This window comes from Salvia miltiorrhiza, chromosome 5 (assembly GCF_028751815.1).
Source record: "Salvia miltiorrhiza cultivar Shanhuang (shh) chromosome 5, IMPLAD_Smil_shh, whole genome shotgun sequence".
Taxonomy (NCBI): Eukaryota; Viridiplantae; Streptophyta; class Magnoliopsida; order Lamiales; family Lamiaceae; genus Salvia; species Salvia miltiorrhiza.
Window position 1 is genome coordinate 51,946,906 of NC_080391.1, and position 72,089 is coordinate 52,018,994.

Sequence of the window (72,089 nt, forward strand, 5' to 3'; positions counted from 1 at the left end):
TTTCAGCTTCTTGTTCCCTAAAATCATCTGTAGACTCATCAAAGATCACATGAGGTGTTTCTTCAACACAAAGAGTTTGAGAATTAAACACTCGATAGGCTTTGCTTGAACGTTCTGTTCGAGAGTATACAAGGAAGACTCCTGGATCAGCCTTGCTATCGAAAGTGTTTAACCTCTTCTTTTCATTGTTGTGGATGAAACACTTAGAACCGAAAGCATGAAAGTAGGCAATCGAAGGCTTTCTGTTCTTCCATAGCTCGTATGGAGTTTTTCCATATCTCTGAGTGAGGAAGGAGCGATTTTGCGTGTAGCATGCGTTGTTGACTGCTTCGGCCCAAAACTTCTAGTGGAGTTTTGATTTAGCTAGCATCGTCCTTGCTGCTTCCTTCAAAGACCGGTTTCTTCTTTCTGCAACTCCGTTCTACTGTGGAGTTCTTGCTGCAGAAGTTTGATGACTGATTCCTTGTTCATCACAATACTCACGAATGACAGTATTGAGGAACTCAGTCCCACGATCTGATCTGATGCTGATGATGTTGACTTCCTTTTCAACGCTCAGTCTTCTCAGCAGCTTTGGCAGTTCCCCCAGTGTCTCTTTCTTCTTGAAGAGAAAGATAACCCAAGTATATCGTGAATAATCATCCACAACTACTAAGGTGTACTTCCTACCGTTGTAGCTTCTTGGAGTGATCGGGCCAAACAGATCCATGTGAAGTAGATGCAGAATTCTTTCAGAGGAGTGTCCTGATTTTGACTTGAATGACATCCGCGTCTGCTTTCATCTTTGGCATGCTTCACATTCTTGCTTCTTCTGGAACACAATAGAAGGAAGACCTTCTACCAGTTGATGTTTAGCAAGTTTGTTGATCGTCTTGAAGTTGAGATGGTTGAGTCTCTTGTGCCACAACCAGTTGAGCTCCGAGCTGCTCTTGCTGATGAGGCATGTTTCTGGAGGGCTGTCTTCCCAAGAAACGACGTAGAGACTCCATTGTCTGAATCCTTTCAGAACCACCTTCTTTTGATTGTTTCTAACAGTGAATTCATCTTTCTTGATTTTCACTGTGAAACCGCTGTCACAAAATTGACTCACAGACAACAAATTATGTTTAAGACCAGAAACAAAGCTAACATTACTGATACTGGCGTTACCCATGTTGAGCACACAGTAGCCTTTTGTTTCTCCGATTGAGTTGTCTCCGAATGCAACTTTGGATCCAGCTTTCTCAACAAACTGAGACAGATATTCTTTGTAGCCCGTCATGTGCTTCGAGCAGCCACTATCCAGATACCATGTTCTGATTGAAGCTTTGACCTCTTCCTTTTTTTTGTGTTTCCTGACATTGACCTCTGAGCCATTCATTCCATTGTCGTAGCTGTTGTCAGCCACGCTTTCTGATTCATTGGCCATCAGGGCTCGACTCTCATCGTCTGAGCTGGAACTGTCGAAGTCGGATGATTCTGATGTGTCTTTGGAAGAATCAGCATCGTCAGCAACTATCGCTTTCTTCTTCGAAAAGCTGCAATCTTTCTTAGCTTTTAGTTCTCTGCGCTCAGCTTGAGTCAGATCAGGGCATTCATTTCGAAAGTGCCCTTTCTTTCTACATCCAAAGCATTCCATGTCTTTGATGTCGTAAGCGGCTGACTTCCTTTCTCCGCTTCGATCTGTGGAATGTCTGGAGTTGCTTTCTCTTTCCTTTCCTTTGTAGTGCTGCTTGTGGAACCTTCTGTACTTCCGGAACTTGGACTCCATCTTGTTGAATCTTTCAGTCAACAAAGCATATTGACTGAAGAAGTCCTCTGGGTTGAGTTTCGTTGGTTCCTTGATCTGCTTCTTGCCTTCTCTTGTTGAGGCCTTCAGTGCAACTCCTCTTAAGGTTGAAGGACCATCTTCGTCTGATCCTCCAGCCTTCTTGTTTCCAAGATTTCTCAGAAGGTCGAACTCATTTTCCATGAGATCGGAGAAAAGCTTGTTTGTCGGGAGCTGACTGAATCCTGGCTTATGCTGATGAGCGACTGAGTAGATCTGCCATTCTCCACGTGGCAGTGCTCACAGAATCTTCAGGTTGATTTCTCGTTGAGTGTATTTGTCTTTGGAAATGGATTGAACTTCATTCAAAATTTGGTTGAATCTAAGTTCCATTTCCTCGACAGATTCATTCTTGAGCATGAGGAAGGAGTCGAACTTCTGGCAAGCTATGGATAGCTTATTCTCCTTGATTTCCTCGGAACCTACGCACATTCTTTCCAGAATGTCCCACATCTCCTTTGCAGTTCCGCACTTGATGATCTTCATGACATGCTTGTCGGGAACGGTGCCGGAGATGATGCTTTTGGCGAGGTTGTCAAGCTCATCTTACTTCCTTTCTTCTGTGGTGAAGTCTGCTTTTTGCTTGGGTTGGACCTCATCGTAAGGATCTTGTTGTGGATTAACAGGAATCCTTTTGACTGTTTCGGTGATGGTGATTGGTCCGCTGGTGATGACTTCCCACATTCAGCAATGTTGGGCGGTGAGGAAGCTTTCAAGCCGAAACTTCCATATGTCGTATTTTTCAATATTAAACATAGGTAGAGAAGATAATCTGTTGTGGTTAGTCTCCATCAAAAAAGAGAGAACAGATAACAGCAGATAGAACAGATAGCAAGCACTAAAAGAAAGAGAGAACTTTTTCGAGACCTTTGAGAAAAATGATCTAGTTCAATTAGAACCTAGTCAGATACAGGTAGTTCTTGCGAACAACCTGCTCTGATACCAATTGTTAGGTCCTGAGGGTCTCGAATAGGTGTATGGGGGGGAATACACCTATGGGCTATTTTTCAACAATCCTCAATCAGAGGGATCTCAATCAGAGATCAAAACAAAACTTTGCATGCAAACAAAGACGCCTGTTTTACTGAAATCAGTTTTGACCAAACAGGGTTGACGACTGATACTGAAAGCTCTTCAGTAAAGAGTTATCAGTTAAGTTGCTGGAACTTAACTGATGCAAGTAAGGGCTTCAGTCGAGTTTGCTAAAACAGAGATGATAACACTCTTCCTGACTATCAGAAGATAGATCAGTCAGACTGATATCATACGCAGCGGAAATTAAACTTAGTTTCGTAATAGCCTCGGTGGAGCAAGTTGTTGGTTATGGTTTCCCTTTGCAGTTAGTCAGTGTTCAGTTTTATCAAATGAAATAACACAAGTAAGAATGTAAAACTGAAAGCTGTAAACAACACAGAGACTTTTACGTGGTTCGGAAAAACCCTTTCCTACATCCACGGTTGGTTGATCAGACCAACAATCCACTCCGCAAGTGCTTAATAGGTGCACTGCAAACCAAACCGTGTGCTTGTCGGGTGCACACAACCGTACACTGAAGAAAACCCTTCTTCAGTACCCACGCTTCACTCGCGTCGGATTTCTCTTGCTTAACACAACCCGTGCTAAGACTCTCAGAGACAGAAAACCCTTCTGACATTCGAATCACTCAAAACACTCTTATGGGGTGGAGGTTTGAACGAGTGCCAACTATACTTACAAAGAACAAGTTCTTTGAAGCAAGTTTGACCTTTGGCTTCTGGGTGAACAGAGTTTTGCCTAAGGTCTAAGAGAATGTATGTAATCAGCAGTGACTGACTTTGGCTTTGGAATTCTCTTCTTCGATTCAAGCTTTGGGGAGTTTAAGCTTAAGGCTGAGTAGCAATTTCGGCAGAGCTTCAGCTTATGTCGTTGAATCGGTGAAGGTTGAAGTGATCCTCGAGCGCTATTTGTAGGAGAACTCTTGAATAGATCCGTTGGCGTAAATCGTCCTCAAGATTTCTTCCGTTGGAGAGCAATTCGAATTTGGGCTGAGGCTTCAATCTTCGAGGTTCCTTGTCTGGGTGGAAACGGCTCTCTTTGATGGACAGGAGATGTGACGTCTCTGAAAAGTAACCACCAGATAGGAATGACCTCTGCAGAGATAAGATCTTGAGATCTCTGCATTTAATGCGGCTGTACTTTGTGAGTACGTGGCTTCCTCTGAACGTTGGAAGATCAGTCCGAGGTGGAATATTCAACTGATACTTGACTTTAGTATCAGTCCATTGCGCGCATTAAGTAATCAGTCTTCAACTGATACTTCAGTTGGTATTTGCAGTCTTCAGTCTTCAGTCCTTCGTTCTTCAGTCTTAAGTCTTCGACACCGCAAGCTAAACTAGAAACGAACTCTAACACTTGAGTTCAAAACAATTCTAGTCTATTACAGTTAAGTCCTATGAATTTAGGTATCATCAAAACAAGGGTTAGGATATTCCACAAGGTTCCCAACAAGAATCCCAAAGCCAAAAATCAGTCACTGCTGATTACATATATTCTCTTAAGGCAAACCTCTGTTTACCTAGAGCCTAGGTCAAAACTAACTCCAAAGAACTTGTTCTTTGAAGTTTAGTTGGCAAGATTTCAAACCTTCCTTCGACCGATAGAATCGAGTGTTTGAGTTGCAAAGGAGTTCAGGAAGGTACTCTGTCTCCGTGAGATCCTAGTGCCAGTTTGTGCTAGGAGTGAGAAATCCAACAAGGTGTGTTGGTACTGAAGATTGGATCTTCAGTTGATTCGGTTGTGTGCACCCGGCAAGCACACGGATTCGGTTTGTTGTGCACCCATAAGCACAATCATCGGTTTGCAGTGCACCCGTAAGCACTTGCAGAGTGAAGTTGCTGGTTTGATCAACCGACCGTGGATGTAGGAAGTGTTTTCCGAACCACGTAAAAATCTCTGCGTTATTTACAGCTTTCAGTTTTACTTTCCTACTTGTGTTCTTACTTTGATAAACTGAATACTGATTAATTGCAAAGAGAAACTTAAGACTAACAACGTGCTCAACAAAGGCTATTGCGAAACAAAAGTATTTCCGCTGTGTATGTTATCAGTCTGACTGATCTATCCTCTGATAGTCAGGAAGATTTATAACATCTCTGTTTTCATCAAACTCGACTGAAGCCTTTACGTGCATCAGTTAAGTTCTTGTGACTTAACTGATAACTCCTTACTGAAGAGTCTTTCAGTATCAGTCGTCAACCCTGTTTTGGTCAAAACTCTTTTCAATAAACAGTTGACAGAGTTTGTGTAAAGTTTCGCCTTGATCTCTATCTTGAGATCCATCTGATTTTAAAAATAGCCTATAGGTGTATTCCCCCCCATACGCCTATTCGAGACCCTCCGGACCTAACAACAACAGTCCTTATGCAAAGGTTTACCGAATGACTGTTGATCATATTTCACGTGATAGCTCAGTCGATGTGAAACTACGACTCATATGAAAGAGATCAAATGATGGTAGGGCATATAACATGCCGACTGCACCAGAGGTAGTTGCTCTTATTGTTAGAGATTTTGAGTCAATGCCTGACAAGAGAGATATAATTGTTCAGAAATGTTGTGGAAAACTTAAACACTTCTCAAAATTTCATCATTCTTACCTTCCAATGCAATATCCACTTATATTTATTTATAGAGAAGATGGATATTATGTAGATATTCCACATGCTGAATCTGACACCAGCAATAAAAACAAGCTCACGCTAAGAGAGTTCTTAGCATTCATGATGCAAGACAAATAAAATGAAGGACAACAACTTATTCTTGCAAGGATGTTACTTCAACAATTTATTGTTGATGGTTATATAATGATGGAAATGCAGATGCTACAGTGGTTTTGTTACAATCAGCCACCCCTTAGGTGTGAAAAATATAGTAACCTAAGAGATTTCAAAACCAAAGGGAATGACGCCAGTTCATCTCAGAATTATCAGGATGCCATGGCTATTTGTGGGTGGACTGGATATTTGTCGTTGTTCATTACTTTTACTTGCAACCCGAAATGGCCAGAAATTTGTTAGTGAAGGGGACTACGACTAGAAGATAGACAAGACATATCCGTTGAAGTATTTAAGTTGAAACTTGAAGAACTTCTAATTGATTTGAAGCAGGGAAAAGTATTTGACGAACACACTGCATGTAAGCTCCTCTTATTAGTTAATTTATTAATATTTTTAAATAATTGATTATGTCACTTACTTATATAATTATGTTATTTATACTTTTGTACAGTTGTTTCAGAAATAGAATTTGAAAAGCGAGGTCTCCCTCATATCCACATACTCCCTCGTCCCAGGCCAATAGACTCGTTTTCCTTTTTGGGACGGCCCAGTCCAATAGGCCCAGTCTTTATTTGGAAATAATTAGGGCTATAAATTAAATTGTTAAGTTTGATTAAATGGGATATACACCCCTAATTAAAACCCTAAAAAAACTTATTCTCCCCACTTTCCTTCCGCCTCTTCCCCACTCTTTCCCTCGGCCTCTTCCCTTCCGCCTCTTCTCCCCTCAACCGTAACCCACCTCTGTGACAACCACCAAACCCTAGCCACCGTGATGTATACTCGAAGGTCCCTTCTGATTTGTGCGAAATCCGAACCATTGTTGGTTGATTCGGATGAAATCGGGCCTCTGAGTGGCAGATATGCGTCGGACTCTCAAGTACCCGATAGATCTGAGTTCTCTGAGCATCTCGATGGCTATATTCCATATCTTGTGGCTTGGCATTATCTTGTTGAATAAAAATCAACTTTGATGCAAATTCTGGCCATTTAGTCATAATAGCTAGTATAAGCTAAAATTAAAACAAGCTTGCATAGTTACAATGTGCATAGCAGCTCTACATACTAAAGTACACCTTTACATTGATTGCATAACTCACTTCCTTTCCATACTTGGTTAATAAAACAGTCTTTCATCACCAATCTTGTTATGGACTGCACTGGTTTTGTCTCTAGAGTCCCTGCACTTTTGTTCTTGATCATTCTTTTAGATGGAACTTTTTCTATGAATGGGAAAATGCCTATTTTCCCATCAAAGGCCACATTACCATTCTCATCAAAGATGGGCCTGCAAACCGCTCACGCAAACATCACCTTTTTTATAAAAGTTTTACTTTTACAGCTCCTGTACAGTTCAAGCTCGTCTTGTGTGAGATAAAATTGATGATTTGCCTTTGTCATGTAGAACTATTTCTCATCCACGTGCACTACATTATGCATTGTCTTAAATTTCAGAATATTAGAAATCCTATCATACTCTAAGGCTTTAAGAGAGAACCTTAACCTGATAAGCTTATTAGGTGATGTCAGATTTGGCTTTATTGCGCTCGTATGCGCTCTGATTAGACCTAAATGAACCCATCTACCCACTGTGCTCTTGCTAATGTTTATTCCACATGCTAACTTTCTAACTGTGCCTCTTCTACAAAGTTCCAATGACTGTATTTGTGCTAGATCAATCTGGACTCTCTTCGTGATATGTGGTGTGAATCTCCTCTTTGTGTTTAAGTTGATAATCTGACCTTGTAGCTTTTGTTTTTTGGCTTCAGCCCACAAATGAGTGACTGTGCGCCACCCAAGGCTGAATTTGGTGCCAGCTTCCTTCATCTTGCCATATGCCGGTTTGCCATCCTTCGAGTTTTGAAGAAGAAACTACACCACCGCCATTTTTTCCTCATCTTGAAGATCTTTCAAATGCATTCTGCCACTACTATTCAGCCTTGAAGAATTTCTAGTATAGGTTGTGTTTTTTGTAAGAAGATTTTCTAGTTTAAGTTGTGTAATTTGTAGTGTTAGTTTGATGGATATATATAGAGGTAACTTTGAATGATGAAAGCCTTAAAATTTCAGGCGCTAGAAATTTTAAGGATGAATTATGTGAACTGGCGCCAGTTTTTCAACTCCAAATGTGAACAAAATTATTGGGTGTATAATTTCAAGTGCCGCCAGTTTTTCACTTTACATTATCTTTTATTTGTTTGATTTAATACAGCCACTTAATTTGACTCAATGTAAATTTTAAATATTGAGCCAATTTAAATTTAATAATGCAGCCACTTAATTTGATTTAATTTAACCCAATGTAAATCAGCCGCATATTTAATGCCTTTGATTTTAATTATTGAATGTTAAAGTGAGGTAAGTGATCAAATATGATTAAGGAAAATAAGGGAACACTTAAAACATTAATTGGTGGTGGACCACACCATTTACCTACCAAAAGGTGACTTTCTTAATCTCCATGCCGAAAAGAACTCGGCCTATTGGCCTGGGACGGAGGGAGTAATTCTTTTTATAAGACGAGAGACGCAACAACACTTGATCGATAACATAGACGATTTCATAAGTGCAGAACTACCACATAAGGAGGAGAACCCAAAATTATATGAGGTCGTCTCAGAATGCATGATCCATGGTTCTTGTGGAACAGATCATTTAAATTTAACTTGCATGGTGAATTCAAGATTTTCGAAGGGTTTCCCAAAGAATTATATTGATCGTACAAAAGTTAATGATAATGGATATTTAGTCTACATGAGGAGAGACACATGCATCACGGTAGAAAAAAATGGAGTATTATTTGATAATAGATTTGTGGTGCCATATAACTCATTTCTCATTATGAAATATCGGGCGCACATCAATGTTGAGTATTGCAATCAGGGTTAGTCTGTGAAATATCTCTTCAAGTACATCACTAAAGCCAGTGATAGGATGAATGCCAAAATAACTAACACAAATAATGATGAAATCTCCGAGTATATTAATTTTAGATACATTTCTACATGTGAGGCTATGTGGAGAATATTTGAATTTTCAATTCACTATCGAACTCCATGTGTTGAGTGTTTGTATTTTCATTTGGAATGAGAGCAAAGTAGTGTGTTTAGGGAAGAATACGATCGTTGAAACACAATTTCTCAAGTGGATAGAAATGAATAAGAATGATGCAGAAGCTCAGCAATGGTTATGCAATGAGTTTCCCCAACATTATGTTTGGGATCAAGAGAAAATAAAATGGAAGAAAAGAGATAGAGGGTTCGCCATAGGACGCATAATCCATGTTCGACCATCTGTCAGGGACATGTACCATTCTAGAATGCTATTAAATCACGTTAGGGGTGCGGCGTGTCACGGAGATTTTCGTATGGTGAATGGTGAGTTGAAAGAGACTTACAAAAAAGCGTGTTATGCAATGAGATTGTTAGACGATGATAAGGAGTACATAAAGGAATTATAGAGGCGAGTTCTTGGGGATCATGAGATTATTTGAGACGCCACTTCACAACTTCACAATAATTGACGAAAATTTTATGTATTTTGGAACTGCAAAAAGTAAAATAAAAACTATAATTACAATATTTCAAAAATTATGTGAAATTGATCATTACAATATTGCAAAAATTAATTATGCAAAAAATAGAATAAAAATACTTTATTTGTTTATTTTTCATTTAGATATTGTTTTATTTATTTTTATTTTCTTTTGTTTTTCGATTTTATCTTCTTCTTTTTTGTGCATAACATGTTTTAAGCATGATTTCATAGATATAACCGTAACTTTTTTGCTACAATTTCATAGAACTTAAAATTAATTAGTTATGGTAATTTTTAAATTTCAAAACATTTTTTTTATCTTTCCTCTATAATCTCTTTAATGTTATATATATAGGGAGAGGTTCAAATAAGAACCACTAATAAAATAAGAACGGAGAACCATTTTAAGCCATTCGATCATCAAGATCTACGGTGGATGCATCATCTTGGTGGATGGATGCAGGTGCTGGGTTCGAATTCTGAAGGGAGCAAAAAAATTATTTTTTTCGGATGCATTAAATTTAATAGCGGATGCATTAATTTGTATAGCAGATGCAGTAATTTTATTGGTTCTTATGTTCTCACGATAATTGTGGTTCTCACTATAACCGCACCCTATATATATATATATATATATATAGATATATATATATATATATATTTATATATAGAGAGAGAGAGAGAGAGAGAATGGATCCACAGAGAATGCATTTATTTTTAAGAATAGAGAATTGATATGATGCGTTAGATTTATCTTTAATGATATGTTTACTTTTTTTCTATTATATTTTTTTTCTATATATGTATTAATTTTATTTTCAAATAAATTTATGTATTTATTTTGATTTTTGTGTGTTTTTGAATGTAATAGTTTAGAATGCAACAAAATTGAAGGAAAACATATTGGCTCATTATATAACTCTTTTTTAAAATATTTTTGTATTAATCTTAATATAATTTGTAGATGGATAATTAGTTATATACTAAAAATATAATTTTAAATATGACTTTTTATTTATGTTTATGTATGAAAAGATTTATTTATTATAACGTGTAATATTCTATAACAATAACAATAATAAGTAATGCTGTTTTTATCAAATAATTTTTAGTTATTTAATAATTACAATTATCATTACACTTTATATAAAGTTGAAAATTTACGTTTTCAAATTTTAGTTTTTATTGAGTAATTGATGTTGATTATTTTATTTTATTTTTAAAATATATTTAGTATTTGTTTATATTTTAATTTTTTTTAATATTTCTATTTATTTAAACATATCTTTTAATTTTGATATGCGTCGTGCATAGCATGGACCAGCGTATTAAGAGCAGCCACAACGGGGACTCAATAGCCGGTGTGAGCCCCCATTTATTGCACCCCTCCCCAATGCCGCACCGGCGGTGCAAAGAGGCGAAGCGCTGGGGCGCTCCGGGTGCAGCCTCAGGCGCGTGTGTCCACCTCCCACTTTTTCGTGTTTTACATAAAAAAATAATATAAAAAAAATTCAAAAATTGAAAAATCTGGCATAGAGAGACGTTGGGTTTTGGCCGTTTTTTTCCCGGCCATTGCCCCCCCCTTTCCGTATTTTGCTTCTATAAATATGTTCATTCCCTACTTCATCTCCTACTACTACTATACTTCATCTTCTATAGTTTATTTTGTAACACCCCGATAACTTAGATTTATTTTATAAGTTTAATTAATGGTATTTTCTTGTATAGCTTATTATTATTATTATTATTATTAGTATTATTTTTGTTTCCTATTAGAACTAGAACTCTTTAGAAACTAGTATAAATATGTGATCTATTTTCAAACCCTAAAAGAGACGGACACACTAATTAATTAGGGTTTTAGAGAGCAGAGAGGGCCAGAAACGTATGGAGTCAGATTTTCGCAGGAAATCAAGTTCTGGCAGTTTCGGGAGAACGGTCATAACTTCTTCCACAGAACTCCGCTTCAAGCGAAACAGGCGGCCACGGAAAGCTCTCTCGAAGACGAAGAAGTTGTATTTCTGGACAAAATACGATTTGAGGACGTTTGAGGCTTCAAACGAAGGCTTGAAGCTGACTGATCTGTTCAGCTGCGATTTTGACGAATTCTTCTGGTGCGGCGCTATTAAGACCTTCATTCCGGATTTGATTTATTTAGCTTCGACTTTAAGGTGAGGGATTATATGCTTGTTGTTATATTCATGTATGTTTGAATGTGCTTTTAGTTCATGTTTGATTATACTTGCTCAGCCATGTAGAAATACATGTTCAGAATATCATGTTCAAGTACATGATCAGAAACGCAGAATATCATGTTCAAGTACATGATCAGAACGCAGAATATCATGTTCAAGTACATGATCAGAAATTCAGAAACACTTAGAATTCAGAATATGTGTATGACAATGTGAATTATTTGCATGTTTATGTGTACGTGAATATTTGCATGGTTTCTCACTGAGTATATTTTCAATATGCTCACCCCCTTGTCTTTTCAGTTTTGCAGTTCTGGAGTCGAGGTGGCCATGGAAGTGGAGAATGACTAGTGATAAGGATTTTACATTGAACATTTTTGTAGAATTTGTTAAGTTTTAGTTTATCGTTTTATTTATTTTTTTAATTTCATGTTACTACTTTAGTTTTGACAAGTTGATTTTAAATTGGTTTAAACTTTTATAATTCAAGAAATTTTATTTTTATATATTAGTTTTCAAAGATTTTATATTGAAAAGTTTATGAAAATTGGGGTGTTATATGTAACACCCCAATTTTCATAAACTTTTCAATCTAAAAACTTTGAAGAACTAATAGTTAAAATAAAATTTCTCGAATTATAAAAGTTTAAACCAATTTAAAATTTACTTGCCAAAACTAAAGTAGTAACATGAAATAAAAAAAAATAAAACGATAAACTAAAACTTAACAAATTCTACTAAAATGTTCAATATAAAATCCTTATCCATAGTCATTCTCGACTTCTATGGTCACCTCGACTCCAGAACTGCAAAACTGAAAAGATAAGGGGTGAGCATATTGAAAATATACTCAGTGAGAAACCATGCAAATATTCACATACGCTTAAACATGCAAATAATTCACATTGTCATACACATATACTTAATTCTGAGTTTCTGATCATGTACTTGAACATGATATTCTGCGTCTCTGATCATGTACTTGAACATGATATTCTGCCTTTCTGATCATGTACTTGAACATGATATTTTGAACATGTATCTAGACATGTATCTGAGCAAGTATAAACAAACATGAACTAAAAGCACATTCAAACATACATGAATATAACAACAAGCATATAATCCCTCACCTTAAAGTCGAAGGCAATTAACTAAAATCCGGAATGAATGTCTTAATAGCGCCGCACCAGAAGAATTCGTCAAAATCGCAGCTGAACAGACCAGTCATCTTCAATCCTTCGTTTGAAGCCTCAAACGTCCTCAAATCTTATTTTGCCCAGAAATATGACTTCTTTGTCTTCGAGAGAGCTTTCCGTGGCCGCCTGTTTCGCTTGAATTGGAGTTCTGTGGAGGAAGTTATGGCCGTTCTCCTGAAACTGCCAGAACTTGATTTCCTGCGAAAATCTGACTCCAGCTCAGATCTTCTGCCTACACGTTTCTGGCCCTCTCTGCTCTCTCTAAAACCCTAATTAATTAGTGTGTCCGTCTCTTTTAGGGTTTGAAAATAGATCCCATATTTATACTAGTTTTTAAAGAGTTCTAGTTCTAATAGGAAACAAAAATAATACTAATAATAATAATAATAATAATAGTCTAGATAAAATTAATGGTGCATATCTATATGTATCATGTAATTATTTAAAAAAAATAAGCTATACAAGAAAATACTATTAATTAAACTTATAAAATAAATCTAAATTATCGGGGTGTTACAACCTACCCCACTTAAAATAATTTCGTCCTCGAAATTCTAGTCACGATTCTTGAGCCATATAATCTAGTTCTATGGTGAGTTAACTTCATCCTTCGCACGTGTTCCACGAACCCGTAGTCGCTACTCCATGTATAGCAGTCGTACACCGATTGCAGCCTCCTAATCCTTTCGTATCTCTCGCATTGTACACGCAAGAATTCACAACGTTCACTTAATCTTTCATATTCTTCGCGCAATTTCTCAATTCGTGCTTGTAGGGTAACTTGAGCTCTAGTGGGAGTTTGACGTGTCCGTGTCATCTAAACTCACTCACAAAACCATGGGAGCAGATTGGAAAAACAAAAATAAAAGTAAATAGAAAATGAAAAGTAAATCTAGTGAGCCAAGAGTGGGCTCTCCCATTGTGGAGAGTGGGTGCAATATGAGTGGAGACCACAATTGTGCACCCACCTTGGCTTACCATTGTGGATGCTCTAATTAATCTTAAAAATGAAATCAAATTATTAAATAGTTTAGATTAATTACTTATATTCACCCAAATAATAATAATAAAGACATAAAATGGAGGGAGTGCATCACATTCTAAGAATTGGCGCGTGAGATTAGTCGTCTTTAAATGTGTAGCATAAAATTAGGTAGTTTCCATAAGGCGTGCATTACGCACACCCTACTTTTTTTCTGGTGTTGATTGAGTTTTGAGCCAACATTTTTATATTCCAATTCTACCCCCACCCCGAATATATATTTTCTTTCTTTATTATTTTATTTTATATATTTTCTTGCCCCAATTTGTTTCTTCAAAGCTCACGAAAACAAACCCTAGACCGTGAAACTGAGGAATAAGAATCTGTTTTTCAGAGAGCATCTGAGATTTGAACCCCTAATTCGGACTGCGGTGATCGTTTATACCTGTCTAATTTCTCGAAAAGGTTAGTGATCTTCTCAGTTTTTGAGGTTTCAGTTCTGCTATTCTCAATCCCTAAATCGATCGAAGTTTAGCTGTTCGATTTAGGGGTTTTGTCGAATTTCTTATTATCTGCAAGTGTTCTTTTTAATTCCATTGTTTATTGGCTGATTCCGTTTTCTATTGCGACGTTTTGTTGCAGATTTACGAGTTTTTTATGGCGTCTCGTAATATTTTTGTCATTGTTAGTGAAATTAGTGTAATAATATGGATTACTTGGAACTTTACCCGTTTTTTGATAATCGAGTGGTAATTCGGTATTTGAAATTTGACATAGTATTTTGTTTGTTTTTAGTACTATTTTCTTTTTTCTTTTTTTAAATAATTCATTTCGGAGATTATTTCAGGAATATGCATGTGGATGAACTGATCCTCAACGATTTACAGCAACTATGAAAAATCTGGGCTTCTTTTATATAGATTTTTTTGGAGTACTTTGAAAAATTTAAAACAGTGAATGAGTTATAGTTTTTCGGGGAGTTTTTAGTGCAATTCTTGTTTATGATCTTTCAGTATTGATATGACTGTAGTATGATCTAGATTTGTCTTATTCTGCGGTTGATGTGACATTTTTCTACTGTGTTTGATTAATCCTCTAACTTGTGTTCCGGTTTCTAAATTGGATATTGTTTATATTTGACAGCCTTTTGATATTTGTTAAAGAAGATAGGCTGCTATGAGATTCAAAACTGGGGACGTGGTTGAGGTGATGAAGAGTAGGGAGGTACCAGTTTCATGGCGTGCTGCTGACATACTATCACGTAGCGGGGATACTTATACCATCCAGTATGTTTGCTATCCTGGTATGGCAAATAAGCGGTTGGTGGAGGTGGTTTCAAGGAAGTTATTGAGACCTTGCCCTTCTTCGCTACAAGGGGCGAAGAGTTTCATAACAGGAGACATTGTTGAGGTCTTCCATCAATTTTCCTGGAAGATTGCTGTGGTCTTGAATGTTCTAGGAGGCAAAAAAGAAAGTAGAAATAATAAGATCCATCACAAGGTTTCGACATGCAAGAATCGATATTTAGTGAGGCTACTTGGGTGCTCAAAGGAATTGGCTATTGATAGAACGAAGATCAGGATGAGACAGACATGGCATGATGGAAAATGGGTTCCATTGACAAAGGTATTTTTGGTTTCTATTTTATGAGACAACTGGAATCTTTTGCACCTTATATATACATGGAGGTTTCAATGATATTCAATTTTTTTGTTTCCAGCTTTTTGTATGCTTTTTTCTTGCCTACTAATGTCCTCATCTGTTATTTATTTGCATGTTCATTGTATCCATTGAAATTTGTGAACAAACTTCTTCACTGAACTTATTTGATAAGTTTTTATTCCATTTTTTTTCTTTCTTTTTTGCTACTGCATTTAAGTTCTTTTAGATCTTAAATTTTTTCAATCTGATCTCCTTATATCTGTTTCCAGATTCCTCAAGTAGGGGATGATGTAATAGTGAGCAAACCATCAAAGTCAAATTGTTGTCCGAAGATGAACTTCCAGGTTCCAGTGTTCGATTCACGAGCTAAATATCAACCTGCAGAAGATTGTGGAAACATCCAAGATGAAGCTGCACTGAGGGAATCTGCTGTGATCTCTTCAAGATCGCTAAAGAGGATGTCCCCCTATATTTCCTCCGTTGTCGAAGCCAATAACGGGCATGTACAGAAATTTAGAGCAGCGGAGAAAGAAGGCCGGAAGCAGCGAGTGGTTGCTGACCGGGTTCTTGAAAAGGTACATGCTGTTGCTTACCCAAAAGAAACTTTGGGTGAAACATACATGCATGCTTCCCATAACATTATATCAAATGGATATGATCAAATGGAGAGGGAAAAACAAAATGACGTTCTTGGCTATTCTGGGTTCAGAGACTCTGAATTAAATAGTTCTGACAGTGATGTTTGTTCTGTTGGTAGTTGTAGTGTTACTAACCAGAGTCGTAAAAACTATTATAATCATTTTATGCCTTTGCATTGCCAAGAGACAGACACCCTTTGTAGTGATGCAGAGTCTTTTTATGGTTCAGGCTCTGAGAGAAAGAGTTCCTCTCTCCCTCCAAAAGAAGAGGTTGAGGTCAGTATACGTAGCTTAGAGTTGCGTGCTTATCGCAGCACTCTGGAAGCTTTGTATGCTTCTGGTCCCTTAAGTTGGGAACAGGAAGCATTGTTGACAAATCTTCGTATTATGCTCCACATTTCAAATGATGAACATTTGAAGGAGCTGAAGCATCTAATTTCCACTAAAACTGCAATTACTGTTAGATGATTGTACAAATTATTCGTATATCATTGCTCTGTTTTATAGCAAAATTGTAGAAGTTGCTCTTTTGTCAACATTGTAAGAAGAAACATGAATGCAATAAGTTGTATCTTCTATCTCTTTCTTTGCAGACAGATTGGCGTTTTGTAACTAAGAGATACATGTCAATTCTTAATTGATCATCAAATGTAGTGTATTTTCCCAAGGCTTTTACTGTATCCATTTTTGATGATGACCTGTTCTGTCTTGTATTGCTTCTAGTTCTTTCTAAAACTCAAGTGCTCATGCCTAAAATTGTGTACACCAGTAAATTATTTTATATATGATGGTTAAGAGATGCTATTATTGTTGTGTTCGATCATGTAATAGACCTTTCTATTTGCATTCTTTTGTTTCAGATGTCCTTAACTTTGGATATTGTGCCCTACATAACATCATTACGGATTTCTACTATTCAACTACTTAGCTTTTGATGATCTGTACATGAGGAACTGAATCTGGAAGGTTACAGTTGACTTTGGCCTGCAATGTTATTGCTAGCCAAAGCTGCATTTCTGGCTCTACTTTTACCTACAGAGTAACTAATTTGATCACTGTTGACCCTTATAGTGCTTCAGTGCTGCTTTTTAGTGAAATTCTGTGTGCAATGCATTAATAATTTACTTCTGTAAGTATGATTTCTTCCATTTGACTTTGGCTGCTCTTGGACTCTGCACATGGATTTTCTGAGGATGTATTGATCATGCTTGAATCCTGTACTTATTTTCCAGGGCTACAGTTTGAGGCATGCATCATTTGCTTCCAATGGTCCAAAGCTGATGCCAGGTTTACAGCCTTTCTCTTGGCATTGAACTTTGGACGATTCAGTCGTCTACTTTCAGAGCTATGCTACAGTTATGACCGTTCTCTGGTATCACACAGTTTATGCTACTTCAGTTTTTTTCTTTTTCTTCCAGCCTTAACTCCATATTTTAGGATTTGTTTACCAGAGAATAGTAAATGTTAAAAGTGCTGTTTAACCAAAGTTCCATTTTCTGTTAGGAGTGCACTAACCATATTGAAAATTTAAGTGACTTAGTTTATACTTTTGCCATGGATATATAAATCATGTCAACAAAAAAAATTATCTATGCGCGAATCAAAGTCAGTTCTTGTCATCGATTTTCACCATACTTGTGCGAGCATCTATAATTGTTAGTTTGAACTGTACGGTGTAACGTGAGTTTGTCGTCTGAAGCAAAAATTACCGCTTTTTAATCTGATGGGGTCTCATTTTGAATCTCCAGTTCTATTCAATATACATCATCATAAACTACTTCAAAATAGTGAAAAACTGGTGGCTGTGTTTTCTAGGCATATTGCTTCAACTCATACTTTATTTGATTAACAGCTCTGTTGTGTGAACACTGATTAAATGAATGAGAATGAGCCTTGAAAACATTCTTGAGAAGATGAAAAGAGTTGGAGAGATTCAGCTGAGAAAAGAGCTTCATACAAGTCTGTCTTTCTGGTAAATTTGTGTTAGTTTTTGGGTTTGTAATATCTGTCTGTCTCCTCTACAAATTAAAAATGCATGAATGTAACTACAAATTTCACTTCTTCGATTTGTGTGCTCGCAGGGAGCAGTTTCAGCTGGCAACAATCAGCTAAGGAAAGAGTTTAGAGAAATCAATCATATATCCAATATTTTGTTTACATCTAAAAAGTTGTTATGTGAATAAATTTGGTTATGTTGATCATCTTGTCTCTCGATTTTCTACTTTCTGAAATATATTAAACTACAAACTCAAAAAAAACAAATTTCAATTATTTAATTTATTATGCACCATTTAATTTTCAAAGAAAATTTCAATTACTCATCTTGTCCACCCCACGTCATTTATTATGTTGAAATTGTAGACCTTAGACAATACATCTAGCTGCCCATTAACATGGCAATGGAAACTTGGATCATGTTACCCATTTATAAACGTGGTAAAAGTAGAGCAAGAAAAATAGGCAAGAAAAATAAGATAAATATATATAAACGTGGCAATGGAAACTTGGATCGATCAACCAACCTGTTTGTTCCACGAAAACCACGGCAAATATTTATATCAATTGTTCATATAAAAGACTAGCTGATACAAATAATACCACCTCACATATTCAGAAGATTAAAAAGCATCTTCCCACAACCATATGAAATCAACAATCCACCAGCAGTTCAAGAGAAACTACATCTACAGTAAGAACCCTCAAACTCAGATAACAATATCCTCAAAAACCCCAACAAGCACGCATGCATAATTGGGTCGCGCAATCTTTTTAGTCGAATGCCTCATCATCATCATCAGGAAGGGGCTGGCTGGCCGCCTGTAAGAGCTCAGCTTCATGCCTACACAACAAGAGTTGGAAATTACAAAACTAGGAGTTTAAAGCATAGACAAGAATCTGAGGGATTGAAGGACTTACTGTTGCTGTGCAGCCAAATCAATTTGAACTTCAGGTGGAGCAAGGGCCGGGGACTCGACAAAGTGCAATGAAGGATCACTGTCAACCAGAAAAAGGAGTTCAAAACACGACGTCAATTTGCAATACAATATTACAACTTTGACAAAACTATTACTCTTTTTCTCATACGTACCCGGCAAGCTTCCTGGCAAGGTACAAGAAAGGCTTCTCAAAGTTGTAATTACTCTTTGCTGAGATTTCATAGTACTGCAAATTCTTCTTCCTGTGGAATGTAACTTGTTTTGCTTTCACCTGCCTGTTCTTCACATCAACTTTGTTGCCACATAGCACAATTGGGATATTTTCACAGACCCTGAAATTGGAAAGAAGAAGCAAATCGATGTTATTACATGAATTTCAGCAAGCATGTCAGAACACACTGCAGCACATACCGGCAGAGATCACGGTGCCACGTTGGAACATTCTTGTAAGTCAATCGAGCTGTCACATCAAACATAATGATGGCACATTGTCCATGGATGCTGAAACAATTCGAACAAGTCAAATGTCAGACATGATTGTGCTTGTTAAAGTGTCATCATTCGATAATATAAATACAAAACTGACAGCATTAAGCAATTGCGTACATATCCAACAGTTAATATAACTTAATGCATTTCACTTACTAGTATCCATCCCTAAGCCCACCAAATTTCTCTTGACCAGCAGTGTCCCAGCAATAAAATCGGATTTTCCCGCAGTTAGTGAAGAAATCCAAGGGATGAACCTCCACACCGATAGTTGCTATTGAAAAAGAACAAAATTCATTGTGAATAATATCATGATAACTAGTGAAATGCAAACAGACTTTTTATGCACATGATCATTATAACCAGTAATTTATCTTACGTTCATATTTCTTCTCGAATTCTCCAGTGAGATGCCTCTTCACAAAGGTAGTCTTTCCTGTAATATCATGGAAAAATATCAAATTTAAATACACAGAAAAAAAAAAACAAGCCAGTTATGCAAAATTATATTCTCAGTCCTGAATATGAAATTTGGGTAAAACGTAGCTCAAATCAATACTTGGAACAAATAATAGAACATAATATACAATAAACCCTAAACTCTAAAAATAAAACACATGTTACCTCGATATAGATTCAAATAAAACATACAGCTAGATAAAACCTCGCCAAGCCACCAACACACACCAGACAAATACTACATCCAAAAAGTCATGTTTACATATAATCACTAATTCATCTAAACTCAGATCCGAAAACCGTAATTAACAATCAGACAAGCTGCATTGACCGACAAAAAACACCAAGCTAAACAATAATTTTCCACGAGATCAAACAAATGCGATTCGAGATGCCAGGTGCGAGGAAATCAAATGCAAAAAATTACCAGTGCCACCATCTCCAACAATAACAAGCTTGAAGCTAGGGTAATCCACAGTCTGTTGATTCGGCAACGCCTAAAATTGCAACAGAAACCGTAAAAATCGAACAATTCATACCAAAACAAGCGTAAATCCGATATCAGTAGCGAAAAAAATCCAACACAAACAATACGAAAATTTACCATTCGATCGGCGGCTGATCCTTTTGAGAGAGAGTTAAACAAAGCAAAGGCGGATGGTGCAGCTAGAGAGAGAAGATGGAGATGGATTGGAATTGGTTAGCGCTGCGTTGAGTGTTTGTGTGTGTGAATATATACTGGAGAAGCCCTAATTAAAGAATGCGTAGGTTTTGTGGAAGGGTTTTTGAATTTGTACTAGCTTTGAGCCAACGCGATTATCTGAGCCGTTGGATCAAAAGCCGGTCCTGGATCACGTGCGCCTCACGTGGAAATCGGTTTGAATTTGAAATCTATCATTTATTACCGTTGTTGCTCTAGAACATTGTATTTGTACAGAGGTTTTGGGCTTTGAGCCCATATGATAATGGGCCTTCATTATCATGGGTTTATTATAATTAAAATCAGCATATATCGTCTCAGAGATAGCATGAAAAATTGCACAAATCCACATAATTCTCAGAGATTCGGAGTACATCTCAACATTTTCGAAACTCTAAAAATATAATTTCTCAAATTATCCGACCGAACCTAAACTAGGTTTAACGAAGCAGACAAAATTGTCACTCATTATCACACTCACACATAGTCCCACCAATTGGAGAACTTATACCCGAAAACAAACAATAAAAAGAAAAGAAAAGAAGCATAAATAAATATATAAATTAAACCAAAAAAAGAAAAAGAAACATTTGAGTCCAAAACTACATTCCCCATAATGCAGTCAACACCTCATCACTAACCAATTCGGCTGTTCCATGCACAAAGTCTCACAAATACCTGATAAGAATATGTACTACTTTTTTGTATATACAAAATTTAGTACAGTGTCAAAACAATTGAATTATATTTACCTGTATGCTTCAAGAAACAATGTAAGATCTTTAATAGGGTTTGAAATTATGCCAACAATACTTGTTAGTTCTTAATTTGAGCAATTAAAGTTTAATCTTTCAATAGAGAGAGAAATGATCCACTAACAATGATTAAACATGGTAAAAAATGATAAATGAATCAGGAACATCATATATTTAAATCGTATCGCTGATATTTGTTCAAATTAATTATGTCAAATGAAAATGATGAATAAGCTCAGAATTAGCAGTAATTCAATTAATGTGATGGAATTTTTTACCACTACTAGGGGTGGGAATTTCGGGGTCGGGTAATCGGGTACCCGATACCCGACCCGAAAAAATCGGATATCGGGTACCTTATACTCGAAAAAATCGGGATCGGGGTCGGGGTCGGGTATTTAGGCTGTGAAAAAATCGGGTATCGGGTATACCCGAATTACCCGATTTTTTAATTAATAAATTTTAAACTATTTATTCATCCCATTCTCCTCTCTCTCTCTCAGAACACACCCCATTCTCTACGCCTCCCCTCTCTCTCTCTCAGAACACACCCCATTCTCCTCCTCTCTCCGCCATCTCTCTCTCACCAGCCGCCTCGCCACTTCTCCATCGCCGGCGACGAAAGCTATGTCGCCGTCGCGGCTCCCCCTTCCCCTATCTTGCTTCTCTCTCTGTCAAAAAGGAAATCCCCAAAATCCTAAACCCTTTCCTTCGATTTCAAGGGAGAGGCAGTCGGAGCAGCGCCTTGCCGTCGCGGTACAGCAGCAGCGTCGCTCAGCCACCTTCTCTCCCGTCTCCGTGACGTCGCGACCCTCGCCAATCGCCCCCAGATCTGAGACTTCCGATACCCTCGACCCTCGCCGTTCCGCCGCCCAGCCGTTTCCCAGATCCGAGACCCTTGTATGTATGTAATCGCCGCCCAGCCGTTTCCCAGATCCGATACCCTCGGCGCTGCTGCTTCTTCTTCTGTACATATTTGATTTTGATTCTTGAAAGTTGCTGTACAGATTCTTGATTTTGATTTTGATTCTTGAAAGTTGTTGTACAGATTCTTGATTTTGATTTTGATTCTTGAAAGTTGCTTACAGATCGGGTAATTTAGGGTACCCGAATACCCGACTCGGGTATTAGGGTACCCGATTTCAAATTCGGGGTCGGGGTCGGGTAGTGGGTTTAGGGTATTTTCGGGTTCGGGTACCCGATTTTTTCGGGTAAGGTACCCGAACCCGACCCGATTCCCAGCCCTAACCACTACAGAATTCGAACTTAGATTTAGATGTCTATTCGTGTATTACAAGCAACTTATTCGTAAATTTATATTAATTTATTCATTTTCATTTTTAACTATATTTAACATTTTTACTAAATCATTAATTTGTTTGTAGAACTTAATTTATTATATATATATATATATATATTAAATTAAATGTTATTCGAAATGAAATACTCCTATCATATATGTGGGAATATTTTATGTGGTACACCTTGCCAACATTTATATGGCTTACAAAGAGAATACTTTCCTTCATTAGCAAGCAACTTATAGGTATATATACACCAATATTTTTAATAATTAAGTAAGAGCAAATTCAGTGACAAAATAAATAATTTATATTTTCATGTCTATAAAAGGAAACCACATGGCTTTCTTGGAACCATAAAATCAACGAATTTTATCTCACAAACATTCTCTCATCTATTCAAGAAATAAATATCAGGATACTATAAACATTCTGAGCATGCATGCTTCAAGAAACAATGTAAGTGCTTTAGTTTTTTTTGTTTTGTGTTCAAGATCCAAATTAAGTTCAATGTATATTATTGAATGTTTACAAATGCATTAACTCTTGTGACATGAAAATTATCATTTTTATGGAATACTCGCATATATTAAGTGAGTATTAATATATACTTTATAGTGATTAAGTTGGTTAATTTATTATTAAACTAATTAGCCTACTTCTTAGTTATTAGTTTATGGAGCAACTAAGGATATTTTCCAATAATATAATTGAAAATATATCTTAGTCACAATATCATATCATAATTATAAAGTAAACTCCATGAGTTATTTATATTATATAAAATAGCTCTAATTAATCAATATATCTAGCGTTAAAATGAAGATTAATTAATGTTATAGTTAAATGCTTATCAAATTAATGATCAAGATCTTGACAAAACATTTTCTATCTAATGGTTATTATTATCTACTTAAAATTTCCACCAAAATATCTATATATTTTTTTCTTTCAATTTTTCTACTAGTCTAGAAATACTTTTTTGGAACTTTTAATTGTTTTTTATAGATTCGTATTTCACAACATATTTTTTAAAATTTCGCTATTTATCAAATCCTATATATAAAGTTGTAACGTAAATAAATAAATTTTAGTCCATTCCAAAGTGTATCCTGAATTTCAATTTCAACAAATAACAACAAACGTGGTGAAATTAAAGCTTATATAATATACATATATTATATTAAAATAACTTATACAAAGATTCCACTATAATATACACAGTATATATATATATGTATATATATGTGTGCGTTAATATAATATACCTATTTATAATATCATTATATTTAATGAATATATATACCTTACTTTTAAGATATTATATTTTGATGAAATAATAACAATTACATTATACCGACAATTATTCTAATAAGTGAGCAATTATTATGACATTGAATTAGTTTTTATGAATTAAATGGAGAAAATAATTCGGTCAAATTGGGTCAGCATATAATTAAACTTCCCAACAGATATAATAAATCCTTTTTGCCAAACAAAATGTAGAATTTAGAATTACAATTTATGCTGGAGAGTTTGCCATCAAGTGTGATTTTATTTTGCGATGATTGTAGTTTAAATAGGGTGCGAAAATACAATTGAGAAGTCATCTATTAGATGATGTAATGTAATTTTGACACATTTTGAGAAGTCAAAGGGAAAACATTCTACCGAAGGACGGAGGAGGGTGAGCACATTCAGCTTACTTTCATACATTTTATTATTAATTAATGTAATTACATAGTTTTATCATATTCGATTTAATTTAATGTAAATTAAATTAATGTTTGTTTGGCAGCAAAATAATGTTAATTATTACTGTTATTCCTAGAAAAATGATTATGTAGAAAATGAATAGTAATAGATTAATTTGTTTTCATGTGTTTGGAAATACCAAGAACAATTATTGGGATTCTGAATTTGTATCATTAATTAAATAAATATAATTAATCAATATATAAGAATCAACTAATTACATTTCAACATGCATAAAAATTTTCTCTAATCAAATTATTTTAGTAACAATAATGTACATTATTGAGGTTAATTATATCATTCATAATTCTAAAATTAAATTAATAGATTCTCATATAATAATAATTGATTCATAGCTCTAAACATTAATTAAGATTTGTTTGTAATAGTAGTAGTAGTAGTAGTAATAATAATAATAATAATAATAATAATAATAATAATAATAATAATAATAATAATAATAATAATCTACAACATAAAGTATGATTCATAGTTGTATGAATTAAATTAAGATTTGCTTAAACAAATAAGTTAATAATAATAATAATAATACACAACGAAAAATACTTACTAAATAAAAATTTGAATTTGTATTTTACAGAATAATATTAAATATATATGTAAGTAAGAATTTTGAGAATGAATGAAAAAAAATATCTAAAAACAATTAGGAATAATAATCCTGAAAAGTTGCACTACATCCCTTATTTTTAAGATTCTTATTATTTTTCTTATTTGATTAAAATTTAACCAATACAAAATTTAATATTTTGAAATTAAATTAATTTCCTATAATAGAATATGTGCCAAAGGTTATATCGAGAATGAAATTAGTACCATGTGCCAAGCACATGGTATGTGTCTATATGTCATGTATATCTACTCCTTCCGTCCCACTTCAATAGGCTTATTTCTTTTGGGCACGGAGATTAAGAAAACTTACTTTTTAATAGGAAAGTGGTAGAAAAGTGGTGTGGTCCACACCAATTAAGTACACATTTTTTACTCAAAATGAAAAACGAGCCTATTAGAGTGGGACATTCCAGAAAAGAAAACGAGCCTATTGGAGTGAGACGGAGGGAGTACTATTTATTTACTTACTTGAATAATAACTTGAAGGAGTGCAATAATAAGGCATTTTCTCTACTCTTCAAATGTCTATGGTATGATTCCTTTTCAATGTTATATAAATATACTTCTCTTTCTCAAACCTAACGGTTAATTATCTCTTCTCAAAACCCTTGATAAATACTTCTCTCCTTTTAACTCTCTTCTTTAATATCTATTCTCAATACTTTAGTTCTCTTTGCAATATTGTGGAATTTTTCAAGTTGCTATGAAAAATTAAAGAAAAGAAGAAGGATTGATTTGTTAATAACAATTTCAACAATGAGCACTTGATAAATAAAGTGTACCACACACTAGCCTCTAACTTTTAGTTTTCTACACCGTACATATTTTTTTCTTCAATCTCAATTTTGCATACTTTAATTTAATTTTATGATTATTAACTAGGGTTTAATATATTCAATTAGGAGCGTTTACTTTGGAGGATTAACCTTAATAGATAAAAATAATAAGGCTAATCACTTTGATGGATTGCAACTTTGGAATATTCCAATGCCCTTTATCATTTTTATCATTCAAACTAATTTTGCTAGATTCTTATCCCATGGAAACTGGAAAGGATGAGATTGGATCGAGATATCATCCCTGATAAAAATAGTCAATCATGTATATAATCAATCGTGCAAAGTAAAAATCCGTTTATCATTTAATTTCACTTTTAATTCGTTATTAGGGTTGATAAATTCAAAGATAGGGTATATAATTTTTTTTTTAATTTTTATTTTTATAAATAAAAATAAAGTATAATTCATAATATGATAATAGTGGAATATTGTGTGATACCGAATTTCATTTGATTCGCTAATATCTATATGTTATAAATAATAGGCTAAATTATCTAAAATATAGTATCAAACTATCGATTTTTTTTCAAAACAATTTTTTTATACTATCAATAATACGATCATACTTCCAAATCCTAATCCTAATATAACCTAGCTATGTCTATTTTTCAGTAATTGAAGTTTTAATTTGTACGTCAATAATCGTTGAGGAATCAAAACTCAATAAATAATAGTAAGTGTTTTAGGATTGGAAATAACAAGCTAGGCAAATAAATGTGTAGACTTAAATAAACAAACCCTACATTTGTGTTAAATAAATAAGTCGAACCTGATGAATATGATAATTTTGGGTGCAGGAAGGCGGAGTAGGCGAGACTAGTGAACGCTGCAAAGGAAAAGGAAAACGTTCTATGCAATTAGGAAGGAGGGTGAGTGCTTAATATAAATATATATAAATAATAGTATTTGGATTTATGTGGTCACATGCAAATTAAAAATTAATTAAATATTATATGGAGAATTGTGCATGAGAATGTTCAATGTTGTACACGTTCGGAGCATCTCTAGATACCTCTAGATACTTGTTATGACGACTGCTCGTGCGTCATCTCCTGCGTCGTCAGGTATGTGCACAATAAATAAATTATTCAAAGAAAATGATTTTTTTAAATAAAAAATAATTGTATTAATTCTTCACATTGCAGCTATTTTTTTTAAATGAAAAATTATACTTTCTCCGTCCCCGAAAATTATAGTCTTATTACCATATATATCGTTAATTATGTTCATGAAAATTATAATTTTTTAATTATTTGAAAATGACCCACAAACTTCCTCACTCCATATTTACAAAAATGTGTGAAATTCAACCTCCACTCAAAATACAACTATACATTTTTTGTTAAAATTAGTATTGTTTCTTTTGGACTATTTTTTAGAAATGAAGGAAGTAAAAAAATAGCTACAATATGAATAATATAAAAAAATAATTAAATTTTTCTTCACTTTGGTTTTTTTTTTTTTTTACTATTTTTCTAATTTATAGTTAATCATGATGTGGATGCATAGCATCACTCTTTCTTTTAATCTTCAAGGCCAAGGGGATGTCTTCCTCTTTTGGAGTTTAAAATTTTAACGAAAAGTTTTAAGTATTCAGCGTAAAGATTAAAGAACAATGCCTTTACTTTTTATTTTGACTTTGAATAGGCTTGCCGTCGACGGTTACTGAGGCAAAAAATGAATGAAAAATTCAAGGCCCTCCAGGAATTAGTTCCCGATTGTAGTAAGGTCCGTTAATTAATATATGTCCATTTTCTGAATTTTATTCATTCAATTTAATTTGAAAAAAGTTTACGGTTATAAGTAAGGGATAATTGCGTGAAAATACACAAACTTTGCCAAAAATCTATATTTGACGCGAAGTTAGGATTTTACATTTTAATACACCAACTTTCGTTGTTGTCCAAATTTGACACGACTTAATTCTTAAAAATTCAAAAAACAACCTCTTTTTGTAAATAATTATACAAATACCCACTTATGTTATTATTTGGGACATTTAAACTAAAACAAGATATTTCCTTATGATGTTTTCTTTTAATCTTTGATTCGCGCCTAAAATGGTTTAAAAGAAAACATCATAAGGAAATATCTTGTTTTGGTTTAAATGTCCCAAATTATAACATAAGTGGGTCTTTGTATAATTATTTACAAAAAGGGGTTGTTTTTTGAATTTTTAAGATTTAAGTCGTGTCAAATTTGGGCAACAACAGAAGTTGGTGTATTAAAATGTAAAATCCTAACTTCGCGTCAAATATGAATTTTTGGCAAAGTTTGTGTATTTAGGTGCAATTTGTAATTATCATAACTAATCTCCTGTTTTAAGGGAGGCCAAGCATCAATCCTGGATGATGCGGTCAAGTACATAACGAACCTGCAATTACAACTTCGGATGGTATATTCTACTTCTTTTATTTCATTTTAAAATTATATAAAAAAATGTAAAATATGTTACTCCATTATGTAACAGACTTATTTTGGCACCTATTTTTTTTTTTCTCTCTCTCATAGATGATGGCAATAAGAGCAATATGGTCCACATTCTGGCCTGCAGCAACGATGATACCCCAGGCTGGAATGTGGAACCCTAGTCTTGCACCATTGTTGCAAATAACAGGACGTAGTGATGAAATGAAATATGAGACTGAGACGAAAATCCCAGAGAATTTGGGTTCAACAACTTATTACTCATTTTTGCCACCACGACCAGCTCTTTCTTATCAACAGGTACTTGCCTCTCTTTACTTATTTTTGTTAAAGACATTTACTGTTGAGAATTAGCCTATTAGATAAAAATATTAAGCCCGGTCCCTTGTTTATTTAGATGGATTTAAACTTTGGGACATCCCAAAATCCTTGATTGTTTATATCATTTAAGCTCGTTTTGCTTGATTCATATCCTATTACATCATACTCTTGATGATAAAAATACTCTCAAACATGCAAATTAAACACCCCCTTAGAATTATTAGTTTGTCAATACGTAAATTTTTAGTCAATTCATGAACTGTACATGAACTTTAATGTTGATATAATATATATATATATATATATATATATATATATAAACTTTCGAATTATTATGATTTTACCAAGAAACTAAAATCCCCAAATTTTCTTAAATTTTTTAAAAAGCGGTGCATATATTTTCGTCTTTTGCATCGTTCTAGCTAGTTTGAATATATATGCAGTAATTAAGTTTGTGTTTCTTAGAACTTTTTCAAAGCAATGAATTTTAGTTTAATCTCCACTCGTCGGTGCGAGTGGAGGATCGATCCGGGTCTTGGGGAGGGGGGCTGCACTGGAGACGCGGGCTGATGCGAGGCCGTGTCTTAGCCAAGACACGGGTTGAAGGCGAGAAATGTATGGCGCGTCCTGAGGACGCGCCCAATTAAAAAAAAAATCGAAATTCATTATTTAAAAATTCGAAATTCATTATTTAATTATGTTTTTAATTTTATTTTAATTATTGTAATGTTTAATTTTATTTTTAATGAAATTGAGAATTTAAAAATAAAAGTGTAGAAATATGAATTTTGTGAAAATGAAGATCTAAGACACCCTTTAAGACACAATGCATTGGAGAGGGGTGTGTCTTAGGTGGGGACCACCATCTAACACACCCCCTAAGACACAACCCACTGGAGATGCTCTTAGAGATAGATTTATATTTGTGGATCTGAATTTTGTGGTAAAATCACAATAAGTTGAAAAGGTATATATTATCGTGCCAAAATGATTAAAGTTCATGTGTAATTTATAAACTGGCTAAAGAGTATATATGCGTATTTACATGCCAATATTCTTTATATATATATATATATATAATTATACTAGTATTTGCACCTCATGCAATGCACATGAAATATTTTTATATTTTTATAAAATTGATACCAACTCATTTATTATATTTATAAATAAAAAAAATAATTTTAACTCTATATGATTGAGTTGAATATTGAAATAATAAAAAAATAAAGAAGAATTCACAATAATAAAAATTGATATTATGAAAAGGCAAAAAATCAAGTTAAATTAAAAATAAAAATAAAAAGGATTTGAAAACAAATTTTATTCAAAAAAATGAGAGAGGAGAGAGATTTTTTTTTAAAAAAAAACTTAGTCTTTAAATAAATATAACTTTTACATTTTAAATCAAATATTTACATAAAATACATCAAATCAAAGGTTTTATCATAATCTTTAATTTGATATGCATGTAACATATTTTATAGTTAGTCGAATTTAGTAATTTTAGAAATAAAGAAAATTATAGAAAGATAAATAAAAAGGAAATAAAAAGAATAAATATAGTTTACAAATAAACCTTCAATGTTAGTATAACTACAAAATTGCCACTTAATTTTGAAATCAATTTGAAATCTTGACTTTTTAAGATATTATAGATATGCAATAGTTTAAATGGTAAGTTGATGTTGAAGATATTGCAGCAATTTGTTCCCATGAAAGCAGGAGGATCAGAGGCCACAATGCTGCCAACTCAGATCATTCTACCTTCGTATGATCATAATCAGGATCAGGATGATCATGATCCCTCTCAATCTAGTGATGAATGGTACATATATAGTTAATTTTCCCTTTCTGAGATTGCATGTATTATTCATTGGAAATTAATGAATTTAAAGTGTAGATATGGATCGAGTTAATTTAGGAGTATTTATTTGTTTAAATCCGATATGGGTAAATATTTAATTAATTTTTTCCTTTTTGAGCGAGGGAGCTCATTATTTTTCTCACATTGCATGTGTTGTTGACTGTGAATTTGGTATGAATGCAGGTATAGCAGTTCAGAGATAGAATGAAAGGCCGTTTTCTTGCATTACTTATTAGGGGAGGAAGGAGTTATCAATAATCATAGTTGTCGTTGTCGTCGTCGTCGTTGTTGTTGTTTTTGTTGTGGTGGTTGTTGTTGTTAAATTAATTCCATAATCGCGAACTGCAATAGCAAGTGGCCTTATTTGGAAAACTCTTAAATCCACGATTAACCGCGGACTAATAATTGAACTATTATTGTGCAATTGTCCGCATCATGCAGCTACTCCAATTAGTTGATAATTAGAACTTAATTAATCTGAATTGTTCTCATTATAAATTAGTAAAATATCATACTTGTGGTGTTTCATGAAACCAACACCTAAACTACGAAGTGAAAAGCATGAACTATACCTAGTAAAGTTGATCGGAAAGAGCAAAGTAACAATCGGAGAATTGAGCACGAGAGCAAAAATATAACTGTTGTATTCAAAAGCGAATGATAGCGTAATTACAATGCACGAGTATGAGGTCTATTTATAGAGTACAGGGAAGGGTAAAATGGTAAAATTGGTGTAAGCGCATGTATTTGGCGTGGTCGAAGGGTATATCCGGAATTTCATCTTCACGCGGGAAGTCTTCCGCGTTTCTGGCGATACCTCTGATGGAGGTGATCTCTCTGGTGGGGATAACTTCTCTGGCATGGAGAACTTCTCTGGCGTGGAGGACTTCTCTGGCGTGGAGGACTTCTCTGGCATGGAGGACTTCTCTGTCGTGGAGGACCTCTCTGGCGTGGAGGACTTCTCTGGTGTGGATGACTTCTCTGACGAGGATGACTTCTCTGGCAAGAGCCATTCCTCTGGTGGATGAGTTGTCTCTGATGGATGAAATCCCTCTGGTAAGAATGATTCTTCTGACCAGTATGATTCCTCTGACGAGGATGATTCCTCTGATTTGTATCATTTCTCTACTCTGCACATATTACTCCTCATCAACTTGGTTGCAACATGCAAAAATGGAAAAAATCTTGTTCAAATTTATAATTAGAACTTTTCCTATTTGTTAGAGTCGGGCTAATCCAACATGCAAAAATGGAATTAGGCCGAATAGGCCAATGCATGAAGATGAATAGGGCCAATTTTTTAGCAACTAATTTTTTAGCCTATCCCTAAAATTGAGACAATAAACCCAATAAACTGAAGCTACGTGCACCAGCCCAACTGCTGCCTGCTGGATTATTTGTTATTATTATAGTTATTTTTGAAGAGAAAAGATAGCAAGTTTTATTCCATAGCAACTGGATTATTTGTTATTGAATTTTAGATATATAGCTTGAGATAATGGGGGAGAGAGATTCCAGATTTTTATACATATACTTTTTTCCATCTAACATTAAATTGGCGTGGTTTTGACTTTTGATATTTTGATGGAAAAAAATCCACGTATAATCCACCTAATAAATCAACGAGATTATTTGTTATTTCATCATTAAATTTTGTAAAGTGGGGTATAGGGTAGGGTTAATATAAAAATCCCTCTTAAGATGAAAACTAGGAACCAATTTAAAGCCATTGATTTAAATAAAATAGAGGGCTGAGATTAAACTACAGATGCACAATTTCGATTGCATAGATGCACAGTTTCAATTGCATAGATGCACAATTTCGATTTGCTTGAGTATTTTGCATTGTTGGTTTCAATTGCATAAATTGCATATTTTTAAGTGCACACTAAAATATAATAGATGCACAATTTCTTTTGTTAACTAAATCCTAACCATTAGATCTAATATTTAAAAGGTGAAGATTAGGTTCCTAGTTCTCATTTTAACAGATGTTTTTATTAGAACCTCTTCCGTGGGGTATAAATTGATTTTTTCTTTTTCACAATATGGGCTTTTAAAATGAAGACGTGAACTGAGGACACTTGTTAACAAAAATTGAGTCACAGACTATTACTAAACCTTGAATTTTAGATAGCTTGAATTATTTACATTCCATTTTTTTTAATGGCTACCGAGATGGTGTTTGACTAAACCTAAATTAAAAAACTTCAAGAGTTTATAAGTTGTTTCAAATGTTACAAAAAAAAATTAATTGAACTAACATATAGAGTATTAAGGGCTTGTTTTGTGCGTGGTATATAATAAGATTTGATATGTTTGATTGTGATATTTTTTAGGGTTAATACCGTAAAAAACCATGAACTTTGGGCCGATTTCCAAACTTTCCATGAACTATTTTTTTTTATGCAATTTTCCATGAACTTAAGGACTTGAACAATTTTTCCATGATTTCTAAAATCCCCAAATTCAAAGCTGACATGGCACATTTTAAGTTACTGGAAAAATGACGTGGAATTGCCGGACGATTAATAAAACGACGCCGTTTAGGTGTGATAAAACGACGTCGTTTTTCATGTGTGTTGTCTCTCTCGCTCTTCTCTCTCTCCACTTTCTCTCTCCTGGAATTGACGCCGCCGCCGCCGCGAATCGGAGCTGCTGCTGCTTGAAGATGAGACGCAACTATTGCCGCTGCCTACCGCGAATCGGAGCAAGGGATGGGCCAGAGTTCACCTATTAATTGCTTTGATTTCCTCCGTCTCCTCCGCGACTAAATCGTCTGCTTAAATTGGGGGCAGGGACGCTGCGAATCTTGTGTGGTGGTGGGGAAAGGCAGCGTAGGGGCGGCGGATCTGGTGCCTTCGCACCCCTTTTCCTTCTCGCCGGCCCCTTCACGCCCTCGTCTCTCACCACCGGCGAGGAATTCTATGGAACCAGCAGACGTTTGGTGCCGGAGGCGGTGGTGAAGGAGGCGGCGGATCTGCAGGGTTGGTGTGGTGGTGGATCTAGTGTGGTGGTGGTAAAGGTCGCGAATCGGAGCAGAGCGGAGAGGGCGGCGACTGGCGTGGCGGCGGGAGGGGCGCCGTATCTGGTGCGGCGGCAGGTGGGCGGCGACTGAAATTAGGGTTTGGCCGGTGGGGAAAATGGAGGAAGGAAAGAGGGAGATGAAAAGGAGCCGGCCTCGCGGCGACGGAGGCGGCGAAAACCGGCGAAGTCCGCCGGAGGAGAGCGAGAGAGAGATAAGAGAGAAGAGAGGGAACGTAGGGAGAGAGAGAAGGGTGATGAAGAAGAAGAATTAGCTTTTTTTGTTTTTTTTTTATATATTATTTTCCATGTGGCAATTTTTGGTCCACATAAGCGCCATATCAGCTCGTATTGCCAAATCATTGCCATGTCAGCCCGGAGTTTCACCGGAGGAAAAATTCGTGGAAAAATTGTTCAGGCGTTTAAGTTCATGGAAAATTGGATAAAAAAAATAGTTCATGGAAAGTTTTGAAATCGCACCAAAGTTCATGGTTTTTTACGGTATTAACCCTATTTTTTACTATATGTCATATTTATATCATGTTTGATACAATGCATTAAAATATCTATAATGTTTTATTGAGGGGCGAATAGCTGCCATCTCTCCCTCGCCGGCGACACAACAATGACAACGATGGCTTCACCGCCATCCTTCCCTTTCTACTATGTGCATCCAAAAAAAAGAATGTTTTTCAATAAAAGATTTATTGAAAGTTTAAAAGAAAAATTTATTTTATTTTCATGATTGACCTTTGAGTTAAATTTTATTACGTGAGTAATGAAATCTAAGCAATCATTTTTATGAGGTTAGATTGATGAGTCAAAGATTTATATACTTCCTTCATCCCATCTATCCTGAGACGAAATTCTTGGACACGAAATTTAAGAAATTACTAGTATTTAGGGTCTGTTTGATAGGTTAGTTAAGGCTTGTTTGTTTATTTATCTGGCGTCTACCACGTGTTTGATAGTACAGATTATTTGATGTTGGGGCTCGAGGTTAAACATTGGCCCGCTGTTATATCTCAGTTTATGCTGTGTAATTAAACTTCTCCAAATTGCGAGTTCAATTTTATCTTGGTGATACAATATCGATTTTAAGTTTGATTTTTTCAACTATAGCCTTTTTAATTTTTTTTAAAAAAATGATTCAAACATTAGAAAGGACAAATTCCCTCTTTACGTTCTTTGAAGAACAGTCGACGTCGTTGTGGATGAACAGCAAAATCCCGTCGATTCTCTGAAGGTAGGGTCTCCATCTTCACTTTTCTACCTAATCCTCCACGATATCGCAACTTCTGCACAAGATTGCAACAGATTTCTTTCTTTTATGTTTACCCTTCCCTCACCCAATGTTTCTTCTGTGCTTATCAATTTATCAGCTCAGAATCGATTTGAAATATATGTTTGCGCCAAACAATAACGTGGTGATTTTCAACTGTTTTTTTTTTTTTTTTTTGAGAACTTCCAGTTATCACAGAGATTTCGTTTGTTCTTATGACATAAAGATTAGTGCATAAAAATTGATTCTTCTGATGTTTTATTAAGTTTTTATGCAGTGGAAATTGTTATTTTTATTGGAGGGACTGTCTAATTGGTACTTTGAGAATGTTACTTTTGTGGACTATATATATGGAGTTAGGTTCCATAGAGAACTGCAAATAAGTAGAGAACGGAGAACAACGAATAAATCTATAAATTTAACGAATATATCAGCATAACTAATGAATATGTGTATTCAGTAAAAATATATAAAATCTCGCCCCTCTCAGGATTCGAACCCAGGCCAAAATCTTATTTATAAGATATATTGATTTATTCATCGAAATTATAGATTTATTCGTAACTTTTTAGATTTGTTCTTCGTTCTTTACTTATTTGCAGTTTTCTACTGAACTTCTCCATATATATATATATATATAGGAATGGGATCATGTAGATCCCAATGCTTATAATAGATCCGTAGATCCAAATCTAGACTACACATTTATGACATGTGGCGCATCAAGATGCATAAAGGCATTTCAAGGCAAAATCTGGAGAGGGGTAAAATTGGAATGTAATTTTCGGATTTAATAATTAAAAAAAAATATATAATTTTTTAGATTTTCTCAAAATAGATATATTTTAGATGCATATAGTTTCACACAAAGATGCATAAAGTTTTCACATGAAATGCATGACTTTGAACAGAAAAATGCATCTGATTTTTACAGTTTTGGTATTTTCACCACCCCACCCCGCACCACCCCCCAACCTACCCCACACCACCCCCAACCCTCCCCATTACCACCCCCCAAAATAGTCATGTTTCACATGCATATAAAATCAAACAAAAGTGCATAAAGATTTTACATAAAAATGCATTAAATTATACAAAAAATGCATTTCATTTTAATAAATCTGGTATTTTCGCCACCCCACCCCTGCCCCACCCTCACCCCCACCCCCACCCCCACCCAAATTTTTTTTTTTTTTAAAAAAAACTGATTTTCTGACCACTGACCCCCCACCCACCCCCCCAAATTTTTTTTTTCAAAACTGATTTTCTGATTGTTGAGTCGCTGACCCACCCACCCCCCGCACCCCCCACCCACCCACCACCCCCCAATTTTTTTTTTAAAACTGATTTTCTGACCGCTAACCCCCCACCCACCCTCCAGCCCAAAAAAATTTATATTTTTTCAAAAAATGTAATGCATTTTTGTGTGAAAGTATATGCATTTCTGTGCGAAAGTATATGCATGTAAAACATGTAATTTTTTTATGCATGTAAAAATCATTTTTTCAAAAAACAAAAAAAAAATTTGGGGGGTGGGGTGGGGGGTGGGTGGGGGGGGGTGGGTCAGTGGCCAGAAAATCAGCTTTAAAAAAATAAAAAAAAAAATTTTTTTTGGGGGGGGGAGGTGGGGGGGTAGGGGGTGGGTGGGGGTGGGGTTCAAGGGTGTGGGGGGTGGGGTTGGGGTGGGGTGAAATCTTATGCATTTTTATATGAAACTTTATGCATTTTTATATGAAAGTTCATGCATTCTCGTATGAAACTTTATGCATCTAAAATATACCTATTTTGAGAAAATCTATTTTTTTTTTTGTAATTTCGAAAATTACATTCCAATTTTACCCCTCTCCAGATTTTGCCTTGAAATATCTTTATGCATCTTGAAAGCTTCTTGCCACGTGTCACCATCTTGATGCGCCACATGTCATAAATGTGTGGTCTAGATTTGGATCTATGGATCTATTATAAGCTTAGATACTACCGAAACCCAACCCTATATATATATATATATATATATATATATATATATATATATATATATATATGTACTGCTGTTTGTGGATTTCTTCAGTAATTGCTGCATTTCGGAATGGGCACTTTTCTTGTGCTTTTAGATTTTAATGCTAAGAATTGGTTGTGTGCTGGAAGTAAAGCTTTGCTAGCAATGCTTGGTGCACTTTAGCTTCCAAAGTTCTTCTATTCTTTCAGTACTCGAATAGCTTTTTACAATTTTTGAATCTAGGGTTCAATAGTGTTTTTCTTCTCCTTTATTTCAATACCAATGAAGAAGGTGCACTTAATATTTCCTAATATTTGACTAGGGACGGGTGGAATTTATTTTTTTTGTTTTTGGTTTTACTTTGAGGTTAATCAACAACGCATCCGTTGGGGAGATTTTTATTTGGAGCAGGGTAACTGTAGGGACGTGCAAAATGGTCTTCTCCCTCTCCATTTTTGGTGTATTTTAGGCTCTGAATTTCAATATTTCGAAGACCCACCCGGAAGGGCACGATGGGCAATACTGAATTAATAGAGGGATATAAACGTAAATTTGTGAATTAGTCTAACATATAAAGGCTTGTGCGTTGTGCCAAACGCCGGATTGTTTTGATCTATCATATAAACAAATCTATCAAACGCAACTTTAGATTATTCACCTACGGGTCCGTTTGGTAGGTATGTTAGGATATGGCAAGATAGTTTAGGTCAATATAAGTATCGTAGATAATGAGTGATAAGTATTTGTAGATTTGTGTTTGATATTTAAGATATAAAAATAGATATCATGAATTGGTTGTTTGATACCTTAGATTATAATCTAGATTAAGTGAGTAAATTACCATTATAACCTTATATAAAATAATAATAATCACCCCAACCACAACCCTCCTCGCACAGTCGCACTCTCTCGTCCTCCATCAACCCCCCTAACACTTCCTCTGTACACGTCGGCGGTGCCACCGCTTCCCCAATGGTTGCCTTCTTTGACTGCTCTCAAAAGGCCCAAATATCCCAACATCAACTTGTGTGAGGACATACGAAATCAAGGATTCACAAGGTGTGATATGAATTTGGAATTTGAGAAATCCCTTGGTTTGAGAATTTCGACATGCCAAGGTTTGAGAATTTATCAACCATCCTGCACATGTTCCCATCTCACACAACAAATCAGATTCTACTTTGAAGAGGGAGGAAGCAGAGGACTTGTATTTTGAGGTAACAGAGAGAACGGGCCGAGGCTTTGCAGGCCGGTGAGGTAGAGAAAGACCTATCACCGCCGCTCACTGCCCCATTTCCCCAACACTTTTCTTGTACACGTCTTCATCAAAATGAGACGAAATTGAAAGTCGTAATAGCTCAAATCCAAAGCCCCATCACCCCTAATGCAAGAAACGAATGTCAACAGATATGGTTGAAAACCTTAGGCGCATATCGGAAGAAATTGCAGATTTGCGTCGGTTTCCCTATCGAAATTGCAGACCTGCGAAATTCTTCTTCAGAGAGCAGCGAATTCTCACATTGGAGGAGTTATGAATTTTGAATGCCAAATTGAGAGGGCAATTAAGGCAATTTTAGGTTACTGTTTAAGGCTAGCAACCGTAACCGAGGGGGGGCAGTGGATGGGTATTCCAGGAGGAACAGTGGATTTTACCCCGGGCCTCACATTTTTACGGGCCATCCATGGTGCGTGTCAAACATACCAAACACACATACAACGTAGTATACCTTTGCTAACTCACCATAAACCAAGCAACCAAACGCGTCCTACATTTATTTGCAATGGGCCCTCTTGTTAAAACAAGTCTCAACTAACCTTCGCTATCAAACGGACCCCTAGTGTGTTAAGTGTGATATGTGAAAAGTGAAAAAATGAATAAAGGTTAAATTTTTTGATAAATAAGAAAATGTCGTCTCAAAATAGGTGGAGTAATTTTTATTGGACTTTTAAATTGGATTAAAAGGATGTTTGGCTAAGCTTATAAACTCTTTAAAACAACTTATAAGCACCTTCAAAGTTTTTGGTCAAATAAGCTGTAAAATTAAGCTCTAAGAGCATCCGCAATGGGGTTCCTTGATAGCCTACTTGATAGTGTTTGTGTTATTGAGTTGGTAGTGCTGCATTGAGGTTCCTTGATAGCCTACTTGATAAAATTAGTTTTGATTTTATGTTTTTCATTTAAATTTTATTGCATAATTTAAATAACACAATTTATTTCAAATTTAAATTGCATTAATTATAAAATCCTAAATATTACATAAAACTTAAATAAAATAAAAACAATTCATAATAATTAACTACTCTGGCCCTAGAGGTCCGAAACGTGCCCAAAGGTGCTCCATCAAATCATATCGGAGCTGAGCATGTAGTTGTCTATCTCGGAGAAGGCTATCCCTTCGCACATATTCCTCGAAGGACACCGGTGTTTGTCCAGCACTCTCCGTCGAACCACTGCTAGACGCCCCGTCATCATCTCTCCAATTGGCAGCCGCTTCACCTTCGTGCTCCACAATCATGTTGTGGAGAATGATGCAACACAACATGATGTCCTTCAGGTGCTCTACGTACCAATTGCGCGCCGGACTTCGAATGATTCCCCACTGAGCTTGAAGGACTCCGAAGGCGCGTTCCACATCCTTCCGTGCTGATTCTTGCATCTTCTTGAACCTTGCCTCCTTCGGATTGGTTGCCATTGATGGACTCTTCACGAAGCAACGCCACTCCGGATATATGCCGTCACACAAATAGTAGCCCATCCGGTATTCGCGCTGGTTGGCATGAAAGACCACCGGCGCCGCAGTTCCTCCTAACACGTCGGAGAAGAGAGGAGACTGATTCAGGACATTGATGTCGTTGTTCGAACCAGCGACGCCGAAGAAAGCGTGCCAAATCCACAAATCGAAAGAGGCAACAGCCTCCAATATCAAGGTGGGCTCTCCCTGATCCCCGCGTGTGTATGCGCCGTGCCACGCCTTTGGGCAGTTCTTCCACGCCCAATGCATGCAGTCTAAGCTCCCGAGCATCCCGGGAAAACCATGTCTCGCCTCGTGCATATGAAGAAGGCGTTGCACGTCAGTTGACGTTGGACGGCGCAAGTAATGGGCTCCAAAAGCCCGTATCACCGCCTTGCAGAACTTCTTTAGGCATACACGACCGGTTGAGTCCGCCACTTTGAGATACTCATCGAACACATCCGCACTAACCCCAGTGGCTAATTGGCGGATAGCCGACGTGCATTTCTGCAAAGGAGAAAGAGAATCTCGACCGAGTGCATCAGTGCTCATATGGAAGAAAATATCTTCACCTTGAACAGCCTCGACGATGCGCAAGAACAGCTCCTTCTGCATGCGAAATCGACGTCGGAAAAAAGTAGGGCCGTACGTTGGATTGTCGACGAAATAGTCTTGCATAAGACGTACATGGGCCTCTTCACGATCACGGTGGACGTATGATCGGGGACGTTTGGCACGCGCCGGCTCTGGCGCCGGTTGGGGGCAGTATGATTGAAGCAGTTGTTTCTGCAACTCAACCAACTCCATGAACTTTTCAGCGACTTCGTCGGAATCGGGCGAAGAATCATGTTCAGGTGACGATATTTTTGGAAGAACGAATATGATATTTTGCAAGAAAAATTGTAGGAGGAAGAAGGAGTGAGTTGTGATGAATGAATGAGGGAGAAGTATTATTTATAGAGAGAAAAGAAGATAAAAAAAAGGAAAATTGGCTCAAACGGACGAAAGAGCCGTTGGGGAAAAAAAAAAAAAAAATTCGAAAAACGGTCGAAAATACCGTTGGAAAATATTTTTTTATTTTTTTATTTCTGGCGCGTGCAGAGCACGCGCCGCTCGAATGCTACCCGAGCACTCGAGCATTCCTCGAGGAGCTCCCCCCCGCAACGCACGTACTCGACGGCAACGCCCTCCTCGAGTAGCCACTCGAGGAGAGCGTTGCGGGTGCTCTAAGAGCTTATAAACTCCCCAAAAAATAAGTTCATGCACTACAAAAAAACGCCTAATTTCCGACGATAATTACCGGCGACAGCTCTGCCACCGGTAATTACCGACAGCACAACGACAACAAATAAGGCGACCCGCTTTTTTCATTTTACCGGCGGCTCACCGCCGGTATTTTTAAAATAATTTAATTTATTTTTAATATTAATTAGTGGAGCCGCCGGTAATTAGCGGCGGGGCTCAACGCCGCCGGTATTCGTGTCGTCGATTAGCGACAGCAAGATATTTGTGAATTAAAATTAGGTAATATCCCTTCCTTCTAGATATGTTTCATGCAACAGCCCCCCCTGCCTGCTCCCCGCCGTACCCCCAGCGCCGAGTCGCCTCGCCCCACCCCCAGCTGCCGCCGTCGGCCACCCTCCGAAGTGCTCTCTTTCTCTCTCTCTCACATCTCACTCATTCTCTCTTTATGTCGTCTCAGTTCGACGACGCCGCTCCGCCGCCGACCACCACTGTACGCTCTCGTTCTCGCCATTTTATTTATTTATTTATTTACTATTATTTTGCTAGATTAAAATTAATTAATTTATAGTATGATTAATTATGAAGTATGATTAATTTTAATTTGTTAGATTAAAATTAATTTTAATTAGATTAATTTTAATTAATTTATAGTATGATGAATTTTAATTAGTTAGATTAATTTGTTAGTTTATAAAGTATGATTAAGTATGAATTTGTTAGATTAATTTATTTATGTTAGATAATTTTGTTAAATTAAGTATGATTAAGTGAATTTTAAGTATGCTAGTATGTGTTTAGGATGAAATGATATGTTGTTATATATTGTGGGGTAGGTTTCATCAATTTCTTAAGGATCTTCTCCCTTTGGGATAGAAATTGATTATTTTCGTAAGGATCTTCTCCCAACAAATGATTGTTTTTAATTTAATTACTTTATTTTTTATTGCTTAATATGTATTGTATTGTTTCGACAATGGGGGGCCGGGTAGACCTAGTATAGACTTAGTAAATTAGAACCACTATGGTTACCATAGCTGCTGGTAGAGTCGAGCACTTGGTAGTTAGGATAGTGGGGTTATGCTGTCGAAAATTCATTTGATTGAAGTAATTTATGATATTTTATTTGTTTTTTTCAATTAGAATTTACAAGAATGGGTGATAATCGTATGTGGATGTACACGAGATACAATGATCGTTCTGCATTTGAGAGTTTCCTTGAGTATGTGATAAATCAAACGGCATGCACAGATGGCATAGACAACATTAGGTGCCCGTGTAGGAAGTGTAAGAATGAAGTTTTTTTATCTGTACCTATAGTCAGAGAACATGTAACTAGGCGTGGATTTGTCCACAATTACACAACCTGGGTTTATCAAGGGGAAGCACCAGTGTATATGCCGACAGAACATAATAGAATGGACGAGGATGATGGGTCATACAGTAACTACCAAAGGATGGTGCATGATCATGTTGGACCTAGTAATTACCAAGATCCTCCAAATCTCAAGGAGCCGCCCATTCCTGACGCTCAACAGATTTATGACATGTTGAACGCAGCCGATAGTCCATTATACCATTCCTGTGACACTTACTCACAGTTATCCTGGATGACACAATTCATGAGCATAAAAGTTGAAAACCATATGTCAGAGAGATGTTACAATCAGTTGTCTTCGATGTTTCAAAAGGCTTTACCGAAGGATAACAGCTGCCCTGACAACTTCTACATTACGAAGAGAAATCTGCGTGTGGCGGTCGTTCCAAAAACTAAAATCAAAGACCAAAAAAAAAAACCAAGGACGACATCTAGGGACTCCGTCAGATAATCTTCTACCTTAGGCATCAAAACACTTTACAATTTTCTCGTTTTCTTAGTTCTTAAGATCTCCAAGTTTTTGTTCTAAGTTAGCGTTTAATTTAGTTTGGTTTAGTTTATCATTTCGAGTTATAATCAAGTGACAGTGATTCGCTCCTCGCGATATTTTATGGTATTTCGTATTTACGTTACTTTCTTTGCCTCGTTATGAATTACGTTAAGTTTTCAATTTGTAATTTCCTTTATGTCAATTTAGATTAGAAGCTTTTACTCACAATTATTTAAATTGTTAGAGTAGTAGCTTTTAATTCTTAGTCGCTTTTACTTTATCGTTTAATTCTGCCTAGGGTTTAATGGTTTATTTCTGCATGAGTATTTACGTTTTGTTCTTTTCTGCCTAGTTAATGGTTCTTTTCTGCCTAGTCAATTCTAAGTTTAGTTTTAAGTTAAGTTTTCAATTACAAGCTTTAGTTTAATTAGAATAATAAAACTTAATTTTCACTGCTTTCGTTGTGATACAATTAGAAGCCATGTTGAATCTTCCTTGAGAGATGACTTTGGATCAACTTACCATGCTAGGATGTCCTTGTTCTATTGCAAGTCAATCTAGAGGTGTTTTAGGTTGAGTCAGTACATTTGATCTACATCAGCTTATATCCAACCAATAAAAAGTTGTAATAGGTATATCGATAACCACGTGAGCAATACATAATATCTTTTACTAACTAACTTGTTATTCAGAAAATATTCATGGACCTCATTACTGTTGCTAAAGATCTCAACAAAAACTTTGAGGGAGCAAAGTCCGCTATGTCTGACTTGGTCCACAAGACTGCTACTGGAACTGTTGGATTTGTATACTAAAAACAAGAACGTTTTATGCTTGTATACAATGTTTCCTAAGTTCACTATTTAATCTCCTATCTGATTGTTTTCATGATTGCATATATATGTCATTTGTCTCTATATAAGTAGATTATATGGTGTGTTGTAGATCACAGAAGACCATATAATTGGAATAACCTTAAGAGATATAAACTGATCACAACCGAGATGACTCTAGGACGAGTCGTTGGTTTAGGCTGCAGTATAGATGGAAGGAGTTTGTCTTGACTACTTGTCTATATTGGTATGTCGTAACGTATTGATAGGATCACAGTGAGATGTATTCTTCTATCTGACATATGTGAAGGATCAAGATCTCGGTGACTTAATAAGATCTTAATACTAATAAGGTTTCAAATATATATGTTGATTTGTGTATCACTTTGATTTACTATGGGTGAGAGTTATATATTAACTTGAGTACTCTGTATCTTGGGTGATAGCGGTTAATATATAATATTTGGTTATCTGTATTAGTACCTGTATCCGGTATAGGATAATGACATCCCCTTAAGGAGCTCAAAAGATTTATTGCATTAAACTCTGCAGGTTGATTAAGTTTAGACGCAATAATAAGGGTTGAGTGGTACTACTTAAGGATTACAAAGAGATTAATTAATATAAGCTGTCAGAGCTTTAATTAATTAATGGATGTTGGATATTTTAAATACGGAGGTCTAATAAGTTTAAATACAAGCCTGACTCATCATCGGTGATAAAGGGGTAAGTCAATATTGATTCTCTAGTGGAATGAATTAATATTTATGAATTAATTATGATCTGGACTGATCATAAGAATTAATTCATTTGAGGCCCATCTTTATTCCTTGTATCTGATCCCTGGACTGGCCCAAAGTCTCCTGAGTCCAGTAGGAGTCGCCTACTACAGTTATTAAGGCCCTAGATCTGTGTTTAATTTGTCTTTAAATACAGATATCTGCTCTCCGAATAACTACACAAAAATTAGGGTTTTAGAGAGCAGAGCAATAAGGAGGCGCCAACTGTAGGGGTTGAATTCTCTGGGAGTTCTCATAGTTCGTTGTCCATCCAACGTTGGGAACTGAGCGGGTACAGTTCAGAAGATATGAGGTCGGTTGAGGGGTCAAACGGAGCGTTGAAGTTGGCTGACCTGTTCAGTGACGAATTGGGTCAGAACTGGAGTCTTTTGATTCAATCGTCAACAGCCTCTACGTTCAATTCACAAGTAAGTAATTCTAACTCCAAGGTGCAACACTTAAAATAATAGGAGCATGCTAGGTTTAATTGATGTATGGTGAATTAAGATAATCTAAGAGACGATCATCGGGCAAATCGAGTATTAATTAAATTTAATATTCCTTTAGGAACTTCAACAATCCTAAAGGCTATGACCACGTGTTGGGAACCTTGTGGAATATCCTAATCCTTGTTTTGATGATACCAAAATTTATAGGTCTTAATTGTAATAGACTAGAACAGTTTTGAACTCAAGTAATAGAGTTCGTTTCTAGTTTAGTATGCGGTTCTGAAGACTGAAGACTGAAGACTGAAGGACGAAGGACTGAAGACTGAAGACTGAAGATACCAACTGAAGTATCAGTTGAAGAACCAGTTTGGAACTGATTACTTAATGTGTGCCACAGACTGATACTAAAGTCAAGTATCAGTTGATCATTCTTCCTCGGACTGATCTTCCAACGTTCAAAGGAAGCCACGTACTCACAATAGTACAGCCGCATTAAATGCAGAGATCTCTGGATCTTATCTCTGCAGAGGTCATTCCTATTTGGTGGTTACTTTATCAGAGACGTCACATCTCCTGTCCCTCAAGAGAGCCGTTTCCACCAGACAAGGAACCTCGAAGATTGAAGCCTCAGCCCAAATTCGAATTGTTCTCTAACGGAAGAAATCTTGAGGACGTTCTACGTCAACGGATCTATTCAAGAGTTCTCCTACAAATAGCGCTCGAGGATCACTTCAACCTTCACCGATTCAACGACATAAGCTGAAGCTCTGCCGAAATTACTACTCAGCCTAAAGCTTAACCTTTCCAAAGCTTGAATCGAAGAAGAGAATTCCAAAGCCAAAATCAGTCACTGTTGATTACATACATTCTTTTAGACCTTAGGCAAACCTCTGTTTACCCAGAAGCCAAGGTCAGACTTGCTACAAAGAACTTGTTCTTTGCAGTATAGTTGGCACTCGTTCAAACCTCCTTTCCAAAAGAAAGATTTGAGTGTTTTGAGTGATTCGAAGTTCAGAAGGGTTTTCTGACTCTGAGAGTCTTAGCGCGGGTTGTGCTAAGCAAGATAAATCCGACGCGAGTGAAGCGTGGGTACTGAAGAAGGGTTTTCTTCAGTGCATGGTACGGTTGTGTGCACCAGGCAAGCACACGGTTTGGTTTGCAGTGCACCTGTTAAGCACTTGCGGAGTGGATTGCTGGTCTGATCAACCGACCGTGGATGTAGGAAAGGATTTTTCCGAACCACGTAAAAGTCTCTGTGTTGTTTACAGCTTTCAGTTTTACATTCCTACTTGTGTTGTTTCAATTGATAAACTGAATACTGATTAACGGCAAAGAGAAACCTAAGACCAACAACGTGCTCAACCGAGGCTATTGCGAAACTAAGTTTAATTTCTGCTGCGTATGATATCAGTCTGACTGATCTATCTTTTGATAGTCAGGAAGAGTGTTATCATCTCTGTTTTAGCAAACTCGACTGAAGCCCATAAGTGCATCAGTTAAGGTCCAGTAACTTAACTGATAACTCCTTACTGAAGAGCTTTCAGTATCAGTCGTCAACCCTGTTTGGTCAAAATTGTTTTTAGTCAACAGGTGTTTTTATTTGCGTGTAAAGTTTCATTTAGATCTCTACCTTGAGATCCCTCTGATTGAGGAATTTGTAAAAATAGCCCATAGGTGTATTCCCTCCCCCTCATACACCTATTCGAGACCCCCAGGACCTAACAATTGGTATCAGAGCAGGTTGTTCGCAAGAACACTCTGTATCTGATTAGGTTCTGATTGAACTAGATCCTTTTTCTCAAGGGTCTCGAAAAAGTTTTCTCTTTCATTTTGTGCTTGTTGTTTGTTCTATCTGTTGTTATCTGTTCTCTCTTTTTTGATGGAGACTAACCACAACAGATTATCTTCTCTACCTATGTTTAGTATTGAAAAATACGACATATGGAAGTTTCGGCTTGAAAGCTTCCTCACCGCCCAACATTGCCGAATGTGGGAAGTCATCACCAAAGGACCGATCATCATCACCGAAACCGTCAAACGGATCCCTGTTGATCCACATCAGGATCCTTACGATGAGGTCCAGCCAAAGCAAAAGACAGACTTCACCACCGAAGAAAGGAAGCAAGATGAGCTAGACAACCTCGCCAAAAGCATCATCTCCGGCACCGTTCCCGACAAGCATGTCATGAAGATCATCAAGTGCGGAACTGCAAAGGAGATGTGGGACATTCTTGAAAGAATGTGCGTAGGTTCCGAGGAAATCAAGGAGCATAAGCTATCCATAGCTTGCCAGAAGTTCGACTCCTTCCTCATGCTCAAGAATGAATCTGTCGAAGAAATGGAACTTAGATTCAATCAAATCTTGAATGAAGTTCAATCCATTTCTAAAGACAAATACACTCAACAAGAAATCAACCTGAAGATTCTTCGAGCACTGCCACGAGGAGAATGGCAGATCTACTCAGTCGCTCATCAACATAAGCCATGATTCAGTCAGCTCCCGACAAACAAGCTTTTCTCTGACCTCATGGCAAATGAGTTCGACCTTCAGAGAAATCTTGGAATCAAGAAGGCTGGAGGATCAGACGAAGATGGTCCATCAACCTCATGAGGAGCAGCACTGAAAGTTTCAGCAAGAGAAGGCAAGAAGTAAATCAAGGAACCAGCGGAACTCAACCCTGAGGACTTCTTCAGTCAATATGCTTTGTTGACTGAAAGATTCAATAAAATGGAGTCCAAGTTCCGGAAGTACAGAAGGTTCCACAAGCAGCACTTCAAAGGAAAGGAAAGAGAAAACAACTCCAGACATTCCACTGATCGAAGCGGAGAAAGGAAGTCAGCCGCTTACGACATCAAAGACATGGAATGCTTTGGATGCAGAAAGAAAGGACACTTTCGAAAAGAATGCCCTGAATTGACTCAATCTGAGCGCAAAGAGCTGAAAGCCAAGAAAGATCGCGGCTTCTCAAGGAAGAAAGCGATGGTTGCTGACGATGCTGATTCTTCCAAAGACACATCAGAATCATCCGACTTCGACAGCACCAGCTCAGACGATGAGAGTCAAGCCCTGATGGCCAATGGATCTGAAAGCGTGGCTGACAACAGCTACGACAATGGAATGAATGGCTCAGAGGTAATCTCTCATTCTAAAACTCCTTATACTGATAATTTCCTGATGCTTTCAGGAGACCTCTCAGAATCAGGAGAAAGCTCTTCCGATGAAACTGACCAGCTTTATCAGCTCATGACTGATCACTGTCAGCTGAGGAAAATGTTCGAATATCTCCTCAAGCAGAATCAGAAAATTGAAAAGGAGATCAATGATGAACGAGCTAGGAATCAGACAATCATCTACTTTCTGGATGAAACTTGTCTTGATCAGCTAATCATGGAGAACAGTCGACTGGAAGAAAAGCTCAGAATCTCCAACTCGGAATGTGATAGAGCATCTCATGAGATCAAGAGGCTCAATCACAAGCTGGAAGAAACAGTCAAGGACTGCATGATGAAGTCACCCATGATGAGCAACTTTCCATCAAAAGGCCTTGTTGAAAGCATTGGAGGAAAAGTTGCAGCTGACAAAGGAAAGAATATCATGATCATTTCAAAGGACGATACTTCTGAAATCACAACATTAGAAGAATCAAGAGATCATGATATGGATGAAGTTCGCAAACGAAAACTGATGGCAAGATCAAATGTTCCACCTCCATCTAGCTACAGACGAGCAAAGGAGGTCCCCAACCAGATCACCCTACTGAGAAGACTGGAAAGCAGATTTTAGTCAAAGATCGGGGAAGGAACATCAGGAATCAAGAAGAATCTTCCTCTCCAGACCAGGGGGAAGAACGGCCACATCAGTCAGAAACTGAAATCAGTTCAATTTCAGAAGGAACAACGTCCGTGGAGACAAAATAATGATGAGTCCAGACGAGCCAAGCGACATCCACGACGACAAGCAACTGGATATCATACGACTCATGTACCATGACATCAGTCAAGTCTCCATCAGTCTGGAAAGACTCAAGTATCTCAAGGAAGATACTTCACCGAGCAAAGAAGACCTCAACCACTCTTCAGATAGAACTCCTACAAGAGTGAGGCCTTCAAAGGAAAATCTCAACAGAAGAATGCTAGTGTGCCAACTGAAGCGCCAACAACTTCAATCAGACGATCAGCAAAGCGCAAGAGATCAGCCAGACCAATTCTGAAGCAGATATGGGTTCCAAAGGGAACTCGAGCTAACATCGAAGGACCCAAATCTTGATTGGGTACCTAAAGTAACTCTTCCTTGCAGGTCAAAATCAGGAAACACAAAAAGAAGGAAGAAGTTAAGGCTTCAATCAGAACATGGTATCTGGATAGCGGCTGTTCGAAGCACATGACGGGCTACAAAGAATATCTATCTCAGTATGTTGAGAAAGCTGGATCCAAAGTTACATTCGGAGACAACTCAATCGGAGAAACAAAAGGCTATGGTGTGCTCAACATGGGTACGCCAGTATCAGTAATGTTAGCTTTGTTTCTGGTCTTAAACATAATCTGTTGTTTGTGAGTCAATTTTGTGACAGCGGTTTCACAGTGAAGATTAAAAAGGATGAATTTACTGTTAGAAATAATCAAAAGAAGGTGGTTCTGAAAGGTTTCAGACAAGGAAGTCTCTACGTCATTTTATGGGAAGACAGCCCACCAGAAACATGCCTCATCAGCAAAAGCAGCTCGGAGGTCAACTGGCTGTGGCACAGGAGACTCAACCATCTCAACTTCAAGACGATCAATAAACTTGCTAAACATCAACTGGTAGAAGGTCTGCCTTCTATTGTGTTCCAGAAGAAGCAAGAATGTGAAGCATGTCAAAGAGGAAAGCAGACGCGAATGTCATTCAAGTCAAAGTCAGGACACTCCTCTGGAAGAATTCTTCAACTACTTCACATGGATCTGTTTGGCCCAATCTCTCCAAGAAGCTACAATGGTAAGAAATACACCTTAGTAGTTGTGGATGATTATTCACGATATACATGGGTTATCATTCTCTTCAAAAAGAAAGAGACACTGGAGGAACTGTCAAAGCTGCTAAAAAGACTGAGTGTGAAAAAGGAAGTCAACATCATCAGCATCAGATCAGATCGTGGGACTGAGTTCCTCAATACTGTCATTCGTGAGTATTGCGATGAACAAGGAATCAGTCATCAAACTTCTGCAGCAAGAACTCCTCAACAGAATGGAGTTGCAGAAAAAAGAAACAGGTCTTTAAAGGAAGCAGCAAGGACGATGCTAGCCTAATCAAAACTCCCCTTGAAGTTTTGGGCCGAAGCAGTCAACAACGCATGCTACACGCAGAATCGCTCATTCCTCACTCAAAGACATGGAAAAACTCCTTACGAGTTATGGAAGAACAGAAAGCCCTCAATTGCCTATTTTCATGCTTTCGGTTCTAAGTGTTTCATCCACAACAATGAAAAGAAGAGGTTAAACACATTTAATAGCAAGGCTGATCCAGAAGTCTTTCTTGGATACTCTGGAACAGAACGTTCGAGCAAATCCTATCGAGTGTTTAACTCTCAAACTCTTTGTGTTGAAGAAACACCTCATGTGGTCATTGATGAGTCTACAGATGAGTTTAGGGAACAGGAAACTGAAAGGCGTGACCAGAACACTGAAGGTTCCAAAGCTGAAATCCACAACACCGAGTCCTCTACTGTCTTGGTGTGGGGACCAGGAAAAGATGAAGATACTGAAAGGCTTCAGTATCAAAAGATCAGTCAAAGGTCTGAAGTTCAGACTGGAGCCAATACAGATGGCATCAGTCAAGGGGGAACCCCAGTTACTGAAGATCGAGTTGAACGTGCCAAAGCAGCTCCAGCTCAACTCTCCCCTGCTCCAGAAGGTGCTCAACACTTCAGAATCATTCTGACTGAAGAAGCCCCACCTTCTCCAGAAGAAATCAAGAAGTATCGAAGATGGTTTGAACTTCGCTCAAAGGATAACATCATTGGAGACCCATCTGATGGCGTCAAGACTCGAAGATCAATGTGCAACCTCGTCTTTGACATCAATTAGAACTGCATCAACGAAGATAAGAATTTCAGCTGTTTCTTATCATCTACAGAGCCCAAGGATGTTGAAGAAGCTCTGAAGTCCACTCAATGGGTCATCGCAATCTAAGAAGAACTCAATGAATTCAACCGGAATTCAGTTTGAGAGCTTGTAGATCGACCAGACGATGCAAAAGTGATTGGTTTGAAATGGATTTTCAAAAACAAGAAAGACGAAGAAGGAAACGTTCTGAGAAACAAAGCAAGGCTTGTAGCAAAATGATACAGTCAAGAAGAAGGAATCGACTATGACGAAACGTTCGCTCCAGTTGCCAGATTGGAAGCAGTCAGACTCTTCTTAGCCTTCGCAGCTCACAAAGGTTTCAAGGTACACCAAATGGATGTCAAGTGTGCATTTCCCAATGGAGTGCTCACCGATGAAGTCTATGTGGAACAACCTCCTAGCTTTGAGGTTGCTGGACCAGAAAAGGTGTACAAAGCTGAAGAAAGCGCTCTATGGCTTGAAGCAAGCTCCAAGAGCGTGGTATGATACTCTCTTAGAGTATCTTGTTGAACAAGGTTTCAAGAAAGGATCTGTGGACAGAACTTTGTTCACTCTCAAAGAAGGAGAAGATCTCTTACTTGTTCAGATCTATGTCGATGACATAATCTTCGGATCCAAATCCGAACGCATGTGCAAAAAGTTTGTTGACATCATAACCAACAAGTTCCAAATGTCCATGATGGGAGAAATGAACTTCTTTCTCGGATTGCAAGTCAAGCAGACCAGCGAAGAAATACTGATCAGTCAGTCCAAGTATGCCAAGGAACTGATAGCCAACTTCGGTATTCAGCACATGAAATCAGCCAAGATCCCAATGAACACAAACTGGAAAGTTGATCCAGGCTCAGAAGGAAAATCTGTCTCTTCGACGAAGTACAGAGAAATCATTGGATCATTGCTGTATTTGACTGCGAGCAGACCAGACATCGCATTTGTAGTCGGAGTATGTGCAAGATATCAGTCAGATCCAAAAGAAGCTCATTTGGATGCAGCAAAGCGAATTCTACGATATCTTAAAGGCACACCCAACTTAGGATTGTGGTACCCAGCAGACGACGACTTCAAGCTCACCGGATATTCAGACTCAGATTTTGCTGGATGCAAAATTGATCACAAATCAACCTCTGGAACCTGTCAATTCCTAGGCAATAAGCTCATCTCTTGGTTTTCAAAGAAGCAGACTTCAGTCGCCACCTGCACAACTGAAGCTGAGTATGTTGCTGCCGGAAGCTGCTGCTCACAACTCCTGTGGTTAGTCCAACAGTTGAAGGACTATGGGATAGACGAAAAAGAAGTCCCAATCTATTGCGATAGCTCCAGTGCTATTGCAATATCCCAGAATCCAGTTCATCACACCAGAGTCAAGCATATTGCTATTCGACATCACTTCATCCGTGATCACGTCGAAAAGAATAATATCTCTGTGGAATGGATTCCAACTGCTGTTCAGAGAAAGGACTTGCTGACCAAAGCTCTTCCAGAAGAAAGGTTCAACGATCTGTGTGGAAGGATCGGCCTCATCAACCCAAAAGAGTGATGTTGTGTTTGAAGATTTTCTCAAACAGTCATGCTGACTGGTGGTCTTCCAATTGCTGTTCAACAACCACTGACGTGGAAAGCAATAAAGTCAAGCACTCATCTGAAGAAAAGTCATCCTAATGATTCAACCAGGATCAAGTGGTATCGACTGGCTACAATGATCAGTCGATCAGTAAGTATTTTTTTTTATTTAAAATCAGTTATTTCAGTTAAGAGCCTTGAGTTGAAATTCAAAATCTTTCTCTAACTGATCAGTTTCTTTCAAAAACTTTAACTGATTGTTGGAAAATGGAATATCCGAGAAGGACAAGTGTTTTAAAAAGGGAAAATCTGTTTTGATTGAATTTGTCAATATCTTCTCTAAAAATCTTTCCAACCTATTGCCTCTGTATAAAATTTCTTGAGAACCTCATCGACATGACATAATGCAATGATACCTCTCACCTTTTTGAAGCTTCAGTCCCCTGCAGTGACGGCGGACGTGAAATTTTGTTCAAAAACTTTTTTAGGCACAGTTTTCGAAAAAAATTTCATCTTCTTACTTGGTACAAATTTTGTCTATTTAATACCATGTTGTCTTCACTCTTTTTCTGCATCAACTAACAACTCTCCACAGCCTTCACTGTGAGAAAAATTTTCAAACCTTCCAAAGTTGCAGAGAAATTTTGTTCTGACTAAAGGAGAAATCTATGACTGCAAAGTCATGGAGTGGGAGAATGACGCTCACATACTTGGTCTTCACCGGACCCTTCCACTGGATCTCAACGTCTCTCCGACGTCAAAGTTTGCTCTACCCTCACTTGTATCCAGCGAAGCGAGTGTCTTCCATCCTCATGCCTGGCGCCAAGAAGCCTCACAGCTTCTGGAGGAGATTTTCCTTATCGCAGATATTGCACTCCTCCCTGGCTTGCAACAAACAACGAGACTTCTCTCGTTGTTGGCCGGCATCTTCAGCCGCACCAGGTCTATTCATCTAAGACCCAGTGCTGGCGAATCGACGGTGTTAGTCTTCTCAGCTGCCACCAGTTTGATTCTTCCCTCTTACGCCTTCCTTCACTTCTCTCCTTATTTCTCCATCACCAGCTCTTCTTTCTCCCTTCAAGGCAACCTTCTCTCTCTTCCAAGGCAGCCTTCTTCTCTCGTCTTTCCTTCAATTCTCCGCCTCTCTCATCTCTCCACCTCTCCACTGGTGTCTCCTTCCTTCCACAACTCTGGACTCACCCTATTCTCGAATCTTCTCAAGAGCTTCTGAGACTAGGAGTTGGGTACCGTCTGATCATTGTCTTCATCATTAGCTTTCTTTTTGATGTTGCCAAAAAAGGGGAAAAGTTGGAAGTCAGAGAAAAACCTTCTCAAAGGTTTTTCCTCATCTTCTTTCTTGACTGAAGATGAGATAGCAAAGGATCACCAGAAGTTGTAAGGACGACATTCCAGTAAAGACCTCAACTCAACGGAAAACAAGTGAGAGTGGAACAAGCTTAGGAACATGAAGACACGAAGACAGAAGATGAAGATCAAGAAGTTCAAAGGCGCAGCCAAGCAGACTGCTGGAGTCCATGGGTTTCCTATGTTGTTTTTGTTTTTTTATTTTTTACTCCTATGTAAGTCTCGCTCTATACCCTGACTGATGGCTTATCAGTCCTTTTTTTAATGAAAAGAACTTCTTTTTTATCTCAACCTGAAGACAATGACTTTTTGTCCAGGCTCTGATTATGTTTTTCTGTCTTCTCCTATTCTGTTTTAGAACTGTTTCGTTCTTAACTCTAAGTACAAGTTTTTAGGTTCTATTGTTAAGGGGGAACTGTTTTCACCCCAGTTTTAGAACTTTTGCTGTGAGTTCAGTCTTTTTGTTGTCTAAAACTACTGTATGGTTTTGGCATCATCAAAAAGGGGGAAATTATTGGGAACCTTGTGGAATATCCTAATCCTTATTTTGATGATACCAAAATTCATAGGTCTTAATTGTAATAGACTAGAACAGTTTTGAACTCAAGTGTTAGAGTTCGTTTCTAGTTTAGTATGCGGTTCTGAAGACTGAAGACTGAAGGACGAAGGACTGAAGACTGAAGATACCAACTGAAGTATTAGTTGAAGAATCAGTTTGGAACTGATTACTTAATGCGTGCCACAGACTGATACTAAAGTCAAGTATCAGTTGATCATTCTTCCTCGGACTGATCTTCCAACGTTCAAAGGAAGCCACGTACTCACAATAGTACAGCCGCATTAAATGCAGAGATCTCAGGATCTTATTGATAACACTCATGTTTCCATGGTTTTAGTGTTCATATGATGTCAATTTTATAGGAAACTAAGTGTTGGATGATTGTTTTATGCTTAATTTGCTTTATCTTGTGAAACATGATTCTTACTCGAACTTTGAAGGAATTTGCAGATTTATTGAGTTCGAATTTGGAACAATGTTCTGAAATAGAAGTTGTAGATCGTCTCGATACGAGTTCATGAGCGTAAACGGATCATAAATCGGAGTTCGGACGAGAAAGTTATGGCCGAAACAAAAACGTCGCGCGCAGCAGTCAAAATTCGGCGACCTAAACGGCGACCGCCGAGTTGGTCGCCGAAATTCCTGTTTCAAATTTGCACTACGAGCGTTAAATTCGGCGGGCGCCGAATTTGGCCAATTTTCAGACCAAAAACGGCGACCAATTAGGCGATCGCCGAGTTTGGTCGCCGATATGGGCGATTTTGCGAGATTTTCCGATTTTTAGAGTTCTTCTGGGTTTCAAACACTGTATTTTTACCCTGACACTATAAATAGGTCTTCTTTTGACCTATTTAGGGTTCCCAGCTTTAGTTTTTCAGTTCTCAATTTTCATATTTCAGTTTTATAGCTTTAGAACTTTTTAGCTTTCCAGTTTTCAAGGCTTGGATCAAGATTGAAGATTCAAGTCGCTACAATCGTTTTAATTCGGTTTTTATACAATTTGTTTTTACAATTGCGTTCAATTTAATTATGTTTATGTTTGATTTTATTATGTCTGGCTAGTCTTTTAATCTGAACCTAGGGTTTGTATATAGCTGATTGATTATGTGTTTTTGATTTATTGATATCAATTTGCCCTCCAACTTATGATTCATGATTCCTGGTGCCTGTTCTCTTGTGAATTATCTGATCAATGATTTACATGTCTAGCTGTTCAATTTGAGTCTTGAATGCGATAATTGTTCAGCCGATTCAGGATTGCATGATATAGTGTTAGCCTTGAGTCTTGAATGCGATAGGTGAAGCTATAGGAAGCTATTCTTTATGTGCTATTGGGAGTTAATTTATTCCTTGGAGTCTTGAATGTGAAAAGGGATTAATTAATCTACGTTCATAGGTGGTCGTTAGAGACGCTTGTGGATAGTATAGTGATCTTTCATCAGGGTTGGATTAAAATTGGTAATTGAATCAATAGGTTAAATACATGTAGTTGATTAGTGAAAGTACATCCCTAGGTGTAATATCCGTATAGAATTTCTCAATAGATTTATTTAGTAAGGACTACAATTAAATTCTTTAGGGTTGGAATAAGTTGATTCGCACCCGAAAGAAAAGAAACGATGAAATCATGCATTGATATTAGTTTATATTTTATGGAATTAAATTATTTACTTTATATATATATATATATATATATATATATATATATAAGTATTGTGCTATATGAAATATGTGTGGTGTTTTTGTTATAGTGTGCGTGAGTTGTGTTGTATGTGTAGTATATATATATATATATATATATATATATATATATATATATATATTATGAAATTAAGTTATTTAAATGGATTTATATGCTTAACTAATAAAAGTTTCTAGAAAATGTTGTGTTGGCAAGTTAATATGAAATTTTCACATGAGAATTACAAGTGTCCTTTCTATTATATTATCACTTAATTTTCAATTCCTAGAAACCCTTTCATTCATTTAGTCTTCCCTCATCCCTTCGAAACAACCAAGTTTGGAGAAAAATACATGTTTACAAATTAAGGTGTTCATGCTTCTTATGGTTTCTTGTTAATTCTTGAAGTTATGTGTGTATGTAGAGTTTTAATTTTATGAAAGATTTATGTTGGAATCATGATAATTGTGTTTTGGTATAAAGAGATTTCATATAGAAATAAGGGTTGAAATCCCCTGTTTCGGCCAGAATTTTTGTTCAAATTGTTGAGAGCGTCTCCTATAGTTGACATGAAGTAATATCGATTTTAAAATTTTCTGTGCGTAATATAGTGTTTCTAGTGTTCGAATGTTAATTTTCGGATTTTGTAGCGACGAATTAGTATTTTTAAAAAATGGTGGAAAATTGTTGCGAAAACTGTGAAAAATACCATGTTTCGGCAGTGGATTTCACTTAATGTTTCGATACGTTTTAAGGGTCCTTTTGATTTGAAAGTTTTACTGAATCAACTTTATTATGTTTATATCCTTCATGTAAAATTTCATAGTTATTTGAGTTCATCTTATATGTTTACTCGTAGTCTTAAAAGGCTTGGTCAAAATCGGACAGTTTTGCTAAGTTATAGTTCATGGTGTATAAACCCCTATTCCTTTGGTATTTTTGAGTGACATTTTATTTTTAATGTAACTAGACATTCTTAGGTTTCTGTACATGTATATTTTATATTTTTATTTAATGTATATAATAATATACAAATTTTCTAAATGAGTTAGTTTGCAGAGTGTTATTTTTGGACAGTTATTTTGGTTAATATTTGACAAATTATTTGAAAGGTCATATATAGTTATATTAATCTGAAAATTTTTCCATATTAAGTATAATGTGTTGTGATATTGTGGTTTAAATTTTAACTTTATTTCATGAGGTTTAGTATTTTTCAAGTAATTTGTAATTATATGGTCTGAAACTGTCTATTTTTGGTACATTATACTAAATTGTACACATCTCATTACCTAATAACTATTTTAATTCATAGTTTCCTCTAAAAGAAAATAGACATCTAGAGGTTTTCAAAATCATATGTCATATTCTCTGATTCATTTTCAATGAATTGATAATATGTTTTGAAGTTGAGTGAAATACGAAAGGTTGATTATGTACTTTGCATTTAGTTGAGAAATTATGTTACTATTGAGTAAAAAGCATGCATACTCATAATATACTAAAACTTTATAATTTATTAAGTCAGTGTTGCGAATCTAGGATTGAAGTATAGACCTATGATGAAGAGTAGATTATATATGATAATGTTGTAGCTTTAGTTTATCGACACTAAACCTAAGGTTTATATTGTAGGCCCAACTGAAGAAGATACCTAAGTGGAACCACTCTATAGCGAGACCAAAACCATCTTGTATATCAGGTGTGTTTATGTTCAAATGTACTTTTTGAGTTACTAAGCTCTGATATTTATGAAAGTAAAATGTGAATGTTCATGCTTCAATGTTTTACTCTCTATTGGGTATGTGCTATTAACTGGCATGAAGTTGGCTTTGCCAATTAACAAGGAGTTAACGATCGTGCTCTGTGCTAGTACTAGCCAGAGTGTAGTGCGCACGGAAGTCAGAACTGGGTAGAACTTGGCCAGGTTCCTCAGTTCTGATGAAGGGAATCGTATGTGGAAGAAAATTCCTCGACGATCATACAGTTATAAGTTGTACCAATAGTAGAGGCAGTTAAAGAAAGTGAAGTTTTGTATGCTTATGATGTATGATTTATGTTTTAAAAGCTTCATATGCATACTGCTAAGCATGAAACATTTTATTATACGGTTCTTTTCAAATGTTTTATAAACGGCAATAGCACACTGAGTACAATAGTGCTCAGCCAAGTCTTTTTAAAATGTTTGCAGGTTGAGCGGCGGATGTGGAGTGTGGTGCTGAGATGAAGATCCTTTTTTCTATTGTATATAACTAGTTCCTTTAATGGAACAACTCTTTTGTGTATCTCCACCCGCTTCATATTTTGTAAATCATAATGACTCTTGTACGCTTTGCTAATGTAAATTATTGTTATCTTACACTTTGGGTTCAGACCATTCTCTACTCAGTTAAATTCGACTTACATTCACTTCTAGTTATTGAGTTCTCTTTTAGTCATGCTTCGATATTTATACATTCTTTTTCTGAAAGTCGGGGTGTGACACTAGGGTCAGAGTTTTCCATATATTTGAGTTAAGTAATTGTTATTTATATGCTCTTTAGTTTTATTTAGTTAATTTAGTTCAATATTCACCTTCAATTTCGTTTTACTTGCATACTGTGAGAGTCTGTTTAGGAGATAGATATAGTAATTTCGTCTTACAGTCCCTGTGGATACGATATCCGATTGCTGTTTATACTACGATTACACCGTGTTAGTTGCGGTATTTTTATTGCTAATAAAATAGTGATCACTTATCTCTGCAGAGGTCATTCCTATTTGGTGGTTACTTTATCAGAGACGTCACATCTCCTGTCCCTCAAGAGAGCCGTTTCCACCAGACAAGGAACCTCGAAGATTGAAGCCTCAGCCCAAATTCGAATTGCTCTCTAACGGAAGAAATCTTGAGGACGTTCTACGTCAACGGATCTATTCAAGAGTTCTCCTACAAATAGCGCTCAAAGATCACTTCAACGTTCACCGATTCAACGACATAAGCTGAAGCTCTGCCGAAATTGCTACTCAGCCTAAAGCTTAACCTCCCCAAAGCTTGAATCGAAGAAGAGAATTCCAAAGCCAAAATCAGTCACTACTGATTACATACATTCTCTTAGACCTTAGGCAAACCTCTGTTTACCCAGAAGCCAAGGTCAGACTTGCTACAAAGAACTTGTTCTTTGCAGTATAGTTGGCACTCGTTCAAACCTCCTTTCCAAAAGAAAGATTTGAGTGTTTTGAGTGATTCGAAGTTCAGAAGGGTTTTCTGACTCTGAGAGTCTTAACGCGGGTTGTGCTAAGCAAGATCAATCCGACGCGAGTGAAGCGTGGGTACTGAAGAAGGGTTTTCTTCAGTGGTACAGTTGTGTGCACCAGGCAAGCACACGGTTTGGTTTGCAGTGCACCTATTAAGCACTTGCGGAGTAGATTGTTGGTCTGATCAACCGACCGTGGATGTAGAAAAGGGTTTTTTCGAACCACGTAAAAGTCTCTGTGTTGTTTACAGCTTTCAGTTTTACATTCCTACTTGTGTTGTTTCAATTGATAAACTGAATACTGATTAACGGCAAAGAGAAACCTAAGACCAACAACATGCTCAACCGAGGCTATTGCGAAACTAAGTTTAATTTCCGCTGCGTATGATATCAGTCTGACTGATCTATCTTTTGATAGTCAGGAAGAGTGTTATCATCTCTGTTTTAGCAAACTCGACTGAAGCCCATAAGTGCATCAGTTAAGGTCCAGTAACTTAACTGATAACTCCTTACTGAAGAGCTTTCAGTATCAGTCGTCAACCTTGTTTGGTCAAAACTATTTTTAGTCAACATGTGTCTTTGTTTGCGTGTAAAGTTTCGTTTAGATCTCTACCTTGAGATCCCTCTGATTGAGGAATTTGTAAAAATAGCCCATAAGTGTATTCCCCCCCCCATACACCTATTCGAGACCCCCGGGACCTAACACCACGCATATCCCTCCACCACCTGGATTCCTTGCTGATACATTTACTTCCTTACTTAATGCAGGCTTATTGACGCCCCCTCCAAGAAACAACAACTCTGATGTAAGAGACTCAACCCAGCCACTACGTTATCTAGTGGTGGACTAATTAACGTCACTATGACATAACCTATGTTAGCAATGTTCAACTATGTTATCATTCGAAATATGATGGGGGTACCATTCACACTATTGGCTCCAAGAACGGAGGGCCTCTAGCCGAACACGGGAGTGCCAGGACCAGATAACCAACCCGAGGGCGTCTTGCCTGAGATGAACCCTTCTCGGAAGGGCAATGGTCCCACTACGATTACTAAGAAAGTAGGAAAGCCGAAAGGGAAATTTATTACTAAGGATGTTCTCATAGAAGATGTCGCGGAATCCACCAGCAGGACTACTCCCTCTTTAGAGAAAACTGAGCAGCGGGAAACCGCTAAACTACAAGAAAAAGTATCTTTCTTGAAAGGTCAACTGAAAGGACTCGAATCTGCTCTGGAGGAGAAAACTCAAATCCTTAATGATCATGAAAGTGAGGAAGAGTTATCTTGAGGTACAAGAAGGAGGAATCTGAATAAGCGGAAGAAGGAAGCCAAGTCAATTCAACATAACAGAGTAGGCAACATTGCCAAGAAGATGCGGACCCTCACCATGGTTGCTATCATACCACGCCTACGTCAAAGCCCCTTCTCAAAGGAAATTCTGGAGGATAAACTTTCTCGTGATTATAAGCCCTTTAACTTGGATTACGATGGTACTACAGATCCGAAAGTGCATATGGCGCGTTTTGAAGGACTGATTATGTTACACCAATATTCTGAAGGCATCAAATGTCAGATCTTTTCAACTACTTTATCGGGAGTAGCGCAACAATGGTTTAGAACATTAAAGTCCGATTCCATCCACTCTTTTGAGGACCTGTACACTCTTTTCAGCCGACAATTTGCTAGCTCCAAGAGGATCGAAAAGACGGCTATGTCATTTATGGACATCCATTAGAAGCCTACTAAATCTCTCTTCGAATATGTTGCACGATTCAACATAGCTGCCTTAGAAGTGCCCGAGGTCGAATCACAGATCAAGGGATATGCTTTTGTCAGAGGCCTCAAATCAGGACCATTTTATGACACTTGACAAATCTTTCCTCCGCGTGATTTTGATGATATCATGACATGGTTGTCGGGACACATTCAACTAGAGGAGGCAAGAGTGTACTACTAGATGAGGTTTCAGAACCATGATATCTTAATAAAATGGATGCATGATTTTTTAGGAATTCAACAGTGTTCATAACATGTTCATTCAATTTCTTCACATGCTCATTTAATATGTTCATTTAATTTCTTCACATGTTACCACAGGGGGGAGTAGGGTGTACACCCAAAATATGCCTAATAATAAAATTGGTCCCAAATTTATCGAAAGAAATCTTGGAAGTAATGCCCAAAGGCAAGAATTCATCTCTACCTCCCCTAAAGAGGAAAAGTTGAAAAGAAATCTGAAAAAAAAAAATGCTTAAAGGCAAGCATTCATCTCTACCTCCCCTAAAGAGGAAAAGTTGAAAAGAAATTTGGAAAAGAATGCCCAACGACAAGAATTCATAACATAGAAAAATTGAACAAAATATGGGAATCTTGGAAAAATGCCCAACGGCAAGAAATCCACATTTACATATTTACATTCCTTAAAGAGGAATAATAAGAAGTTGAACAAAAATGATGAAAATCCTGGAAAAAAAAAAATCAAAAGGAGAGAGAGAGAGAGAGAAGGGGCCCACGTTTTTTTTTACCCCTCGATAATGGAATGAAAGAATCGGACTTCTCCTTCCTATCAGGCTGAAATCTTCCTGCCACGCTAGATCCTTCTCGCCACGCTAGAGTCCCCTATCAAAAATTTATTGGAAAAGATCCCAGGCACCAAGATCCTCTCTCTGACCATGATGGAGTCGTCCTCCTTGTCAAAATGAAATGTTGGGCGCCGAAATTCTTTCTCCCTGCTTCTTGCTTCTTCCTAACACGGCTGGCTGTGGTTGTGCTGCTCCCTTTTTCGTCTGATTATTTGGAGTTTCTCTCTTTCTCCTTGTCGCGGTAGGCAAAATCAGGTTTTCTCTTTCTCCCTGCCACGGTGGAAAGGAAAAATCGAGTTCTTTCTCTTCCTGCCACGGTGGAACGGAAGTAACGGGTTCTCTTTCTATCAAGCTAGAGCTATTGAAGTCTAAAGTTCTCTGGCTTTGCCATAAATAATTATGAACGTCTAAAAATCCCTACATCACAGTACATAGAGCTGGTAATACGGTTTTGATTTTTCGATTAAAACCATAACCGAACCGGAAAAATCGGTTATCGATTAATCGAAAATCGGTTTTTACCAGTTAGTTTCTTTGTCGTTAACCGGCTAATCGGTTTAATAGGCTGGTTAACCGGTTTATTTTTTAAATTAATTAATAAATATATATTTTAATATTATAATTCAAAAAATACTTATAATTAAAAATGAAATCACAAATTCACACAAGACTAGGGCTTGTGCCGCGACTTGCTTCTTTCTCTGTTAATCTGTCTGCGCCGCGACCTCCTTCTTTCTGGTTTCTGCCATTCCGGTTCCGGCGATTCCAGCCACCTCCGACATCCCAGCCGCCGCAGCCGCAGCAGTCGCGTTCAGCCTCCCAGGCCCCAGCAGCCCAGGCCACAGGGTCGCACTAGCAGGTCTAGCACCAGCCCATTCCGGCGATTCCAGCCACCGCCGTCTCCCAGCCGTCTCCCAGCACCAGCACCTCAACTCCGGCGGCCACACCAGCACGACAAGACACGCCCTTGACTCCGGCGACCACGCCAACACGGCTTCTATAGTTCTACTTCTTGAAAGGTAAGTTTAAGCTTCTTCATTCATAAATTGATGTGAGTAGTGCAAAGTCAGTCACAGTGAATCCAATGCACTGTAAATCTGCAAAATCATTGAAATTTTATTGAGTTATTTGATTGTATTTTGAGAGTTTGGTTGATTATTTTAGTAATTTGGTATTGTTTATGTTCGCTATTTGATTTAGTGATTCTCAAATCATCATATTAGCTATTTAGTTATCTGTAAAGCTTATTTCATGTGAATGGATTAATGTTTATATTCACTAATTGATAAGTACGTCTGGATGTGGATGGAAGATTACTAGAATCTAATATTGCTTATGATTTTTTAATGTTGCGAGTTGCTACTGAATGGTAGTGGCTTATTTGAGGTTAAGGAAAGTATAATAGTGATGAACTTGCTTAATTTTGGCATCTCATGATAGGCTCATTGGTATACTTATCATTAATAAATGGGTGGAAATCATGTCTCGACAACAATGTTTAAGATTATTACTCTTATGTTGCACTTGCAACTGAGTCTTTACTTGTGGATATTTGATCTTTTTTCATCAATCTTCTGGACTTTGTTTTTGTTGATGACAATTGATAATTGTTTATTAATAAGAAGTAGAATGAAAAAGAATGAGCTGTGTGTTAAACTCAAAAATGAGACTTCCATGATGAAAGACAGGAATGCAGAACGCTACAATATAAAAAACACCATTATGAATAGTGCAAACAAAGTCAATGCTTCACATATCATTTGGTGACTAACGTTTTATGTTTCTCAATTAGATGGAGAGAGTTGAAGATGGATCACAATCTATCACACAACAAGTTAGTAATAGTCTTGGTCTGCTTGGAATTGAAGACGATGATATGTTTGAGGAAGTTGAAATACGTGAACTCAAAGAAGACGCACGTGAAGAAGATCACAACTTATTAGAATTGTTCTTTTTTTTTAATATAAAATTACAAGTCTCTATAAAAAAATATTTGTTCTAAATAATCACAAGTTATGAGTTGGTGGAGTGGATAAGACCCCATTCTTTCTTTCAAATGTCAAGAATTCAAATCCTATTGCTCAAATTCTATAAATTTGAATTTTTTTAAATAAAATTAACCGGTTAATTTGAACATATTGAAAAAATGCGAATTAATCGGTTTGGACCGGTTAACCGTTTAACCGGATCGATTAATTGGTTAACCGATCCATCAACCGGTTTGGTTACCGGTTAGGAAAAGGGCCCTTAACCGATTTCGGTTAACCGGTAAACCGAACCAAACTGATTACTAGCCCTAACGGTAAAGGTTGCAAAAACATGGTCTCGGGCAAACAATAAAATATGATCCTTCAGAATATTTTAAATTATTAACCAGGGGGAGTAGCTGATGAGGAGTAAATCCTACATCAGCCTAGAAGGAAAGGACTTTATCTTCTTGCCACGGTGTAGCTTTCTTGGCCACGGTGGAAGGCCAATGACAGATTCTCTCCTCAGAACAGATGCTGGGAGAAGATTGGAAGTTAAGGACACACGCGGAGCACGTGAAGTGAAAAGAAGATTTTACTTTTTTACCCCTTTTTGTAAATTATCCTTATAAATAGAGGAATCGTCACTTTGTAATGTTAAGCTATCTTCATCCGCAAAATCAATACAAGTAAAATTTTCTCTAGTATGTTGTGTGATATTCCTATCAATTATTTTCTGATTATTTTGATGTGTTGAGAACTCACTCATCACGAACCCAGGTAAAAAAAAAATTCCCTCCAAATACATATCAGCCATTGAATACATAAAATCAACACTTACAAATCAATCTAATATATATATATATATATATATAGGGAATGACTAAAATAAGAGCATTTCTTAAGATATAAAATAAGAATCATTTTCAGCCCTTAGATCATCAAGATCTACGGTTGATTGGTAATCCTGTTGGATGGATTTATGGTCCTGAGTTCGAATCCCAAAAGTAGTAAAAAATTATTTTTCACAATTCATACATTTATACAACGAATTCATACGTGTTCTACATAAAATTCATACATTAAAAATTGCTCTTATTTTTTATTTTAAGATGTGCTCTCACGGTAGATATATATATATATATATATATATATATATATATATATATAGGGTGTGGTTCTAGAGAGAACTACATTATTTGTGATAACGTGAGAACCATCAAATCTAATGCATTCACTGTAAAACTTAATGCATTCGCTGTTAAAATTAATGCACTCAAAAAAATAAAAAAAATTGCTCCCTTCAGGATTCGAACTCAGGATCTGCATTCATCCAACAAGATGATACATCCACCGTAGATCTTGATAATCGAATGGCTGAAAATGGTTCTCCGTTCTTTTTTTATTTATGGTTCTTTCTTGAACCTCTCCCTATATATATATATATATATATATATATAGGGGGAGGCTAAAATAAAAACTAAGGTTAGACTTTAAAATAGGAACTATTATGTGCCATTAGATCTAAATGAATCAACGGTTGGATCTTGTTTTACAATTTATGCATGCAATTTTCGGTTGAATAATTATTGGGTAAAGAAGTCATTTTATACTTTTACTAAATATCTTTTCCTTAATTAATGGGATTGCATTTAAGTGTATCTTATTCTCTCTAAACGTGTATCTTTCTCTCCAAACCTAAATTAGCCGTAAACAAGTTAATTAAAAAATTGAAACTTCACGTCAGAGCTTGTCAACATCCCAGAAATATTATGGAGATCAACGGTATGGCAAGCATTTTTTTTCTACCTATGACAGATTTTATGCTTAATTTTGCATAATTTGTTGAACATGTACATAATTCGTATTGTTATCCATGTAAAGGTAAATGAGAAGAACTCAAACTCAGTTAATAATTCGTACATTTTGCTTAATTTTTTTTTTGGTTATTTGGATGCATTCGTCTGGGTTTTAAAGGAAAAGACGGTGGTTAATGAGTAGTAAAGAGCAATCATCTGCATGTTGTTAATAATTCGTATATATGTGGAGTCTATTATCTGATAATTCGTGCACAAATTTTCTGAATTTATATTTCCGTTAGGATGAATCTGTATGAATTTCTGAATTAGTATGAATTATTAAACTTCCTACGCGATCATGCACGAATTAAAGAATAATTAATTGTGAATTATATGCAACAATGATTCGTGAGAATTATAAGTGTGTATGCAATTCACTCTATGCGGCCACTGACCATTGAGAAGCTAATTCTTGCATCTGTAATATTTTATGTCGTTACGATTACTTCGCCTTATTCATCTTAAATAAATTGCCATGTATGTGTTTTTCATTGACTCCATTAATTTGTTCTTAATATAGACGGTATTTGATGGACGCGTGCGCCCGTCGCCCGGTGCGCGGTATTAAAATAATTTGTGTATGCCCTAGACGGACAGTACACGCTCCTATTGCTCGCAAACAAAGAACAGTCTTAGCAGCAAGTATAGGGTCGATCCCACGGAGAGTGAGGAACTACTTTACTCTTCGGGTGCACAAATTGAGTTGTCACGGTCTCAACCTATTTATCTGCATAAGTAAACTTAGACAAAGATCAAATATAACAAGGGGTAAGGTTTACGGTTAGGTCATAACTGTTGTCAATATTTATTTCGGTCATAGGCATACTGATGATCTGTCCATGATCCATATAAACTCAAGGCGTGGCCCAAAGACATTGGGGCGTTTCAAGAGGCTATACTTCACACTTAGGATGGTTGAGTCAATTGTAGTCACTTGGTCCGAAGGTCACACATTCCCCGGTCACAAGGCAGTGCTTCACTCCTCCTTAGATAGTAGTCATACCCGTTACTCGCCAAGTATGACCCTCACCAACCTTCTCTCCCGAGGTCCCCAACTCTGCACTTTGAGTGACACATGCCTCCTGGACATAACCAATTCCGGCTTGTTAGCCGACCAGTCATAGACATGGTACGGCGCAGAAGTTACCTTCCTCGTTTGATAACCATGGCTTGATGCCTCGTCACAGTTGATGGATAGTCTCTAGAGAAGCCCAAAACTGAGGAAGGACAGTGTATCCCATCAATCCTTTCCCCACCTTCCGGATCTACAACGCCTTTTGTTGACGCTGCTCAGCTACTCGGTCTTGGGTATACTGGTTGTCACGCCCTGGTATACCCTGGCCTTTGCTTGACACGGACAGCGTTTTACCGTACGGAGATCACCCGTTAGGCCCCTACTGCCCATGGTTTGACACAGATTCGTCTGAAACCACGAGACTCAACCGAAAGAACAAATGCCTCACGAATGTTTACATATTGACAACAATTATTTCCACCCCTTAAACCTCACCAAGGGAACTACTCACACATATTGAAAAACGTAAATGCGAAATAGAATGAACACATAAATGAAAGGGAATTTGAAATACTTAATATAAAAAAATACCTAAGGAAAAAACCATGGCTTTGTTCGTCACAACGGAATTGAAATACGAAAAACAAATAAAGTGTTTGGTGCGAAAAATGTAAAATGACAAAGTAAATTATTTTCTTGGTGAAATAATTAAAGTCTAAGTCTAGAAGAGTAATCCTAAACTCTAGAATGTAAATTTGCTCTCTGAAATTCGTAAGACTCCAAAAACTCTAAAAACTGCTGTCAAACTGCCCTCTGCCAGCCACACATGCTGAAGTTTATATAGCAATTCGGTAAACCCTAGCCGGCAGACCAAATATGGCAAATTATTTCCTTCCATATTTAGCTTGATCCTTGATTTGATTTGATAGATAATGGATCTCCAGCGGATTTGGGGTTGACTCCACATTATTCCAGATCCATCCATTGCTAGAATTCGCCAGAATCTTCCGAGCAATCTCCTCCACACGTCTTTCCATATATAGCTCCAGCTGCTGACTGCTGTTGACGGGAATGGTCATACTAGCCTCTTTCTTCGGTTGGCCTCATACCAGGTGGTACACTTCGAATGTTCCCGCGCCTCGAATGGTTCTGAGGGGTACTTCGTCGAGCTCTCTTCCTAGTTCATATATAGCCCATCTGTGCTGACTGCGACAGCTGTTATGGCCTTACCAACTGCTTCCTTTGGTTAGCCTCACACCAGCTGGTACACTGCGGAGATTCCCGCGCCTCGAATGGTTCTGAGGGGTACTTCGCCGAGCTCTTTTCCTGGTAAGTTTCACTTCTGGAAGCTTGGATAGTTTTGTTCCAGTAATGCCCATTCTGACCACATTTCGTGCATATGCCCTTTTCCGAGCTTTCTCCTCTTGAATACCTATTTTCTCCCCTAGAGGACTCAAACAAAATAAAAGAAAGAGAAAAATAGGGCCAAATGGCCCAAAAGTCGAAGACGCATCACACCTACACACTTAAACCATATTTGCCCTCAAGTATGCAGGTGGATTCACAAAAGACACCGACGAAAAGAGAATAAAGAAAAGAAATAAAGACTCAAGACATGAAACTGTACAGTTATCAGTTCAGATCAAACATGCATGCATCATCCGTAATGTCATACCGCAAACCATTGAGCAGAAAAATCACATGTAGAGATAGCAGTTTCTCTCACACACTCAAGTGTATGGCTAAGTGTATACTCTCATACTATGCTGCATTAGGTCACCTATAGGCTTGATCACGGATTCATAGCAAGTGTTCAAATTGGTATAATTCATCAAAGGGTCTTTTAAAGGTTGTAGTGGGGCATACGGAGTGGAGGTAAGGATTTCTGGATAAGTAGCTTAAAACTTGGTTCCAGTCATACCGACCTATCTTCTTCAGTACTAGCACACCCACTTCATTTTCTCCCTTTATTCTTGGCATGGATTATTTTAACTTCTTCAATTCAAGCAAATGATTTGTTTCATCATTTTTGTGCCTAGACCTTCCTTTCTCATGTTATGCTTTTTCACTTAGAGCAATAAACTCCCCTTTATCTTTTGCATGGTGTGGAAGACACACCTTTTCATCCATTTCAATTCAAGGATTTATAGAAGAATTCGTTCGGCTCAAAGTGGTTTAGCAAAGGTTTATCATTTAAAGCTCAATGTAATAATTCTGGGGCTCTAATTTGAAGAAAATTGCCCTAATCATGTAAATTATACCAACTAGCTAAAATCCATAAACAAGTTCTAGGGTTACCAAGCAACATAGTCACACAGAAAATAAATGCAATTTTGGCTCAGATCTCACAGGTGGGAGTATTCCGTATGCTCTCTACTGCTATCATGTGATCATGCTCATCATACCAACAAACCAGTCAAATCAAACAACATGCATGAATCACCAACACCAACAACATGTGCAGACAGACTCTAACTCAAGACTCAAAAGAAAAACAAAGACTACTAGGGAGAGAAAACTTATTCATGGAGTGTGAGGACTTGGTGGAATGCATCCCGAATGTCCAACAAAATTTCTTTGACATCAGTATGGCGTTGAGATCATGTGTAGCAGCTATGGAGTGGTGGAGAGTGGGCGAATGAATTTCCCGATCCTTCAAAATGCAAAGGTCTTGCCAGTCGGACAGACCTTGACCAATCATACTGCTGATGCAGTAATCCCTTGACCACCTACTGTATCTCCACCGGCCCCACCAACACACTTTGCTTCGCAAAGTGGGCTTTGATCTTCAGTGCATAGGATCCAGCTCAACTCATCTGCAAGGTTAGTCCTCCAAGAAACACAAAACACAAGAAAACAAAAGAAAAATGAAATAAAGCAGTAATGGTCATACCAACGACCTTATTCTGGGTTGCCTCCTAGTCAGCGCTCTTGTTTATTGTCTTGAGCTCGACGTTGCCCATCCCTACATGAGTTGGATCAGGTTGGGCTTCAAGTTCAGGTCAGCCGGGTATGCCAGCTGACGTATGGCCTGCGGGGCAGCAACTACCATCCCGTGTCTCGCCGTACCGCATCACACAGTAAGCGGAAGATGAAAAGTGAAGAGTAAAATTGTTGCGCGTCACTCCCCGACAACAGCGCCAATTTGATGGGCGCGCGCGCCCGTCGCCCGGCGCGCGGTATCAAAATAATTTGTGTATGCCCTAGACGGACAGTACACGCTCCTATTGCTCACAACCAAAGAACAGTCTTAGCAGCAAGTATAGGGTCGATCCCACGGAGAGTGAGGAACTACTTTACTCTTCGGGTGCACAAATTGAGTTGTCACGGTCTCAACCTGTTTATCTGCATAAGTAAACTTAGACAAATATCAAATATAACAAGGGGTAAGGTTTACGGTTAGGTCATAACTGTTGTCAATATTTATTTCGGTCATAGGCATACTGATGATCCGTCCATGATCCATATAAACTCAAGGCGTGGCCCAAAGACATTGGGGCGTTTCAAGAGGCTATACTTCACACTTAGGATGGTTGAGTCCATTGTAGTCACTTGGTCCGAAGGTCACACATTCCCCGGTCACAAGGCAGTGCTTCACTCCTCCTTAGATAGTAGTCATACACGTTACTCACCAAGTATGACCCTCACCAACCTTCTCTCCCGAGGTCCCCAACTCTGCACTTTGAGTGACACATGCCTCCTGGACACAACCATTTCCGTCTTGTTAGCCGACCAGTCATGGACATGCTACGGCGCATAAGTTACCTTCCTCGTTTGATAACCATGTCTTGATGCCTCGTCACAGTTGATGGATAGTCTCTAGAGAAGCCCAAGACTGAGGAAGGACAGTGTATCCCATCAATCATTTCCCCACCTTCCGGATCTACGACGCCTTTTGTTGACGCTGCTCAGCTACTCGGTCTTGGGTATACTGGTTGTCACGCCCTGGTATACCCTGGCCTTTGCTTGACACGGACAACGTTTTACCGAACGGAGATCACCCGTTAGGCCCCTACTGCCCATGGTTTGACACAGATCCGTCTGGAACCACGAGACTCAACCGAAAGAACAAATGCCTCACGAATGTTTACATATTGACAACAATTATTTCCACCCCTTAAACCTCACCAAGGGAACTACTCACACATATTGAAAAACGTAAATGCGAAATAGAATGAACACATAAATGAAAGGGAATTTGAAATACTTATTATAAAAAAATACCTAAGGAAACAATCTTGGCTTTGTTCGTCACAACGGAATTGAAATACGAAAAACAAATAAAGTGTTTGGTGCAAAAAATGTAAAATGACAGAGTAAATTATTTTCTTGGTGAACTAACTAAAGTCTAAGTCTAGAAGAGTAATCCTAAACTCTAGAATGTAAATTTGCTCACTGAAATTCGTAAGACTCCAAAATCTCTAAAAACTGCTGTCAAACTGCCCTCTGCCAGCCACACATGCTGAAGTTTATATAGCAATTCGGGAAACCCTAGCCGGCAGACCAAATTTGGCAGATTATTTCCTTCCATATTTAGCTTGATCCTTGATTTGATTTGATAGATAATGGATCTCCAGCAGATTTGGGGTTTACTCCACATTATTCCAGATCCTTCCATTGCTAGAATTCGCCAGAATCTTCCGAGCAATCTCCTCCACACGTCTTTCCATATATAGCTCCAGCTGCTGACTGCTGTTGACGGGAATGGTCATACTAGCCTCTTTCTTCGGTTGGCCTCATACCAGGTGGTACACTTCGAACGTTCCCGCGCCTCGAATGGTTCTAAGGGGTACTTCATCGAGCTCTCTTCCTAGTTCATATATAGCCCATCTGTGCTGACTGCGACTGCTGTTATGGCCTTACCAACTGCTTCCTTCGGTTAGCCTCACACCAGCTGGTACACTTCGGAGATTCCCGTGCTTCGAATGGTTCTGAGGGGTACTTCGCCGAGCTCTCTTCTTGGTAAGTTTCACTTCTGGAAGCTTGGATAGTTTTGTTCCAGTAATGCCCATTCTGACCACATTTCGTGCATATGCCCTTTTCCGAGCTTTCTCCTCCTGAATACCTATTTTCTCCCCTAGAGGACTCAAACAAAACAAAAGAAAGAGAAAAATAGGGCCAAATGGCCCAAAAGTCGAAGACGCATCAGTATTCAAAATGGAGCAAAGAATGACATTCACCGGTTATATATGCCAATTTGCGATGATACTGTCAAGCCATAAGTAGGTTAAGTATTCAAATGTGAAGAAGATGCTTTTAAGTTTTACAGGACATACGGATATTCGTCTGGTTTCGATGTTCGCAAAGGCAGTGCAAAAAAGGGGAAATATGGCCAAGTGATTTATCGCTACTTTTATTGCCAAAGGGAATGAATCAATTAGTATGCGCCACAGGGAATAGCATTACATCCATATGTTGTGTTAAGTATATTTTTCAATATAATGAATTATACATATACTATGTATGAATAATCTGACAGCTGTGTTTGAATTATCATGTTATGATAAACGAATTATTCGCCACTGGTAACTTATTTATGAATAATATACGAATCAACTAATTTGCACCCTCACAACAAAGTATGCCATACACGATACATCATAAATACATCACATATTTAACGACTTCAGTCTAAAGATGGTTA

At 37.3% G+C, this 72,089-nt stretch overlaps 3 protein-coding genes and 2 long non-coding RNA genes across 5 annotated transcripts; 4 read left to right on the forward strand and 1 right to left on the reverse strand.

Annotated features, from left to right (window-relative positions):
* The first annotated feature begins 13,729 nt into the window (after positions 1 to 13,729).
* LOC131024934 (uncharacterized) lies at positions 13,730 to 16,502 on the forward strand. Its single transcript, XM_057954495.1, has 3 exons — positions 13,730 to 14,000; positions 14,679 to 15,161; positions 15,467 to 16,502. The coding sequence occupies exons 2-3, from the start codon at positions 14,712 to 14,714 to the stop codon at positions 16,301 to 16,303; spliced, it is 1,287 nt and encodes a 428-aa protein (XP_057810478.1). The 5' UTR covers positions 13,730 to 14,000; positions 14,679 to 14,711; the 3' UTR covers positions 16,304 to 16,502.
* Positions 16,503 to 18,360: 1,858 nt separating this feature from the next.
* On the reverse strand, positions 18,361 to 20,622 carry LOC131024967 (GTP-binding nuclear protein Ran1A-like). The gene is made up of 8 exons (XM_057954559.1): positions 20,324 to 20,622; positions 20,147 to 20,216; positions 19,640 to 19,696; positions 19,417 to 19,534; positions 19,183 to 19,272; positions 18,924 to 19,103; positions 18,752 to 18,829; positions 18,361 to 18,674 (listed from the first exon to the last, which is right to left on the reverse strand). The coding sequence occupies exons 1-8, from the start codon at positions 20,324 to 20,326 to the stop codon at positions 18,605 to 18,607; spliced, it is 666 nt and encodes a 221-aa protein (XP_057810542.1). The 5' UTR covers positions 20,327 to 20,622; the 3' UTR covers positions 18,361 to 18,604.
* Positions 20,623 to 28,226: 7,604 nt separating this feature from the next.
* LOC131025003 (uncharacterized) lies at positions 28,227 to 30,557 on the forward strand. The gene is made up of 3 exons (XM_057954601.1): positions 28,227 to 28,429; positions 30,154 to 30,278; positions 30,501 to 30,557. The coding sequence occupies exons 1-3, from the start codon at positions 28,262 to 28,264 to the stop codon at positions 30,523 to 30,525; spliced, it is 318 nt and encodes a 105-aa protein (XP_057810584.1). The 5' UTR covers positions 28,227 to 28,261; the 3' UTR covers positions 30,526 to 30,557.
* Positions 30,558 to 57,002: 26,445 nt separating this feature from the next.
* On the forward strand, positions 57,003 to 58,158 carry LOC131025019 (uncharacterized). Its single transcript, XR_009102060.1, has 2 exons — positions 57,003 to 57,488; positions 57,978 to 58,158. It is a non-coding gene; the product is annotated as an uncharacterized LOC131025019 (long non-coding RNA).
* Positions 58,159 to 62,248: 4,090 nt separating this feature from the next.
* LOC131025011 (uncharacterized) lies at positions 62,249 to 63,661 on the forward strand. The gene is made up of 2 exons (XR_009102050.1): positions 62,249 to 62,623; positions 63,397 to 63,661. It is a non-coding gene; the product is annotated as an uncharacterized LOC131025011 (long non-coding RNA).
* The last annotated feature ends 8,428 nt before the right edge of the window (positions 63,662 to 72,089 follow it).

What these genes read in the sequence shown, in the direction of transcription:
- LOC131025003 (XM_057954601.1), top strand. Translation starts at nt 28,262, where the DNA reads ATGATACCCCAGGCTGGAATGTGGAACCCTAGTCTTGCACCATTGTTG. An exon ending in CAGCTCTTTCTTATCAACAG is followed by an intron (nt 28,430 to 30,153) that starts GTACTTGCCTCT and finishes AAGATATTGCAG; the next exon opens with CAATTTGTTCCCATGAAAGC. An exon ending in TCTCAATCTAGTGATGAATG is followed by an intron (nt 30,279 to 30,500) that starts GTACATATATAG and finishes GTATGAATGCAG; the next exon opens with GTATAGCAGTTCAGAGATAG.
- LOC131024934 (XM_057954495.1), top strand. Translation starts at nt 14,712, where the DNA reads ATGAGATTCAAAACTGGGGACGTGGTTGAGGTGATGAAGAGTAGGGAG. An exon ending in AATGGGTTCCATTGACAAAG is followed by an intron (nt 15,162 to 15,466) that starts GTATTTTTGGTT and finishes ATCTGTTTCCAG; the next exon opens with ATTCCTCAAGTAGGGGATGA.
- LOC131024967 (XM_057954559.1), bottom strand. An exon ending in ATTCGAGAAGAAATATGAAC is followed by an intron (nt 19,535 to 19,639) that starts GTAAGATAAATT and finishes CTTTTTCAATAG; the next exon opens with CAACTATCGGTGTGGAGGTT. An exon ending in GGGCTTAGGGATGGATACTA is followed by an intron (nt 19,273 to 19,416) that starts GTAAGTGAAATG and finishes GAATTGTTTCAG; the next exon opens with CATCCATGGACAATGTGCCA.